The 72,089-nt window shown below is 39.2% G+C and overlaps 1 protein-coding gene across 1 annotated transcript; it reads right to left on the bottom strand.

The window, feature by feature from the left end:
- Positions 1-17,709: 17,709 nt before the first annotated feature.
- On the bottom strand, positions 17,710-56,175 carry Hmbs (porphobilinogen deaminase-like protein l(3)02640). Its single transcript, XM_067151310.2, has 7 exons — positions 55,426-56,175; positions 50,076-50,148; positions 34,587-34,770; positions 27,861-27,946; positions 24,688-24,869; positions 21,102-21,427; positions 17,710-18,499 (listed from the first exon to the last, which is right to left on the bottom strand). Exons 1-7 carry the CDS (start codon positions 55,471-55,473, stop codon positions 18,322-18,324), a joined length of 1,077 nt encoding a protein of 358 aa, XP_067007411.1. The 5' UTR covers positions 55,474-56,175; the 3' UTR covers positions 17,710-18,321.
- Between the last annotated feature and the right edge of the window lie 15,914 nt (positions 56,176-72,089).

Below are 72,089 nucleotides of genomic sequence, written 5' to 3'. Positions count from 1 at the left end.
ATTTTCCTCTCTAAGCTTAGAGACTTCTTCATCTGCTCTTGTCTTTTCCCTTTCGAGGACAGCAACTGTAGACTTCAATGCCGCTACTTCTGCCATAGCGTTTTTAAAGTCATCAGTTATTTTGTGCAGCTGACGCTTAACATCGTCGAAACTCTCAGCACTGAAGGTTACCGACTTTCTAATTTCCGCTTGTTCAGCTTCGATTTCTTCTAGCTTACATAGCCTTTTGTGGATGTCCCTAACTACAGATTCCATATCCCCAAGCTTTTGGTCACTCGGCCCTGTGGCCAGATCGCCATTCACACTATCACACTTGCCGCAGTACCACTTCTTTGATTTGTCCTCAATAAGTGTCTTGAATTCCCGTTTATTTCATTTAACACACGCTCTGTGATGTTTCCTATGACACTTACCGTCACAGATGATGTAGTCGTCCTCGGCAATAAGTTAATTGATTTTATGCACGAACCACACACAGCTAGTTGCTTATTGCCCGCCACCTTGACAAGATGCAGGTATCAAGCATCATTAAAGCAAAGGGTTGCTCCACAAAGGACTAGGATTGTTTCTATGGTTCATTTCATTCATATGTTTAGTTAAAGAACTGGCAACTGTATGAATAACAATGTGACGTAGGAAAAGGTCATGTTTTGTCATATTCTCCAGTATTTATTACTATATGTTGTTATAAATATTATTTTTGCATGGTATTGTAAAGAAATCTACTAGAAAAGAAAATTATTGTAACATCCATTTGAATGTCCAAAATATACTGTTCTTTTCACAATACGAAACTGTATGAATAAGAAAGTGACATACTGTAGCTTGGTGTTATTCGACAGGAGTAGGCCCTATTCTACATGCCTAACACCGGATTTCACCCTCTCCCTGCGTCATCATCATCCCACATCCAAACATGCAGGTCACCCATGCGCGTCAAATAGAAAAACCTGCACCAGGCAAGCCAAACATGTCCTCATACATTCCCGACAATAAAAGCCATACGATAAATAAATGAACGACCTTTTGCATATCGTACATCACTAATGCACTCACAACAATGTCTAACAGTTTCAGAGGTGCTGATGTTTTCATATTTCTGTAGCTTTTCTTACATCTTCGTAATGTCAATAGAGATCCAGGTTACAGCCTAGCAAAGCTTGGTTCCTGGTAATTGCTTCATTTAGAGATCAACAATAGTCCACAGCACAGAGAGCACATCTTGACAACCAGTGCTATTTCGTTCGTCACTTGTCCTGATCAGGATTGACATAGGTCATATTCATAATGTTCTTTGTTGACGATGAATAATACACAAAATTCCCTTAAAAATAGGAAAAAAATTAAAAATCCATCTTAGTGGACAGAATTCAGTGTTTATTAAAAACACGTTGGTACATGTTTCGGCCAATTAGGGATGGGAATTTCTCTCGCTCAAGAGTCTCGAGACAAATAGCCAATATCTCAAGGATCTCATAAAGCTTCGCGAGAGAAAGTGAATAGTGCTGTACTCTCTTGAGCGCGTTTGTGAATTACAATGACATGTTAGTGTTAACTTCTTGCTCGAAGTGTGGCATTCCAGTTATTTTAAACGGCTGCAATTTAGGCTGCCATAGAACATGCGGAGTATTTGCTTTGACCTTATATTTTAAGTTCATATGAACACAACTACTAATTTACAGAGAGGAATGACATAGAACCAAACTTAGTTTAGATGGCCTTCAGAAACAAAAACAACAAAACTTGAATGGAAAGGTTAATTCATTCCTAACCCTCGTAGAGGATTAGGCGGGCCATCAGCTAAAAAAGTAGTTATTTGGCCGTGGGATAGTGAAACATTATTTCTAAGGATGTAATATATATTATGAAGTATCTCTATTACGTACCGTATATAAAACTGTACGGCTGACTCACTCAATGATATAAATGATTGACCACTTCCAGATGAGATAGAAACTTGAAATTTGGCACAGTTATAGCTATTAGTACGAAAGCTACGTAAAAGTTCCCCAAAATACAAATTTTTAATTTTCCCCCCCTCCCCCAAAACAAAATGGCGGACGCTATGTTGCAGTGCGATAGGAAATTACAATTTGGCACAATTATTGGTATTAGTCTGCAACCGACGGAGAAATTCAAAGATTTCCAAATATTTCACATTTTACCCCCGAAAAATATCGAAATTCCGAGGAAAATTTAACGACTGTGCAGACTTTCGTTTCGAGGTATTTTGTGGCTAAACGGTAAGTCCTATCGAAAAACGGATAGCACTTTTGCATCTTAAAATGAAGAGATCTACAACTTTGGTCCTATGACTTTTTGTAGTATCTCAACTCCTTCTACCTTAGATTGAGCTTCATTTTTCGATTTTGGGTCAATTTTGTTTCTTTTCCATATATTATTTCACTGCTTGAAAAGCTTATAACGAAGGCAGAATTGTGAAATTCAACAGGCCACTTGCCACATCCATTGGCCATATGTAAACCAACTTTCATTATTCTAGCTGCCGGGAATGTACGGGAAAACGGAAGGAATATGTGGAAATACTATTAAAATTTCAGCCCCATCTAAGCTTCTGAAGCAGTCTAGGGTGTAGCCGATGGTGATACGACAAAACGTCAAAGAATCATATTACAGATCGTTTCGTGGATGATACATCTGCCAAGTTTATAGACTATATAGCTGTCTGCTAAATTGGCCAATTAATTTTTCAACTCGTCAGAAGTGTACAAAATCTGAGATGGATGGAAACTTTCATCTCTATCTAAGGTATAAATAGTCGAGATACGACAAGATGTCTTAAGACCAAAAATGTTGACCACTAATTGGGTCGTCTGGTGCCGCAATCCCTTTGTCGACACGAGGCCCTTTTCCGCCACAGTAAATTTCCAAAGGAAGGTCTGCGTTAATAAACGTGCACATCTCCGATCCATATCCCTATTATACAGGGTCTTTATTTATACATGGCAGGGACTTTATCGCTCGAACTTGGCCGCCGATGACAGGTCACTACCGGCCGATGGCGCGCGTGGTTTCCGGCATTTCTGCAGTTGCTGAGAGCTGAGCTCCAAGGGCGTCCGTGCTCGGGGGGCAAGGGGGGCACCCGCCCCCATCCCCCCAGCTCTCAGAGAAAGGAAAAAGTCTAATGTAGTGAGGTGTTTTTCTTTCAAGAAAACAATTTAAATTTGGTATTACGTAGAAGTGGTAGGGGATACCGTGGATGGTATTCCACCGTGGAATACAAGTCGCCATTCATCTTCCAAAATATTAAAAATGCTAGATACCCCCTCCCCTGAACATTATCCCATGGGCGCCCTTGCTGAGCTCCGGGATAGTAGGGTGTTCAATGAAGCGTCTGCATACTGTATGTCGTATTGTATAGTGTTTTATTGTGATTGTGTATAGTGCTGTAATGTACGTGAAATATTCGTTACGTGAACATGTATATCTGCACAATACTTACATTAAGTGCAGAAAATCGTGCGCTAGGACAAGATAAAAGTTTCGAGCGAAATTTCCAGGGAAACCCATTCCTATCAATGAGACAATAAAACAACTGGCCAAGAGATTCAAACCTACAGGTTCGGTAAACAATAAAAATAGACGTTCAGGTCGTTATATTCTTACTGAAGCGTGTTTGGTACGAGGATCATAAATAAAAATCTGTGGCCCCCTCGTAGCCCAGATTTAACGGCTTGTGATTTTTATTTGTAGGAAATGTTAAAAAATGTAGTTTATGGGAACAACCCTCACACACTAGATGAACTTAAAATCAATATAAGAGTTGCAATTGCATCCATCAGTGCTGAAGAACTTGGTAGAGTAACGGAAAACTTCATTAGGAGATGCCGATTATTTTGGCAGCGCATGGGGAACATTTTAAGCATAAACTGTAAACATGGTGAGTAAAATTCATGATAAATGCATGATAATGATTTTGAGCACCGTATTCTGCCGCACATACGCACGCGCGGTAACCGGCAACTGAACCGTCACTGGCGGCCAAGATCGAGCGAGAAAGTCCCTGCCAAGCAATAATAAAGACCCTGTAGAAAGCCAAAGCCTGACTCAGTGACATTAATGTTTACCCACTTCTATATGAGCTAGAAAGTTGAAATTCAGCATTCTGATAGCTATCACGCTGTAACCCAAGGAACAATTCCAAAACGTTCATTTTCTTTATTTTTAACACCCCAAACAAAATGGTGGACGCAAATGTATTTCGGGTGCGCTAGAAAATTAAAATTTGGCGAAATTATAGATCTTACCCTGTAACCGACGGAAAAATTCCAAAAAAAATCAATGTTTAACATTTTACTTCCGAAAAATATCGAAATATTGAGGCAATATTTATGCCGGTGCAGACCTTCGTTTCGAGATACTTTGTACAACACACAGTTACCTGCTTTACGTCGCACCGACACAGATAGGTCTTATGGCGACGATGGGACAGGAAAGGGCTAGGAGTGGGAAAGAAGCGGCCGTGGCCTTACTTGAGGTACAGCCCCAGCATTTGCTTGGTGTGAAAATGGGGAAAGCACGAAAAACCATTTTCAGGGTTGCGAGATACTTTGAGCCTAAACTAGAATTCCTATAAAAAAATGGACAGCACTTTCGGTCCCTGGAATGAAGAGATCTACAACTTTGGTCATATGACATTCTGTCGATACGACTCCTTCTACCTTAGATTGAGATTCAATTTCCGATTTTGGGTCAATTTTGTTTCTTAACCATATATTATTTCTTTCACTGCTTGAAACACTTGTAAAAGAGGTAAGATCACGAAATTCAGCAAGCCCCTTGCCACGTCCATTTGTCATACGTAAACCGACTTTCATTATTCTAGCTGCCATGAACGTACCGTACGGAAAAACGGAAGGAATGTGTGGAAATACTACTCAAATTCCAACCTAATCTAAGTTTCTAAAGCGATCTAAGGTGTACACGATGGTGATACAACAAAACGTCCAAGAACCAAACTTATATATCGTTTCGTGATCGATACGCCTGCCAAATATCAAGACTGTAGCTGTCTGCTAAGTTGGCGTAATAATTCTTCCACTTGTGAAAAACGTACGAAATTTTACCTAGATCGAAACATTTACCTCTATCTATGCCAGAAATAGCCGAGATACGAGAAAATATCTTACGACCAAACAAGTAGGCCATCAAAAGGGCTGTCTGACGCCGCAATTCGTTTGTCGATACGACCTAACGTTCCGCCACAGTAAATTCCCAAATGTAGGCCTGCACTTATAAACGTGCACATCTCCAACCCATATCTCTATTAGGCCTATATAAAGCCAGAAGGCTAATTGACTGACTGACTCACTCACTCACTGACATTAATGTTTACCAACTTCCAGATGAGCTATGAACTTGACATTCGGCAATCTGAAAACTTTTAGGCTGCAACCTATGTAAAAATTCCAAATATTTCATTTTTTATATTTACCCCCTCCCAAAAAAACAAAATGTCGGACGCAAATGATGCCGGGAGCGCTAGAAAACTGATTTTTTTTTTTTGGCAAAAATATAGCTGCTACCCTATAACTGAAGCGACGGAGAAATTCCAAAAAGTTCCAGTGCTTAACTTTTTACCTCCGGAAAATATTGTAATATTTAGGTCTTTTTCATGCCGGTGCAGATCTTCGTTTCGAGGTATTTTGTGCCTAAACGGTAATTCCTATTAATAAATGGCTAGCACTTTCCGGCTCTGGAATGAAAAGATCTACAACTTTGGTCCTGTGACCTTTTGTCGTATCTCGACTCCTATCTCAGATTGATTTTCCGATTTTGGGTCAATTTTGTTTCTTTTCCATATATTATTACACTGCTTGAAACACTTATAAGACAGGTAGGATCACGGAATTCAGCAGGCCCCTTGCCACGTCCATTGGTCATACGTAAAGCAACTTTTATTATTCTATCTGCCATTAAGGTATCGGAATAGGTAAGGAATATGTGGAAATACTATTCAAATTTCAGCCTAATCTCTGTTCGTAAAAGTTTCAAGACTGTAGCTGTCCGATAAGTTGGCAAAATAATTCAACTTGTGAAAAACGAGCAAAATTTGACCTAGATCGAAATATAATAGCCGAGGTACGCGAAAATGTCTTAGGACCAAAACTGTAGGCCACTAAAAGAGCCGTTCGATGCCGCAATCCGTTTGTCGATACGAGGTACCATTTCGTCACAGTAATTTTCCAAATGACTACTTCTAATGCAGAGGAATTAGGGGTTTGGGAACAGAGCCCCTAACAAGCAAAAGGGAGTGTGTAATATACATAGACTTGTAATGGAAATTGGTTGCCAGTATGTCTCAGTTTGTGTAAAACAATTATAAAGCCAAATGATGCTAAGCTACAGAATAGTGCATGTGTCGACCAAGAATTTAACTTACTGCAGATGCAGAAATAACATCTCCAACCAATGAAGTTTCAGTGAGAGAGAAAGGATCCAATCATCTGACAGATACTTTTTTCATTCTCTCTTTTATGTTATAAAAGTGACAATATACAAAAAACAATTAAGTTATAATTAAAACCATCAGTTGGAGAGGAAGAAGTTTTCAGGGTATGATGGTGATAAATTGATATAAAAAATAGTCCAAAGAGACATTTGGGGGGTTGTATATATACAGCAGTGGGTAGGGTTGGTGAAGGGCGATACTACCTCTCGTGAAATAATTTTCCTATCCTGGATTGCTAATTTCACTGGCAAGTATTTTATGAAATTAAGTAAAGAGATCTATAAAACTAAATAAAGATTAGCACTAATTCTGCATTCAAAACTTTTATTAATGTTTTGACGTTGCACCAATAGAGTTGCTGCAACTCCCTCCCATCTTTTGTTGTTTCAATGATAGAACGGAAGCTGGGATAGAAGCACCTGTGCCCTTAATTAAGGTACAGCCCCAGTATTTGTTTGGTGTGAAAATGGAAAGCTGTTATCAAGGCCACCATTGGTGGGATTTGAACCCACCATCTCCTGAGCAAAACAGCTGGTTCCATCTGCACAGTCTTGGTACATTGAAATTTTATGCAATTCACTACTATTCGAACTGCTGCAGGTTCTCTGCATCCATGCACTGCAGCACACAATGTCAAAGTATAGTACCATCTTCCACAATCCAAAACTCTGAAAAAGACAGATCATTTTTCACTCAACATTTTCTTGGGACACCAATTTTAAAAGTTAGCAGATAACTCACATTATTTCATTTTAAACCTAACCTGAAGATTTCTGGCAGGTATAAGATTAAATTCTAGAATTATGGTGATGATGGTTTTATCGGAAAACAATTCTGAAGTCGTATTTAACTTGTGGCAGTACAATTGGCTATCCTAAACAGAGAGATATAAGTCAAATCCAAACAAAATATGTGAAAACAGATGTTTGATGAAAGATGAACATGAAGGACAAATAACAAGTAGTAACCATACTAAACATATCAAGAAGCAATACATGAAATTATCTTCACTTATCAATTGACAAGAGGGGATGAACTTTCAACACAATAGGGTACTTTAATCTATACCTGTTAGGTTCTTCGGTCTGTCAAAACTAATTTATGATTAATAATTTGGAAAATATCTGAAAAAGAGAACATTTATTAACAATAAATTGTACCTCAATTTCAGCTATAATCTGTTGTTGAATGTTTTTTTTCTACATTTTATTTTCTAAATTTAATTTAATCATAAATTAGTTTTGACAGACTAAAGAATGTAACAGTTATAAATGGACTAAGTTGAAACAACAACAGCAGCAACAACAACAACGACGTCCACGCAAGTTTTCTTGACTGCTTGGATCCCTATTCCTCAATTGGTAGTTTTTGGTTATCATATGCAGAGCCAGAAACACTGATGTGTGCTTTGACTGCCATAACATCTTGTGGTTTTGCTAGAAAGGTTTTACTCTTGTCATGTTTCGCATGCTAAACTGTTTTGTTCTGGTGTTAATCGCTTGTTTTCTGTAGTTCATTTGAAGTAAATTAGATAATTGCTATGGCTGAAGCAACACAAACTGCATTACATGTACCTCAGGGGCTTTAAAACCCTCCCCAGAAAGACACTCGTACAACTGTGCATTGCTATGCCAGTAAAATAATGGCCAACTTCAGCACTAAGAGTGGTGCTCTACACCTCATCACCTAGTAGTTAACCCGGTACTCGTTTTTGGTGCAAGGCAAGTGAATCACAGGGCAAAATGCCTCTCCAGAGGTGGAAATCTAGTTTCTAAATTTTCAACTTCCTAATGGGGAATCAAACTCCGGCCTTCAGGGTGAACTGAGCAAGCCTTGGCCACCTCCGCTATGCAGTCTCTATCCCATAAAATTGATGACGACAGTTTAAACTAATGTATTTATTTTCCATTACCGACTAATAAAAGTCGTTTTATCATACAGTATCGGCTACGTATTCTGAAAGAGGTACAAGCAGCATGGTGGTTAAATTTTAAAAGATTCATAGCCGAGTGAAATATAGCTTGTCATGTTGGTAGGCCAAGGCTCATCAAGGCTGTAGCACCATTGGGTGTGTTTAATGTTGGAACAACTGCTTTATTTTCAAAAACTTAGAATCTAATATAGCCAGTGATGGGAAAAGTAAAGGAAAAAGTAATTGGGATGAATTACAGGTACCTGTGAAATAGTTTATTTGATTATAAATTACTTTTTCAAAGTAATCAGTAAAAGTACAATTACTTCACAGAATGCCAGTCTTAGCACGATACCTTAGAACTTTCATAAAATAATTTTTTCCCTTAATTTTTATTTTAGTTCATAACCTTTTGCATTTCAAATAATTTGCCATTTACTTTACAAAGTAATTCTCATTGCTAAATCAAAGTACAGCTTTGGCGAGGAAAAAAAAAAAAAAAAAAAGCCACTGTAGAGGCACTTTAAAATACCAGCGTTTAATACTGCAAACATCCCCAGCAGTGATAAATACTGTAGAATAAATTTTATGTTTGGAAGTACTATTAATACTGAACTTTTATTCTCATTTCTACTTTCATGCAAATTTATCAATTAAGTTACAGGAATTTAAGGATTACAGTCTTACCTAGACAGTCAGCAAGTGTAAGTGTGCTGAGTCGGGTGTGCCGGTAAAGCGGGAGTGGAGTGCAAGCGGTGCATGGAAGAAGGAAGACTGGAGTGAAGAGGAGGATGATTGGTGTAGATCAATATCGGGCAGTTATCAGAAATTGGCAGGGGCGAGGGAAGAAAGAAACAGCCAGGAGTGAAGGAGGTGAAGTGGAATCAAGATTGAAGGGCGAGATGATAATGGTGGCAACGGTGATTATGCTATTGCTAGTCATAGGGGGTGTGGAAGTAAACCCTGGACCGACTCCCAATGGCAACATGAACTGGGAAGATGTGGTGGTAATAAGGAGGGTGGTTAGGAAGGTGGTGGAAGAAGTATGCCCAATTGAACAAATTAAAAATACACTGAAGAAAATGGAAATTGCAACACCCAGAAGGAGTGGTACTACATTCCTGCAATTGAACATGCAGAATGAGTGTTCGGTTATGATTCGATGATTACACTTTCAGGTCCCTCTGACCGTAAGTTTGGACAACAATCAATACAGGATGTGCCCACCACGAGCTGCAATATATTGATGAATTCGTCGAGGCATGGAGTCAATAAGGCCCTGGATCGCTTCCTGAGGAATTGTGGTCCATGCTTCCTGCACTGCATGGGTCAGTTGTTCAGAGTTGTGGGTGGCTGAGGACGTTTGGTCAGTTGTCAACCAATCATGTCCCACACATGCTCAATAGGACTGAGGTCCGGGGATCTGGCGGGCCATTCTAAGATTGTGATGTCGTGGAGAGCTTCTCTGGAGATGCGTGCAGTGTGAACCCGGGCATTGTCCTGCTGAAACATCCCATTAGCAATGTTCACCATCATAGGGACAACCACTGGATTGAGTACCCTATCAACGTACTGTCGAGCAGTCATAGTGCCTTCAACAAGCACTAATTGTGATTTCACATTAAAGCCAATAGCTCCCCAGACCATAATGCTTGGTGTTGGCCGTGCGTGCCTCTCGACAATAAGATCTGGGCGGCCCCTCTCCCCGGTACGTCGGCGCACATGATTCCGGCGATCACTGCGGGCAAGACAAAAGCGCGATTCATCACTAAAGACGACCCTATGCCATTTGTCGACCCACGTCGATCTTTGACACCAGGCCAGCCTTACACGTCGCTGTTGTGGGGTCAATGGAACACCTTCTTCTCGTAAGCCAGCTACATGCAGGCGATTACCGACTGATTGTTTTGTAACGTGCGGTGCCACAGCTGCTTGAATTTGCGCTGCTGTTGCATGGGGGTTCCATCCGGGTCATCCGAATGATGCGGTGATCCTCTCTCACAGTTGTCTGTCGTGCTGGGCCTGTGCCAGGTCTACAAGTGTGGGTACCTTCATTTGACCACTGCTGCCATACACGTTGTACCGTAGATGCCTGTCAGCCAACACGTGCAGGGACAGTCCTTAGCGATAATCCAGCCTCACACAGCCCAATTATCCGAGCCCTCTCAAACGGTGACAGTTGTTGATAGCGTGCTCTTCTCTGTCGTTGAGGCATGTTTGACGGGGAACACTTCACTACACAGACTGCAAGTCAACTACGCTACACCAGAGTCCGTATACTGGAGTTGATTCCTCCGCGACCAATCACGTGGGGAGACCTGTAGCAACAATCCACTGGGTCTGAAACTTTGATTGTTTACATACCTACATGGCATCATTCCATATCTTGAAAATCAACACAAACGACCAATGCCTTCATGGTGTTGCAATTTCCATTTTCTTAAATGTATGATGAAGGAACAAGTGAACGAATTTGAGAATATGAGGCGATTGATACAGGGAAAAACTGATAAAACAAGGACCAAAATAGGAATCAACGAGAGAGAAATTGCGTCACTTAAGGAGAAAATAAGGGACATGGAGGAAGAGGTGGTGAAGCTGAAGGCTGAAATAGAAGGCAGCTGGAGTGCCGGACAAAAAAGGAGAGGACAAAGTGTTGACCATCTACAAGGTTGTGGAACTCATCCAAAAAAGGATGAAAATCAACTTCAGTGAAGTCGATATAGACGATGTAGAAAGGATAGGCAAAACACGGGGCAAAAGGCTGATAAAAGTGCAGTTGTTTTCCACCCTGATGGCGGAAATAGTGATAAGAGGCGCGGATAATCTACAGAGCACGAAAATCTGGATTAAAAGAGACATGGGAAGAGAAGGGATGAGGAATATAAATACCCTAAAAAAACATTTAGTCCAGGCCAGATTTCAAGGGCTAAGAACTTAAGGGGCAACATCTAGTGATATCCAGTGGTCAGTGGACTAAGTTTTGGCCAGTGACAAAACTATGGGATTTAGAAGAGAATATGAAGAAAGTAGAAGAAATGGGAAAGGGAGTGGAAGAAAGGCAAGTTATGGTCAGCAGCCTTGGAGAAGATGGACACGTTGATAAGGAAACACCAAGGGGAGTAGGAAGTTAAGCGAGGTAAGGCAGGGAGATGTGCATGGTGCAAGTGTGATCGTACATAGTGAAAAAGAAAGTGCAGTAGATAACAGGGTGAAAATAGGAAGGCTTAGGAGCACCGGTATGGACATAGACAGTGAAGAAGAAAGTCAGAGAAGTGAATGCAGTGAAGGAATGGATGTGCAAAGTGAAGAGGTAAGAGCAGCGGAAACCAGGCAGAGAATGGAGCTGTTTTTGAGCCAAGGGAGAAGCAGGAGTTTACGGAACATGTAGGGGATGAAGAAAAATGAAGAGGGTAGAGTCACAAGAAGTAAAAACCCTAAGAAGTTAGTAAGTAAGTAAGTAAGTAAGTAAGTAAGTAAGTAAGGGATAAGTGGTTGAAATCATGGTGGTATTACAAGGAAAGATAGTTAAATTGGATTATTATTCATAAGGGGTTGATTTGGTGATATGTGAGAGTGATTATGGTAAGTGGTATTGTGTTTATGTTAGTTGCATAAGAGGAAGTAAATTTATGGTGGAAATGTATTGTCATTTGAAAGAGATAGATTTGGTGGTGTAGTTGAGATAAGAGTGATTAAATTATAGAGATGGTATGGTAATTATGGAAGGAGTAAGAGGAGGTGGTATAATTGAATGTGGAGGATGATTAAGAGTTGGCGTTGGTGGACCATAAAGAATGATGATATTTAAGGAAAGGTGAAAAGGATATAGTTGGAAGGTGAGTGGAGTATGGTTGGTAAAGTGCTGAAGGTGGAGAGATTTGGTGATGTGATATGTATGTATATAGTGTGCAACGAGAGGTAACGAGAAAGTTGAAAGTTTGAGATAATGGAGTGATTGTTAATAAGGAAAGATGGTTTGGTTGTTAAGAAGGAGGAAGTTATAGAGGCTGTGATATTATTGTTAAAAATTGACAAGAGGAGGCAAGATGATGGATGTAGTGTTATTTGTAAGGGGTTGATCCGGTGGTTTATGAATGGTGGATTGGTACATAAAGGTGGTTGGTTGTTGATACAAAATGCTTCCTAAAAAACTAGATATGGTACTTTGAGTGGAAGTGGAGTGTGATTATTATGGTTATTGGAAAAGTAGAGGGCACATAATATAAGTGTGTACAGTTGCATATGTACTAATGGCAAGTGTGTATTAGCAAGCTAAGGATAATTTAAGGGTATATGCTTTTAGAAAGTAATGGTGGATCGGTATGTAAACGTGATGGCTGTAGATATGAAATTATGCTTAAAGGATGGGTATGGTAATTGGAGTGGAAGTGGAGGTTGATCGGTTATTGGAAAAGTATAGTACACCAAATGGTTCAGTGTAGTCTTGATTGATGTGATCGGTAATAGATGCAAATTACATTTGTAAGGAGTATTGTATACAGAAGGGAGATGGCATATTTATTAAGTGAAATCTTACGTAGTGGTCAAATGTGATTATAAGCACCAAGTGGAAACAGGAAGGTAATGAAGGTCACAACTCAGCAGTAATGCAACGTGATGACGGGGCAGCTAGTGATAGTAGATTCAGCGAGGAGAAGTAGGTGTAGAATGTAAGGTCTTGCTGTATCAGTCAGACGAGGTGAAGGAGGACTTTGTCCCCCGTATGAGGCCTTGTAACAAGAGGTCGATGTGCCGTTCTGCCTTAGTTCATTTTATTTTGTCATTTGCCTTTGTTATTTTTGCCTCTTTGCCTTATGTTCATTTAAACTGTTGCACTAACATGGCTATTGGTTCTCCAAGAGGAAGTAATTCATTTAATGCTATTACAGTTATTTTATGAGAATCTGTTCTGTGTGTGTGCGCTGGGCTGAGTGGCTCAGACGGTTAAGGCGCTGGCCTTCTAACCCCAACTTGGCAGGTTCGATCCTGGCTCAGTCCGGTGGTATTTGAAGGTGCTCAAATACGACAGCCCCGTGTTGGTAGATTTACTGGCACGTAAAAGAACTCCTGCGGGACTAAATTCCGGCACCTCGGCGTCTCCAAAGACCTTAAAAAGTAGTTATTGGGACGTAAAGCAAATAACATTATTATTATTATTGTTCTATGTATATTTTAGATAATGCTTGTCTAGGTTGGGCACTATTATTTTTTCTCCATTAATGGATCAATAAGGTATAAATACTGTAGATCTGGAGAAAAAATAAAGAATACTATCTCCCCGAGGCAAGCTCACATCTGCAGGCCCCTAACCGCATGGCCAACTCGCCCGGTAGTCTGAGTCTCATTTATGGGTATTACAGTACGGAACTTGCTGAGGTTACGGGAGCACGAGTATTGTATCCAGATGTTATGAAGAGTGTTACTAATAGGGACAGCCGTACTAAAAAGTAATTTATAGCTCAATGAGAAAAGCAATGGCAAACTACCTTAATTTAAGGATTACAATTCTATATCAAGAAGTAAATTATGAGTAAAAATTACATCTAGTAAATGTAACTATTACAGGTAAAAATAAAAGGTGTAGTCAAAGAAATTATTGATCACTCTCATGACTGTCCATATGGAATGATCTATGCTCTAAAGCATTTCTGAGGCTTAGGTCTTATGCGAATCAAACATGAAGCTCGCATACAAAACTTCATGTTAAAGAAGATCACCTTCATGCTATCAGAGACTTACGGACAGAAAGGAAGTCAGTATTGAAGAAGTTAGATATTTATAATCCATTGACTGATTGGCAAATTCATAATCTACTATGCAAACAAAGCTTCCACATTCAGAAACTACACATTTTAAGAGGGAAGGGTGTTAAAAGTTTATGCCGATCATCCTAAAGCAGACTTCTGGATAAGTAACCAGAAAGGAACATCAACTTCAGAATGGGCAAATGCTCTCAAAATGGCATGCAAGATCTTGGGAGTTGGAGCAGTTCCTCGTAGATATCCTGGCACATTCCATCATCCAGACTTGGTCATGCGTTAGGATTCTGCCACAAAGGAGAATCGCTAAGGAACATCCGTAATCAGGGAGCCTCCGCACTGAGAGATTCGAAGTGGAGAGTTTATGAAGAAGTACACTTTATCTTTTCCACGGAGTCCAACAGAAGAGCAGATATTGTTGCCATCCACCAGCAGACTCGAACAGCTGTTATTCTTGATCCAACCATCCAGTTCGAAAGAGACTTATAAAAGGAAGTTGACCAGGAAGAGAAGAGAATTTATGAACCATGCACCCCATATCTGAGTGAGATACGTAACATTTGCCCAGAAAACTGGTCTGTGATAGGTCTGCTATTTGGAAGCAGAGGCAGTGTGCCCAAAAATATGGGGGATATCTTGAAAAAACTTGGAATCTAGCATGACTCTGGAAAAAGATTAGTGGACATTTTAAAAGTTTCAGTGACTATTTTAAATCATAACTTATACTAGTCCTAAATGATCAATCATTTAGTATTTTATTTCTTTACTGTATTTTTCATTTTTGGCTATCATCATCTAAATTGTAAAAAATTCAGGAACTTGTGGTCATTCATGGTTTGTGAACTGATGTCTTTTGAAAATACTACTACAAGTAATTCACTTACTTTTTCTCACACCGAGAGAGTTGGCCGTGCGGGCTGCAAGCTTGCATTCAGGAGACAGTGGATTTGACCCCACTGTCGGCAGCCCTGAAGGTGGTTTTTCATTTTCACACCAGGCAAATGCTGGGGTTGTACCTTAATTAAGGCCACAGGCGATTCCTTCCCACTCCTAGCTTTCCTAGCCTACCATCGCCATAATACCTATCTGTGTCGGTGCAATGTAAAGCAACTTGTAAAAAGAAGACTTTTAATTCCCAATTCTAAATATGGTACTATATAGCAGAAGTTTCCTATAATTAATTTACCTTTTGTACATCTGATATCTTGATTTAATACTGTATCAGGAAATTGTGCAGAATTATGATTCCCTACGTAAATTTCTGTCATGTTACTGCAAATGTTTCTTGGGACTGCAAAATGCATGAAAGACAGGTATCCACAGCACCACACTTCTGTACATTTGCCTCTATTTCTTTCATTTCTATATAGTTTTCTTTTCATTAATTTGTGTACAGGAATTATGCACGAATGAAGGACATATTGAGCTTGAATTACTACTTTTCACCATTTGTTCACTCTTTAGTTGGCAGTACTGCAGAAATGAACACTGGAGTGTTTCTCATGAAGCCAGAATTCAACAGAACTCACATATACAGTATAAATGGGCACGTACATCAAACACGGATCAAATGGACATGTTAATTTGGCTTTTGGGGTTTTGTCGTTTCAAGAAAACAAGGAGAAATTATATTTCACGGAGACTTTGCTCCACATCTTCAGAAGAGAAAAAACACATCTGTCCACAGTGAAGATTTTAAATGAATTCAGGAAACATGACAAAGAAACTCAATTCTGTTTAATCACAAGGAGATTAAAAGGCTCTCAGTTTACATTTTAATGTTCACTGTCCAGATGCTGTGCAATTGAAGATGAAGGAATACATTTCTTGCAACAAAAATTACTTAGGCATCAACGTTTTAAAGGGACATGCTTACAGAGACAGCTGTGGAACACACGAGAACACAAAATGGTGGTGAATACGTACCAGAAGAGACAGGATTTCTTGTGTTCCCACTGCACCTATTCATGACTGCAAAGAAAGTACTATCTAATAAAATAATGTAGAGGGTAAACACATCTCTTTAAAGCTTCAATTAATGTTAAGAGGAATTGGGCGAAACTGGCGGAAAATGAGTGAGAATGAACCTATTCACCCAAAATGACAAGGCACATCCACTGCACCTTCCATGACCTTCAACGCAGAAGACCGGTCTTGCCCACCGAGCACAGACTGTTATATTTCTGCTTACAGTTTGGCTACCCCTGGGCATAGCTCTGATGTTTAATGTTCTATGAATAGCCAAGGAATGTGGCTGCCCTACTCTCTTGTTTGTTATTGTTTCTTTTGTTATCTTTTGTTTACTTTCTTAGAATTAGCTGCAATATTCCCTTAGTTTGCATTCGTTTTAGTCTACTGTGCCTTGGGGAGAGAATATGACTGCATCCAGAGTCTACTTGAAAGTGTTTTAGATAGTCGATCAAGAGCAAATAGAAGTGTTAATAATAACAATAATAAGTGAGGTTGGCAGCTCATTGTCCAAAAATAAGCGAGATTACAGCCGATTTAATGTAGCCACAACAAAATGTGAGAAAGGACAAAGATGACTAAATAAGGGAGGCAGGGCAAAACAGAACAATTATTGTTCCATTCATTCATCAGAAACTATGAAATGTCTGAAATATTCCAGAATAAGTATAAGGATCATTCTCTGTCAGAGCTTTCCTTATTTTTAGTAACTGTGCATGGAGTCAGTTGTCTGACCCTAATAGCAAAAACTGGATAAATGATGTTAGATGGTTTGACACTAAAAAGGACAAAGGCTTGTTGCTCTCTCTGCATTCTAATGTTACATGTTCAAAAGCTCCATATTCAAATGTTCAACTATTCAACAGGTAATGGCCTCCTCATATCCTGGAGTGCTCTACAGTTTATCATACGATACCAAATCCTCATTCTGAAGCATCATTAATGGCGAGTACAAATCCTCTGTATGCTAATAAATAAATAAAAAATAAAAAAACATGAAAATATTTCTACTATGAGATGATCTATGGTAAGTTTTGTTGTTTTGATGTGTGCCTAGTGCAGTGCAGAGCTTTACTTGCAGGTCTGGAGATTAAAACATTTTCTGAGTGAACTCTTTTAAATATGAAACAAATCAGTTTAATGACTCTATAGTGAGGTTGCTTATAACCTTCATTCTCTATCAAAATTCTTGATTTTAATAATCATACTGGCAAATATATATATCAATCACTACTGATCTGCATTTAGGGCAGTCGCCCAAGTGGCAGATTCCCTATCTGTTGTTTTCCTAGCCTTTTCTTAAATCATTGCAAAGAAATAGGAAATTTATTGAACATCTCCCTTGGTAAGTTATTCCAATCCCTAACTCCCATTCCTATAAACAAATATTTGCCCCAATTTGTCCTCTTGAATTCCAACTTTATCTTCATATTGTGATCTTTCCTACAATTAAAGACACCACTCAGACTTATTCATCTACTGATGTCCTCCCACACCAACAGCTTGGAACATACCACTTAGGGGATAGTTGACAAGAGTGCATCATTCAACTAAAATACAGAAGGTATTTCTTAATACTCATAAATTAACCAGCATTTTTGGAACAATTTCATCTTTATCAATAAACTAATTTTTCCACTGACATAAAAATACAATATATCTTTACACAATGTAGTCACTTCACTGGTTCCAGGATTGTTCACAGTCTCTTACAGATAGAATCAAAAATAAATTTAAAATAGTATTTTCACCACATATTGCAATCTGTCCATTACAATTCGAAATGTAATATAGTCTCAATATGAAGAATCTAAACTTCCCTCTTTCACGTCAGTTTAAGGTATATTACATACACAAGAGTCCAGATGCGCTGCTCTCATACGATGCAGTGCTGAACACATGGATCATGCACAAAGAATGAGTGTCTGGTGTATAAAATTGTAAAAAAACAACAACAATGGTAACATTAAATAGTTAAAAAATAGTGTAGAAACAATAAAAAGTCAACAACTTACTATACAATACTGTTTTGTACACATATTTAAATAAAAGTTTTAGTGCATTATCAGATTCCTCATACTGAGAGTTAACACGAAAGCAGTGATCACTGTAACAGGCAAGGAACTGTGACCAACATATCATCTCTGCCTTGAACTGGATTCCTCACATTTCTGCTACACTAACGAAGATCCGACGATTATAGAACACTAAAGAGCTACACTTTCATTCTTCTTTTTTGCTTCATTCATGATGAAAAGAGCTCCCAATTTGATAAGTTTATTAGCAAGATCACTTCCCAGCTTCTCTGAAATGTCCAAGTCTGTGTACGTCAAATTCGAAGGAGACATCCCACAATATAATGTTGGTGTACGATATGGGCACTTCCTGAAAAATCATAATATTCATTATTGTATCAATTCAAATAAAAATGCTCAGTACATGGGATGAATTAAAAAAGGACAGGTTAGATTTGTTGTTAAGTATGCTCAGTGGAATGGATGGATTTGAGCAAAAAATGATCACAAATCACTCCTTGGATTTTTGTCACTATATTATAGGGCCAGGATCGAACCTGCCAATTTGGACTCAAACCAGCATACGAGCCTGCCTGTCAGTCTGGCCAGAGGGCAAAGACACCGAAGAAAAGTTATCATGACAACTTAAATTCAAAATAATCAAGTTTGTAGTTCCCTCATGAAACACAAAGTTTGTATTACTGGGGACAGAGGCTCTAAGTCTCCTATGATTGTTTTGATTAGCAGATATAGCCAGTCCCTCGTTCTCTTTTGCTCAAGCATTCCAGTGGAGCACAATTTTATAATAATAATTTCCTGCAGCTATTGTTCTTCAATGAGGGTGGACAGTGTCTGTAGTGTATAGTAAACCGTGTGTCAATGTGGTGGAGGGTAGTGTGGTGTGAAAGTAGCAGAAATGTTCTGAACAGTGTGAGCATCCAGTTTCCGAGCTAATGTAACTGATCAATGAAGGATAAAACAGATTAATGTCCAGATTAAAATCCCATGACCTGGCCAGGAATCTAATGACTGAAGACCAGGATACTGACCAGTCAACCATAAAGCTAGACATAATTATAATCATCAACAAAAGTATATAATGGAAAGTAAAACTCACAACAACTTTTCTGGCAAGCAAGTTACCTCAAGTTTGGAATACTTTGAACTGAGTATCTTTTATCATCTTCAGCAACTGATAGTTTTCTGTCAGTTCTATATTTCTGCTTGGTTTCACAAACAGAAAAATAACAGTGGAGCCCATTTTAATCATCACAAAAATAAATAAAAGCAGTAGGAATATCAGAAAGATAGAATGTTTATTGATTTAGGAAAGATATGTGGTAGTGATCTCAGAAAAGTTTGGGGAAGACTGCACAGAAAAGTATTGGAAAATAAAAATCATTGTAGCAATGTACTTTAAATTATGCACTTGTATGAAGACACAAGGAAGAAGAATAGGATAGTGAACGTTGGACTGATGCAGGGTAGCATACTGTTACTTCGTGGATATAATTATGATGGATGGTATAAAGAGGGCATCAACAGTAGCACAATGATATTTGCTGATGACTTAGTGAAAGGATGAGAGAGATGAGCAAGTACAGCTTGATGGAGAATTGGGACAAGCAAAACAATAGTGATGAAAAAAAAAGAGCAAAAACAATTGGATACAAAGATATTGTTTTTTGTAGAACTTCAACATACACACAAACCAAGTTCATGGAGATTTCATGACTGGATTTGAAAATAATTAGGAAGACAGAATTTGAGAGTGGTATTCATCATGAAGATGTACCAATGAAAGCTAAAATAGATAACGTTAAGTCACATAACATACCTCTTACAGGGACTACAGAAATTGGATAAGTAATTTCTGCTGCCTTTATCCAATTTCTGTAGAAAGAATTAATGCTGATAAATGCAAAGGAAAAGTCTACAGATGATCGAGACATATCTAAGTGATGAAAAAAAAAAAAAAAAAAAAAATTACCAAAACAAACTATTGTATGTAATAACTAATGAAGGGAAAGACAGCTAAGGAAGATAGGTCTGTGTTCTGTTGGATGGATCTGGTTAAGAACAGTGTAAACCAAAGGGACCTGGACTGCAACATGACAATGGATAAGGAGAGGCAGAAAGATAGAGCAGAATGGAGAAGGATAACTGGCACAGTTTCATCTAGATAATAGATGATGACAATATAAGCATTAAAGCTGTTGCAGGAATCAAGCCACTAGATGTATGTATAGTCACTCAAAAAAGGAGAACGAGTGCTGGTATTCCCTTCATTTAATGTTTTATCAGATAATTTATTTTTTGCTAGTGGCTTTATGTCGCACCGACACAGACAGGTCTTATGGTGACGATGGAATAGGAAAGGGCTAGGAGTGGGAAGGCAGTGACTGTGGCCTTAATTAAGGTACAGCCCCAGCATTTGCCTGGTGTGAAAGTGGGGAAACCATGGAAAACCACCTTCAGGACTGCCGACAGTGGAATTCAAACCCACTATCTCCCGGATGCAAGCTCACAGCTGCACACCCCTAACCGCACGACCAACTCGTCCGGTCACAGATAATTTCAATTATTTTCAAAATATAATTCACCTCCTATGTAAAACAAACTCTGTGGATGCCTACAACAAACATTTTATCAATAGGTTCAATTATTTCTAAGAAAAGTGTACTTGCAAAGAACTTACAAAATACTATGTGGTCTTTCTTTTCTTTTTGAGTGACTGCAAATTTCTGGCTCTCAGTTTGTGGCATGACATTAAGTTATCATAAAATATAAGTTACTCCACTTTGTACATTAAAATCAATTTTATTTTTCAATATTACACCCACTAATGCAGTTGTTGAACTGAGATGCATTACCATCAACGATTTGAAAGAAGAAAAAAGAAGAAACGCTCCTGAAATTCATTTAACATCTGTTGGCTCTGATATAAGGATGCTTCTGAAACCCAAACTTACCTTGGACGCAATCCATCATCGTCGTCTTCACTGCAATATTTCAACTTGCATGACTGTGTTTCCTCTAGAGTTTGACTGCCATCGAGGCTCCAGACAGCCCCAGTAAGAGTCAGTTCATTACCTCTTAATACAGAATGTACAGCAACTGGTGCAGAGCAACCACCACCTAATGTTCGTAGAAAGCTGCGTTCTGCCAATACTTTTAACGCTGTAGGGCCATGGTGAAGGCGTTCCAACAATTGTAAAATAGGAAGATCACGTTCACCACACTCCACAGCTAGAGCACCCTGACCAACTGCATACAGCATATCATCTGCTTCAAGTGTCTAAAGAAAAGAAAACCAACAACCATTTTAAAAAATTAGCAACAATAAATAACATCAACTATGAAAGACACCACCTATGTAATACAAACTCTGTGCATGCCTACGACAAACATATCTATACGTTCAATTATCTTCCTGAAATACAACCTGAAATGAGAAAAACAGCAGGAAAACTTTATTAACACTTCACTGCTTCAACAAACAAACTACGACTGCTATAATTATTTATTTCTCAGGAATTTGAACAAGGCCTTTGTGAAAGAGTATATCTTCCGATTCTTTTAATTTCACACTGCATGATCTTAAAGTTCATTCAGTCGATTATTCTTGACCATGAAAGCATCAATAAAAAGACTGCCTCTGTTGTATTTGTATCACTGACCTCAGTAATCCGAACATTAAGTCACTTGAAACCTGTCCTGTATTGGACCAAGTGGTCATAACGGTCTTGCATTCCCTCTTCAGTGGACATCCCATAGACCATCTTACTCTGGATTGGTAGCAAAAAGAATTGGGTGTCTTCCAGTTTCCATTCTTTGGACATGATGTTTCCATTTTTTTGTGATAATTGCAGATGTAGTCAATTACTAGCTGGACTTCCAACTCTTTCAGCATGTCTTCATTCCTTTTGTGGCCCCATTTTGTGTAGCCTCTTGTTCAGCGCATATAATTAATTTCACATGAGATCTATGTGGTTCTCATTTAATTTAAATAAATTCGCCATAATATGAAATAAAATATTGTACACAACAGTCACTAAAATGACAAGTTTACATTACTCTCTTAGAAATTCTGTAAACATCTCGTTCATAATGTAAAAGATCACTTTCCATGGCAGTCGCATAAATAACTATGAGGGCAGATCAGAAAATAAGTTGCACTTCCTAGTTATGGCCATTTACTACACCACCTATACAATAGCAACACGACTATGACATACACTGTAACTTCACTTTTCCACATAGTTTCCAAGAGACTCCGAACATTTCTGCGAACGCACAACCAACTTGTCGATGCCGGATGCATAGAAATTTCCTCCAGCGTTCTGCAACCACTCGGAGACAGCGGCCTTCACCTCCTCATCGGTCTGGAAACGGCGACCACCGAGCTCCGTTTTGAGCTTACCGAACAGATGAAAGTCACATGGCGCTAGATCGGGACTGTAGGGTGGATGTTGCCAGACCTCCCACTTGAAACGCTGCAGCAGTTCTCTCGTTTGGCGGGCCTTGTGAAGTGTTACCGGCGCTCAATTTCCCCCGGCGCTTCTGTTTAATCGCTTTATGCAACTGGTGCAACGTTTGACAATACGCCACCGCGTTGATCGTTGTTCCTTTCGGCATGAATTCCACGTGCAGCAAACCCTCCATGTCAAAGAACACTGTCACCATAACCTTACCGGCTGAAGGTTGAACCTTGGCCTTCTTTCGTTGTGGTGATGAGGGGTGCACCCATTCCATTGATGTTCGCTTTGTTTCGGGGGTGAAGTGGTGGACCCATGTTTCGTCGCCTGTGACGATTTGCCGCAGAAACCTGTTGCCGCCTGCGGCATAGCGTTGCAAAAATGCCAGGGAGGATTGGAAATGTTGTCCCTTGTGCTCATCGGTGAGAAGACATGGGACCCATCTTTGACACAGCTTATGATATCCAAGGTCCTCGTGAACAATGGCGAACACACTGCCATACGACATGTTCAGCTGCTTCGGGATTTCTCTCAGTTTAATGCGCCGGTTCTGTCTAATGATCGCATTCACATTGTTGACCTTTGCACGGGTCCTGGATGTTGAGGGCCTGCCTTCGCGATGGTTATCCGTGATATCCGTGCGTCCGGCTTCGAATTGCTGACACCACTTTACGATACCTTGCCTGGAAATGGCCTGCTTCCCATACACAGCACTAATTTCACGATGAATGTCCGTGCAATTCTTCCTTTTGGCCCATAAGAATCGGATTGTCGCATGCACCTCATATTTGGAGTGAACGTCCAGTTGACGCGCCATTGCATTTGGCCACTATTCATACAATACTAGACGAGACACCACAGCGACCTGACTAACAGACGTGTGGGCTGTGTCTGTCCCTTTCTCCGCTGTGCCCACGTTTGCGACACACAGCGCGCTGCTGCGGCGCGTTAGTGCAACTAACCTTTTGACCCATTTACGTACACTGCAATCTCTTTTTGTGAAATTTTGCTAAAGCCATTTTCTTTCTTAGCCTAGATCTCCACTGTCTAGTTTGGAGGCCATTCACTATAGTGGGAATCTATACCTCTTATTATTTTTAAGTTTAAAATTCTAGAATACTTTAAACTTGAATGAACAGTGGTTGGGGTCAGCCTTGATATAAAAACCTGATGACACTGAAATTTACAATAGTTCAAAACTTGGGCTGATGACCTAGATGTTAGGCTCCTTTAAACAACAACAACTACACCACCATCATCATCCATCATCAGTTCAAAACTTGTCCAACTAATCTGACTTTCATTCTCAATTTTCTGCGAATTTCTAATTGCTTTTCGTAAGGGCATTCCTTCCTTTTAATGCAACTCAATTTCAACATTTCAATGAACTCTAATCATAATACAGAACCCACGTATTAACATCAGCCGTGCATATAAGAGGATTACGGTTTTCATTAGTATTGATCAATTATCAATGACCTACATTTAAGGCTGTCATCCAGGGAGCAAATTCCCTACCAATTGTTTAACTAGTTTTTTCTTAGATGATTTCAAAGAACTTCTAAATTTATCGAACATTTCCTTTGATAAATTATTTCTATCCCTAATTCCCCTTGCTATAACTGAATATTTGCCTCAATTTGTCCTTTTGAATTCCAACTTTATCTAAATATTATGATCTTTTCTACCTTTAAAACCTGCATTGGAACTTATTCGTCTACTAATATCATTCCAAGCCATCTCTCCAACGACAGCTCGGAACATACAGTAGCCCACCTCCAAAAATTCAGTGTCATCTTATATGTGAGGCTGTTTTATATTCAGGCCAATACAGTATTATATCACCAATATTGCAAAGAGAACACTAAAGTAGAAAATGAAATTAGGCAAGAAGAGAAGTGAATTACATTTGAGTCTGAACAGCAAACTAGGCCTACTAGATTTTGCCCACAAGTTCTCATGACATTTGATCACCACGTCTTCTGTACCACTACAGTCATTCAGAACCTTGCCCCCTCAGCTGCAATTCTGAATTTTTAGCATTACATCACAAAGCCTAAAAAAATAACACTGTTCTTACCTGTTCAATTCTCTTTTCCCAATCCATTCTAATCAAACCAGCAGAAGCCAAAACAATGGCTTGATATTTATCATCTGTATCCAATTTCTTCAGTCTTGTATTCAGGTTCCCCCTAATATCCGATACTCTAAGATGAGGATATTTACGCTTTAATTGTGCTGTGCGACGGAGTGAACTGGTACCTAGAAATAGGTTTTGCTTGTTATGCATCTCAATGAAATACAAAAATATTATAGACTACTGGAAGGAGAAAAAACCACACATATACATACATTACGATAAGTCAGTGTTAGTAGAGAGAAACATAAAGGAGGGATAGGAAAAAATATAAATTAAAAAATTAAAAGGAAGGACAAACTGCAACTCTACAAACTTAGTTGGCTGAAATACAAGAGAACCATGCAAGCATAGTGAAACTCTCATTTTTGAACATTGAAGAGATGTTAATTTGTCCGCATCTGGGATGTCTAAATACAGTATAAAGTGCTGTAAAACTTTGATCAGAACAGGTCAAAAGAAAAGAAAATATCGTGTCATTTTACACTCTGCTGAAAACATGTTATACATATTTATTTCAAATATAAACTCACGAAGTGCAGTACAGCATTATGAAGGTCCCTTTAAAAAGACAACCAGGCTTGTTTGTCAACTACACTACAGTTTTATCAGCACAGTTGATAACTTCAACTTTTTCACAGATTGCCAAACCTTTATGTTTAAATTTGATGGCACATGAGACAAAACAACTGATGAGTGAGTGAAGAGAATAATTTAATAGGGCCGAATTGATTGTAGTAACTGGACTTCCAACCCATCAGCCAGGCAACATTTTATGAAGTTCTTTATTCACTTACTTCCACCTAATGGTACTGGAAAGCTAGGCGGTTGGGCTAGCAGATGCAGTACTACTAAGGAACCCATATTGTATTCGTCAATGATGTACATTTGTGTACAGACTAATTTTTCCCTTTTAATTACCCACAGGACAGTTTATCAGACCTTGAGAACCTAGTTCTGTCCATAGTCAAGAAATAAGCAAGCTTTAGGACTTTCAAACAGCTGTCCATGTCTGTATCTGACAATGTCCATAAATGAGTTGATTTTATAATTACCATATCGACCCGAATCCAAGACAATTTTTATGTAAAAATGTACAACAGTAATAAAAATTGCAGTCATCTTACATGCACAGTCTAACATTTAAAGATTTTTGTGAAGGTCTACCTATATCCCTTACCAACTGTACTGACTTGTGCAGCAGGAAACAAAATGTGCATTGCAGCTGAATTCAAAGTCATAAAATAAATCAAAATTTCTCAAGCTTCAATAATTTTTTCAAGTTTGTGACTTATCATTTATTGTTGCTTGGATTGGCATCATTGTGTTAATCCATTTAGTTTTGGTCTAGTCAGAATGAATTGTGCAGAAAGGAGTGTATTTTAATCACTTCAGTTAAATAACGGGGAACGAGATGATATATACTTCAATTTGCAGGTTTTACAAAGACAAAAAAGACTATAATCAAGTCCAGTGTTTCAAAGTGTAACATATGACTTGGAAGAAAGACAAAGAAAATTTAACAAACTGGTAGGCTTGTTACTGGATTCGTGCAGGAGAAACAAAACTGGGGTTATCCACTTAGTTGCAAAGTTATTAGAATGAAGGTACAGAAGGTGGTGTGAGAATTGACTTTTACACTGCTGGTGCTTACAGGCGCTTGTAATATTTGTGAACGCTAAGAATGACTGCTATTCTGCTGCACCTGTTATACAGTCGGTATGAACGCAATACCTGCAATGACCATGTCACAAAACATTCAAATTTCATAGGTATTTACAGTTCTCTCTATAACAGATCAAAGGTTATGACATCCTCACTAGTATTGCGTAATTATATTCGGACATATATCAGGCTCGTAATATTACGGGTGTAGTAGGGCAGCAGTCATTCTCAATGTTCGGGACTGTGTTTATGATGTCTCATTACAATTCTGCAATGCCTATTGGTCGATAAATTTGGTCTATTAGCGTTACATAATAAAACTGATTTTATTTATTCATGTCAGAAGCATACATTTTACATAGCATAATGGTACTAAATGACATACATATCAAATAGTGTCTGCCCAGAATTTTGCCAAATCAAGGGCATTAGGTGTCGCAGCCATCAAGTCCTCCATTGTGCCTCCCCAAAGAGTGTATGATTTACATTCGGGCGTCCCTGGGCAACGGTGAGGTGTTAACACCGGCTGATCTTTCCAATTCAGAAGTAACATCAATTATTATATAAAACTGATGAAAGTCCACAATATCTTATATTAAAAACAAAACTTTTGTTCTTAGATTAACTTTAGGGCTAATTAAATTATCAAGTTACAGGAGAGCTTAAGAATCTGTAATTACACTCATTCTAAAAGTTTTCTTGTAAAACTTCCCCAAAATTCAGGGTCATCTTATATGCAAGGCTGTTTTATATTTCGGCCAATATGGTAGTACCATATTACTTCAGATGGGGTATAAAAATCAATCCATATCTTGGGAGTGTGATTGAGGAGAAGTTTCAATGTGCTTTTACCTTTACAATCAACTACACTAACAGAGGCAGACACCATGTATGAAGGTGAGTTGTTTGTCCTTGTCTGTTTGTGTTAAGTTTTGCCGTGCTCCTTTCAGTTTTCCCACTACCCACACTGATCTTCCATTGGGTTTATCCTGTAAATAACTATCCTTCCTGTCTTTGATAAGGTAATTTTTTTATTTGCTATTGGCCTTACGTCACACCGACACAGATAGGTCTTATGCGACGATAGGATAGGAAAGGGCTAGGACCGGGAAGGACGCGGCCATGGCCTTAATTAAGGTACAGCCTCAGCATCTGCTTGGTATGAAAACTGGAAACCATGGAAAACCATCTTCAGGGCTGCCGATAGTGGGGTTCGAACCCACTATCTCCCGAATACTGGCCACACTTAAGCGACTGCAGCTATCGAGCTCGGTTTTGATGTGGTACTGTGCATCCTTTCCCATTATATGTACCTGCATTTATTTACCACTACGGATGCTCAAGTGATAGAAAATATTTGTTACAATTATACAGCTCATTATTTATATTAGTGTTAAGGATAGCTTTGGACATCAGCCATATCACAATTACAAATCAACAGAAGTTCTCACCTATAACACTGCCTTCAGGTAATGTCTCCAACGTCTTTCCTTGCATATTAGGATGAAGAACAACAGAATCCCTTGGATCCTCTCTCCTGAAAAATCAAAGAACAAAGCATCAAATAATGGAAAATTTTGAAACCATAACAAAATTATTGCAATATAGGTAGATGAAAAATCATAAAACCTCTAAGAATTTCAATGGCCAAGAATTTCCATCACATCCTGACAATATTTCTCACAGGATAATTTCTTGCAGTACATTTTTACCCAAATGAAATATTAGCATAAAGAGAGCTTCCATCAACTTTCATTACAATGAAAGACAAAATATGGTTGCATTACATACACAAACCAACTTATTGGTCACTGTCAATTTTAGAAGCGTGTTTCAACATTCAGCAATAAATCTATCCATTTTTTCTCTGAATTTTAAGTAAGAATATAAAAAGTAGCTTTTACATTTAAAAAAAAAAAAAAAAAGCTATTTGTTTGGGGCATAAACCTAGAAAGATGTTTTGCCCCTACTTGCACCATGTGAGGAACCTGCGTGTATTTTGTAAATGGCAGAAGTGTAAAGTGTTGAATGTGAGGAAAGGAACATTAAGGACAACACAAACACCCAGTCCCCAGGCCAGGGATATTAATCATTTACAATTAAAAACCCCTGACCCGGCCGGGAATCTAACCCGGAGCCGCCGGGTGACAGGTGGACACGTTGCCCCCTACACATTTTACATACAATTTGATTCATTACTATATGTAGGTTTTCAACACATGCTTTCCATACAAATATTTACAGTATACAGTATATATATAAAATCCCTAATTCTGTCATTCACAGCAATATTGAGAAAATGAGAAGGTTTCAGCAGCTGAAATTGGTACCAGTTAAAGACTATTATGTCTTCTTTACAAGAAAAATACAATGAACCTCTCACAACCATGACTTTTGTACCTTCTTAAGCAAAATACGTTTCTATCAGCAAAATCGTCGCATTTGCCATGATGATGTGGGTACATAACTATATCACTCTTCATGTCAAACTGTGTACATCCTGGCCTCTATTGCCTTCCACAGATATATTTGAGACTCTTAAACTGGTACCAGTTATGGGTTACAAGAACAATGCAATGATGACCATCAAACTTGAACGGTTCAGTGAAAAATACTATCTTGCAATGAAAGTAATGAATCATTTTTTCCCATTCTGGGTTTATGTCTATTGATAAGCACAATACGAAGGTGGTTTGAAAAGTCCGTGCAAAGTCAGAGATGGCACCACCGGCGTATATCGAGGTCATGTTTAGTTAGTAGAATCTCTTGAATGAATGCATACCAAGTTTCAGCCATATTGGTCTATTTCTTTGTTTGGCATTCGTGTGAATCAAGGAAGTTGAGTGATTTTCAAGAAATGGACGAAAAAGAATTTTGTGTGGTGATTAAACATAACTTTATGAAAGGCAAAACGCCTCAGGAGACTAAAGAGAAGCTTGATAAACATTATGGTGACTCTGCACCTTCGATTAGAACAGTTTATAAGTGGTTTCAAAATTTTCGGACTGGCCATATGGGCACAAGTGACGCTGAACGTTCTGGACGGCCTGTGGAGATTACGAATCCAGAAAACATCGATGAAATCCATGATGTGGTGATGGATGACACAAGAGTTAAGGTGCGCGAGATTGCTAGTTCTGTGGGTATCTCAACTGAATGGGCACATAAAATTTTGCATAAACATTTGGACATGAGAAAGCTATCCGCAAGACGGGTGCCGCGATTGCTCACGCTTGACCAAAAACGGAATCGAGTGAAATGTTGCAAGGATGGTTTGCAGCTGTTCCAGAAGAATCCAGAGGACTTTAAGCATCGTTTCGTCACTGTGGATGAAACATGGATACATCACTATACTCCGGAGAACAAACAACAATCTAAACAATGGGTTTCCAAGGGGGAATCTGCACCAAAAAAGGCGAAGACCGTTCCTTCGGCTGGAAAGGTTATGGCGACTGTCTTTTGGGATTTGCAAGGGATAATCCTCATCGACTATCTGGTAAAAGGTTAAAACTATTACAGGTGCATATTATTCATCGTTATTGGACCGTTTGAAAACTGCAAGAAAAACACCCACGATTGGCCCACAAGAAAGTTCTTTTCCATCACGACAACCCACCAGCACACACCTCAGCAGTTGTGGTCGCAAAATTAATGGAAATAGGATTCCAACTCGTTACACATCCCCCCTATTCTCCAGATTTGGCTCCCTCGGACTACTATTTGTTCCCCAATTTGAAGAAATGGCTGGCGGGAAAAAGATTTTATTCAAACGAGGAGGTGATTGCAGACACTAATGGATATTTTGCAGACTTGGACAAATCCTAATATTCAGAATGGATCAACAAACTAGAACATCGTTGGACGAAGTGTATCAGCCTAAAAGGAGACTGTTGTATGTCCTCCGCTCTCTTCGCTCAGCGCCACCCAGCCGCACGCACGCAAGCGTGGATCATTCGAGACTCGACGCGCAGTCTTCAGTGCGCGTGTCTGTTACGTCGTGTGCAGTATATAAGGAGCTCCCTGTCTGTCACTCATGAGGATTCTCCCCAGTGTCCTGCTCCAGAATACACTGAACGTCGAACACGGAGGCTACTCCTCTGAAAAATGTGTCTCGACCAGGTGGACGGAATTCTGGTAGTATGAGGTTTCACCTCAGGTCACTACTCCACTTTCCCGTTCCTTCATCCATGTCGAGCCCCGATGTTGTATGCCACACATCCCCAAGCTCACTCAAGCTCCGACACACACATTAGATTCTCTAATTGTGAACATAGCTTTCATTTAGTACAAGCTTATGAACTCAGACACTTCAAGTTAGAAGGAACTCTCTTCGCTAATCTATGCTAGTGCAAATGATAGTTTACAACTATCACGAACTATATCTTTCCCAAGAACTATCTTTTCAAGATAGCAGTGAGTGTAAATACATTCAGAGTGTACATAGTGTATAGAAACAGAAACTCTCTCAAGATTAATCATCTACTTTGCTTCAAGACAATTTTATGTTTTATTCCTGTACATACTGTAGAATTCTGTGTGAAGCAAATAAATAAGTTGTGTTCCTGTAAACCTCATCTTGTTTAGAACAGAGACTATGTCAAAAAATAAAAAAGGTTTACCCCAAACACATAAGTAGTTTTTTTTTGCATGGACTTTTCAAACGCCCGTCGTATATAGCATCCCACTCAGTGGACACGATCGTTAACATGTTAAGTTTATTTGGTCTGACACCGCGATTAGCCAGTTCAAGTCCTATTCGTTGAAAATATTACTACCATCAGAATTTTGGCCGGCAGGGTAGGGGAGGTAGTGTTACAGAATTTTTAATCACCAGAATGTGTACCAAAAGTTTGGATTTAATTCCAAACCTCTCGACAGTGCTCACATGCAATGAGGGCATATGATTGTGTTAATGGTGATTCATTTTGGACAGTTGTATATAGCTTTCTCAAGAGTACACAGATCAATTGACGTCAAAGTACAACTCCGAGCTACAACTACTCAATATGGTTTGTAAGAAAATACTACAATACCTGTTTTGATTCCATTATTCCATTTGAATGCCGTATAAAACCTGGAAAGTGTCATTTTTATTCATAAGATATATTAATAGTCCATTTAGAATTTCCAATTATTTTATAAATACTACTTTTGACTGTCGAAGACAGGCTTGTGTAATAGTCTTGCATAAATCTTCATTATCTTGTTACTTGAATTTGAGTATTAAAAATGAACAAACATGTGTCAAATCAAATATCATCGTCATCGGCTGATACTCGAATATGAGTATTCATATTTCTCCTGCGATTCTTCCCTGAAGGAAATGGCAGGAGAAATTGCCATTAGCGTGATTTTGTTTAAGGTAGATTGCATCTTGCAAGGAAGTGACCTACACACTATGTTTCCGGGGCTGTTCATCATGGCACATGGAACATGACACCTACGATTTCAGACACCAAAACTGCAACGAACTCCCACGGGCTCAAAAAAAGTTGAGCAGTGCCTTCACAGCCAGTCCGTCTGGCATGACCTCTTCTGCCTACATGATATATATATATATATATCAATTTTGCGTATAGGGAGATAAGATCATGAAAAGGAACACCTAAGAGGACAAACACAATTACATGCCAGTGTGGGAAGAGGAGCAATAGAAAGAGGAGACAAGGACAATCTCCATTTCATATATGGTCACCTTTACAAAGACTGGCTCTCTCCTCGTCAATTCGAGGTCTTCTATATTAATTTCTTCTCAGCCCCTGATGATCTCATTCTGCTTCCCTACTTCAACACTCACTGAGAACCATCTTGACAGATTTTCAGTCTTGATGTGGGAAGTGAAGGTTAAAAAGAAAGCTGGATAAAAACAGGAAAATAGAAGAAACATGAGATAAAGATAAATACAGCTGGTAAAATAATCATAGTTAAGTGATAATATAATAAAAGCTTCTTGACAGTAGAGATGGGCACTATCGAACTAGTTGATAGTTTAAACTATCGTAACAGTCGACTACTTCAAAAAACAAGTCGACTGAATTCACTCGCAGTCCCCGCCATCGATCTCCCCACGTTCTGCTCTCCAGTCAACACAAAACAAGTCGACTGAATTCAGTTGCATATTCCCGTCACGGATCTCTCCACATTTCACTGTCCAGTCAGCACAAAACAAGTAGACTGAATTCAGTCGCACTCCCATCACAGCGATGCGGAAGCGAATGGAACTATCGGCTAATGGTCACTTCGGATGTGTAATATACAGTATATGTTAACTTTATAGGTACCTACTTGATATGGCGATTTTCTCTTGTCGTTTATGTGATCTTTGTTTCATTATATATTTGTTTATATTACGTTATTCATAAATAAGGCATAACAATTATCTAGAAAATATAGTAGTAGCATAGTACTGTTTCCGGCTATTCTAATAAAATTATATCCTGATTGTGTACTACAACAACAAGTTTTACATATTATTGTTAGCACTGTTCGAGAATAGAGCCTCATTGTCGTCTTTCTACGTTTCACTGTCCAGTTAGCATTAGCACCAAGAAAGGCCATTCGTTCGATATTGGTTCACATTAAGGGCTTCTCTCTATTAGTCCCGTGTACGGACGTGTGCGTAAATGGGATTTTAGTCTCTGCAACTGTGAGTTCCTCGATAGTGTGATTGTATAAGTCCAGGATTGCGGTATGCGCCCAAGGAACAGTACTATTGCAGTATTTGCCAGGAATGAATGTAGAAAACCCCATGGAAAACTACATTAAGGGTACGGTATCCGCTGTCAGTGAATGGAATACGAACCTGGGATCTCCGGGTGGTGCAGCTTCTTATTCCTAATGTAAAGCGGAGTGGACTTCTCGGCTGCGAACGTTGGTCCCTTTGAATAAATTTGTAAGTCGCTCAATATAACATTAATTTTGTTCTAATGGGTGTCTATACAAGCGATTTCTAATTATTGGTAAACTGCGTTAAAATAAGTCGAATTCGTAACAGTATGACTCCACTTTTGATAATAATAAGAGAAATACGCACAAATGTGCAAAGAGGTTAACAGTTACTCGTCTTTACTGTACTCACTGATTGATCTTGTTCTTTTTTTGAACTTAAGTATGTGGTAGCGATCACACACTTCCTCTCATAGAGAGACTTTCCACTTTTGATACTGAGAGTTTCGACTGGAAACATTTGAAAGTTTTTCATGGAACGACTGACTACTTGTGTTATATGAATACTTGCAATCGACTGAAATCGTTGGACTATTCAGTCTTCTTGACAGGAAGTAATGAATGCTTTCGTTCGACTGAGAACATTCGACTATTCAGTCAATAATTCGAAGGGACTATCGCCCGAATAGTCGATAGTGTTTTTCAGTCGATAGTGCCATCTCTACTTGACAGACTGATTCAGGGAAATCTATCTATCGTATGGCTTTTAGTGCCGGGAGTGTCCGAGGATATGTTTGGCTCACCTGCTGAAAGTTTTTCCATTTGACTCCCATGGGCGACCTGCACATCATGATGGGGGATTATGAGGGAAGACGGACAAATCACCATCAACAGCATCATCTACCCTCACTCCATATGAACACCGCAGAGAAGTTTGGAATTGAATCCAGGCTTTAAGCATGCAATCTAGTGATTAGAAATTGTATACCACCAACTCTCCTACCCTGCTGGCCAATATTCTGAAGGTGACAATTTCTCGACCAACAGGACTCGAACTGGCTAACCACGGTGTCAGACCATATAGACCTGATGCCTTAATGATCATGGCCATCAGGTAGACTACGGGGGGGGGGGGGGGGAATTAAACATTATATTAAAAAGATAGTACGATATAATGCAAACAAAGTATCACTAAGATACCAAGTTCCCTGAGGAAAGCTAACAGGTGATGATGAAAATAATTGAAAGAAAGTTTAAAACTACAGTATATACTGTATATTTACCGCACATCTAAATTTTAGTAACAATATCGTAATGTCACATGAAGAAAGGCAGACACGTGTCAAATCGTGGAGATGTACGCATTTTTCTCCTTGTTTCAGAAAATATTCAAGCTACCACAGTCTCATCAAAGCTTAGAACCACTACTGCAGGGTCTTTACTATTATGCAAATTGAAAATGAACCATACTTAAAAAAAAAAACTCCTCAAATAAAATTCCAAACACTTACTTGAGAACTGCTCCAATGCACATGCCATCAGGAAGTGTAGTAGGAAGATCTTTTAATGAGTGCACGACAAGGTCAACATCTTTATTTGCCAGAGCAATTTCTAATTCTTTTGTGAAAAGACTCTTCTCACCAATTTTTGGTAAAGGTTTATCCAAAATCTTGTCACCCATTGTTGACATTGTAACTGAAAATGAAAAATTACAGGTACAAATAACAATGATTATTTTTCCAACAGAAAAGCTAACAATAAGATGATATTTTAGCATGTGTTTGTAATATGGATAGAACCAACTTTAAGTGCCTACACATATATATAAGAGTTTTGTCTGTTCATTGCTTAGAATTTGAAAATGATATTTCTGTATCAGTCATGCCCATAGTAACAAGGAAATCCACCTTTTACTTTTCTGTAATTTCTATCTGTCTGTCTGTGCACGCATCACAAGACAACTGCTGAAGAGAATTTAATGAAAATTGGTATGTGAAGCTGGGGGATGAACAACTACAATCTGGGCTATAAATCATTTTATTTACACTGAGTGAAATGGTAGTTTAGGGGGGGGGGGGAAGGCCTAAAATTTAATTCTCAAATATTTATATTATTAGTGGTCCTATCGATAAATATTATATAACTAAAGTTATACAGAATAAAATTTCCGACCATTTATGTTTTATTCACTTTTACCATACCGACTATGATAAGAGTGGTATTTCAGAGTCAGAAGAAAACTAAATGTGAAGGCCTACAATATTGAAAGCACATAACATTGATCAACAATAACATTACATTGACCATAGTTTGTGGTGATGTTCTTTGTCTCTTATGCTGCCACTCAACTCCGATAGATGGGATTACTGCTGTGTACCGAGTGTAACACCCTGATTGAATATTGGCGAGAAATAGCAGGGGAGTTAGGAAGCTTTTTTCTTTAGCATGTTATACCTCTGGTTCATACATTTTCTGATAACGTACAGCTGGTACGAAACATACTGGGTCATCATAGTATTCCAGCTATTCGATCCCTACTCTGACGCGCTGTTTTGAATGAGCAGTGTGCACTTAAAGCAGAGGCTTACTTAGTAGTAGTATGACCTGGTCTAGAATTACAATTTAGGCCTATCCCAAATTATAGCATCACAATTCACTAAATAACTCAAAATTCAACCCCGAAGAGAACCGTTTCTTAAAAAGGGAGTTTTCCTCTTCACTTTTATTAAATTCTACATTCATTTTATTCCAAATTAGCAGTGAAGAGGGAGTTTCTCCTCTGGCTTGGAGGAAAAATTTGCCTCCAAGATAGATTTTTCTGCTGCCAGTGTAGTGAAATGAGATTTTCCGATTCATTGGGTACTCCTAGGAAACACATTAGTTTTTGGCCTGGGATTCTCCACTATTCGATCCCACCCCCCTCGAAAAAAGACGAAGAGTGTTCACGGATCACGGCTGTCTGTGGCCTGGTCATTTCAGCTGTGTAACTTTGGAATGTTAGATTGGCAGCGTAGTTCTGTTCGTTAAAAGTGAGAAAATGTGTGGTTTTTCATTTGAGTGAGTATTTCATATGAAAGCACTGCTTTTACTCGCGCCATTCGTACTGACGTCATTGTAATGACCTGTGTTCATTTCAGTTGGGAAAACCACTAAGACAGCCTTTCTGAGGATGTAAACAGGCAGGTGGAGAATGAGTGTCTGCCATTATAATTAAATTCCCCAACCTGATTGTGACTGACTGTAGCCAAGTGGGCCTATCATTACAATGAAAATTCCCTAACCCAGTCTTCATACGAGAAAAGACGTTTGGTGATTTCTCTGTCGCGTTTCTAGGGTAACGTTAAGAGCTATGCAATTCAATACAGTCTTGCTCACAACGTGTACACTACCTAACCTAGAATTCTGTATACCTTGTAGAATTCCAAGGCGAAGCACAGGTTCATCAGCTAGTATATACTATAATTACGTACAAGTTTTGTTGGGCACTCAGTTCCTAGTTTTCATTTGGAAGGTTTCAGTTGACTTTGCATGCAAAGTTAACGGCAATGAAATGTGCTTTGACTTCCCCAATATCTTGTGTTTTTATTACAGTGACAATAGTTTGTTTTAAGTAACTTTATTATTTTGGAGTGATTAAGTGAATTAGATAATCACAGACTGATAATTACCAACTCATAAAAGTCATTTCAACATATTCAATATTCAGTAAGAGATACCGGTACCAGAAACAAAATTCAACAGGCTTTATAGCAGAGTGAAGTATGAGACTGTGGAATCAGTACAACTTCATTTTCGTAACCATAGGCAACAATATGGCATTACACAGCAGAAGTTTCCTCATAATTACCATAATTCACTTTTTATTAGCATAATATCGTGATTTGTTAGCATTTTTAAGCATTTCATTTTTAATATAAGAAATGACAGAGTATATTGATTGTTGTTCATACATTTGCCTCTATTTCTTTCTTCATTTACATGTAGGGTCCATAAAGTAAACATACAGTACATGTATGAAGTACATACTGTTCAGACTGAGCTCATTTTACTACTTTTACCCATTTGTTTCTCTCCCTTTGGTTGGCAGTACAGTGGAAATGAATGCTGAAATGGCACTCTTCTCTCTCCTCTGTCCACTTTCCCATAAAGCCAGTGACCAACAAAAGTCGTGCGTACAGTACATCAGCTCTATTTAGTTGGTACCTATGTAAAAATGTGTGATGGGGGTCACAACATCTGTATTAGGATAAAACTCGAGAAAATTAGAGGAAAACAACCTGCCAGAAATCTCAGGCAGGGTTCAATTAATTTTTCTATGACAATGCTACCTGATAGCATAGACATGAAAAGGAAATGGTGTTGGTTTGTCAACTGTTAAATAATACTGGTTAAGGCATCTGCATTTCAGAAGAACTGGCATATAAAGTTTATGATAGATACTATAGCAATAAATAAGATCAATGCAAATAACCCTTAGTTCAAATTTTCTGATCACTGATCTACACTACTGTTTAACAAAGAAAACAGCCAATTATCACATAGTATTCACTTTTACTGAATTGTTTAACTTATCAACGTATTTTCACACCAACATAGTTTCAATGACATTTTATAAATTTATATTACAGTAACACCATTATAATTGTCAATGGTTGAGTTATTAGAAGAGAGCAGATGTGGTTGAAATATATTTTTCTCTTTGCATTAGAATGTTGTTCAGTAGTACAGAAATTCATTCTGCAATATAATAAACGATAACAAATTTTTATTTTGCATTCTTTTACATTTTTTGCTGACTGGGGATGATCAGTCAGTATTTCAACTTTCAAAAAGGCTTTAGGTCAATATGTAGCAATGGAAAGCAGAAACAGGTTCCAGGAAGGACATTCCCGGGATCATTAATGATAAGAATTTGAAAGAGTAAAAGTAATACATATATGACTGATAACTTAGCAGTAAGTTTCAATGACCTCTATGAAGGCAGTAAAAAATATCTCCCTGGCCTTGAATAATATTGGTTCGAAAGAAGACCCTTGCCCATCTGAAGAGATAATGTCCAAAATCTAGTCAAGGACAGTTGTGATAAGACCCAACAGTACAATGACAATAAGTACTGCAAGCCTCGGACCTATGGGAATAATGGAGTCCCACTCCCATTTGACACCCAACAGTACAATGACAATAAGTACTGCAAACCTCGGACCTATGGGAGTAATGGAGTCCCACTCCCATTTGACAGGCAAGGGACTCCTTGGAAACAACTTGGCGAATGAAATGGAATTCAATGGGGAGCTATCAATATTAATGGGGCTTATGGAAGAAAGAAAGTAGAACTGGCTGAGTTAGCAAAGAGAATGCATTTGGATGTGCTAGGAGCAAGTTATATTCGAGTACGGAGAGATAACGAGGAAGAGATAGGAGATTATAAAGTGTACTTGATGGGTGTTAGAAAGGGAAGGGCAGAGTCTGGGGTAGGTCTCTTGATCAGGAATACCATTGCACGCAACATAGTTTCTGTTAGGCACGTAAATGAGCGAATGATGTGGGTAGATTTGTCAGTTGGAGGAATTAGGACTAGAATTGTGTCCGTGTATTCACCATGTGAGGGTGCAGATGAGGATGAAGTTGACAAGTTTTATGAAGCATTGAGTGACATTGTGGTCAGGGTCAACAGCAAGGATAGAATAGTGCTAATGGGTGATTTCAATGCGAGAGTTGGGAATAGAACTGAAGGATACGAAAGGGTGATTGGTAAATGTGGGGAAGATATGGAAGCTAATGGGAATGGGAAGCGTTTGCTGGACTTCTGTGCTAGTATGGGTTTAGCGGTTACGAATACATTCTTCAAGCATAAGGCTATTCACCACTACACATGGGAGGCTAGGGGTACCAGATCCATAATAGACTATATCTTAACCGACTTCGAATTCAGGAAATCTGTTAGGAATGTACGAGTTTTCCACGGATTTTTCGATGATACAGACCACTATCTGATCTGTAGTGAACTAAGTATCTCTAGGCCTAGGGTAGAGAAAGTGAAATCGGTCTGCAAACGAATAAGGGTAGAAAATCTCCAGGACGAGGAAATTAGACAGAAGCACATGGACATGATTAGTGAGAAGTTTCAAACAGTAGACAGTAAGCAGGTTCAGGATATAGAAAGTGAATGGGTGGCATACAGGGAAGCTGTAATAGAAACAGCAAGGGAATGCCTAGGAACAACTGTGTGTAAAGATGGGAAAAGGCGAACATCTTGGTGGAATGATGAAGTGAGAGCAGCTTGTAAACGTTAAAAGAAGGCTTATCAGAAATGGCTCTAAACAAGGGCCGAGGCAGACAGGGATTTGTACGTAGATGAAAGAAACAGAGCGAAACAAATAGTTGTTGAATCCAAAAAGAAGTCATGGGAAGATTTTGGTAACAACCTGGAAAGGCTAGGTCAAGCAGCAGGAAAACCTTTCTGGACAGTAATAAAGAATCTTAGGAAGGGAGGGAAAAAGGAAATGAACAGTGTTTTGAGTGATTCAGGTGAACTCATAACAGATCCCAGGGAATCACTGAAGAGGTGGAAGGAATATTTTGAACATCTTCTCAATGTAAAAGGAAATCATCCTGGTGGTGTTGCGAACAGCCAAGCTCATGGGGAGCAGGAAAATGATGTTGGTGAAATTATGCTTGAGGAAGTGTCATAAAGCAGCAGGAATAGATGAAATTAGACCCGAAATGGTGAAGTATAGTGGAAAGGCAGGGATGAAATGGCTTCATAGAGTACTAAAATTAGCATGGAGTGTTGGTAAAGTACCTTCAGATTGGACAAAAGTAATAATTGCACCTATCTCTAAGCAAGGGAACAGTAAGGATTGCAACAACTATCGAGGTATCTCATTGATTAGTATACCAGGCAAAGTATTCACTGGCATCTTGGAAGGGAGGGTGCGATCAGTCGTTGAGAGGAAGTTGGATGAAACCCAGTGTGGTTTCACACCACAGAGAGGCTGTCAGGATCAGATTTTCAGTATGCGCCAGGTAACTGAAAAATGCTACGAGAGGAATAGGCAGTTGTGTTCATGTTTCGTAGATCTAGAGAAAGCATATGACAGGGTACCGAGGGAAAAGATGTTCGCCATACTGGGGGACTATGGAATTAAAGGTAGATTATTAAAATCAATCAAAGGCATTTATGTTGACAATTGGGCTTCAGTGAGAATTGATGTTAAAATGAGTTCTTGGTTCAGGGTACTTACAGGGGTTAGACAAGGCTGTAATCTTTCACCTTTGCTGTTCGTAGTTTACATGGATCATCTGCTGAAAGGTATAAAATGGCAGGGAGGGATTCAGTTAGGTGGAAATGTAATAAGCAATCTGGCCTATGCTGACGACTTGGTCTTAATGGCAGATTGTGCCAAAAGCCTGCAGTGTAATATCTTGGAACTTGAAAATAGGTGCAATGAGTATGGTATGAAAATTAGCCTCTCTAAGACTAAATTGATGTCAGTAGGTAAGAAATTCAACAGAATTGAATGTCAGATTGGTGATACAAAGCTAGAACAGGCCAATAATTTCAAGTATTTAGGTTGTGTGTTCTCCCAGGATGGTAATATAGTAAGTGAGATTGAATCAAGGTGTCAAAGCTAATGCAGTGAGCTCGCGGTTGCAATCAACAGTATTCTGTAAGAAGGAAGTCAGCTCCCAGACTAAACTATCTTTACATCGGTCTGTTTTCAGACCAACTTTGCTTTACGGGAGCGAAAGCTGGGTGGACTCAGGATATCTTATTCATAAGTTAGAAGTAACAGGCATGAAAGTAGCAAGAATGATTGCTGGTACAAGCAGGTGGGAACAATGGCAGGATGGTACTCGGAATGAGGAGATAAAGGCTAATTTAGGAATGAACTCTATGGATGAAGCTGTACGCATAAACCAGCTTCGGTGGTGGGGTCATGTGAGGCGAATCGAGGAGAATAGGTTACCTAGGAGAATAATGGACTCTGCTATGGCGGGTAAGAGAAGTAGAGGTAGACCAAGACGACAATGGTTAGACTCTGTTTCTAATGATTTAAAGATAAGAGGTATAGAACTAAATGAGGCCACAACACTAGTTGCAAATTGAGGATTGTGGCGACGTTTAGTAAATTCACAGAGGCTTGCAGACTGAACGCTGAAAGGCATAACAGTCTATAATGATAATGTATATATGTATGTATGTATGTAAAATGAAGATACATACAAACATTAATCAGACAATTAGGCCTACACTTAATGTGCAGAACAATACCTACCGAGAAGGAACAAGCAAGCTATTAAGAGTGTAATGTCTTTAGTATACCATCTAACACAGACAAAATGTTTAACATTCACAACTCCCAATCCTTGGAAATTGAAATTTCTAATTGCACAGGGGAAATGTCAGCAACTTATCTGTTCAGATAACACTTCTGCACTAAAGCCAAAATTAATTCATGAACAACTTATTTAAATTAGCAGGACTGATAATCTATAGTCTTTTTATAATCGGTATCATCTTTCTGTCTATACTTTTGAATATTAAACTGATACCTACTTCCTTTTTATAACAGGCTAGTTCATGTACTCGTGCTTCGCAACAGAATTCTACATTGTATGCAGAACTGTAGGTTAGGTAGAGTACATGTGAGCAAGACTGTATTAAATTGCATAGCTCTTAACGTTACCCTGGAAACGCGACAGAGAAATCATCGAACGTCTTTTCTCATGTGAAGACTGCGTTAGGGAATTTTCATTGTAATGGTAGGCCCGCTTGGCTACCATCAGTCACAATCAGATAGGGGAATTGCATTATAATGGCAGACACTCACTCTCCACCTACCTGTTTACATCCTCCGAAAGACTGTCTTAGTGGTTTTCTCAACTGAAATGAACACAGATAATTACAATGACGTCAACAGGAATGGCGCGAGTAAAAGCAATACTTGGTCAAATAAAAAACCACACATTTCCTCACTTTTATCGAACAGTACTACGCTTCCATCTTACAATCCAAAGTTCCAGAGCTGGAATGACCTGGCCGCAGACAGCCGTGATCCGTGAACACTTAGTCTTTTTTCGGAGGGGGTGGGGGGGTGAAGTTGAATAGTGGAGAGTCCCAGGGCCAAAACTATACCTTTTTACTAATCTGTTTCCTAGAAGTACCCGGTAAGTCGGAAAATCTCAATTCACTACACTGGCGGCAGAAAAATCTATCTGACTTGAAGCCAGAAGCAAAACCCCCTCTTCACTGCTAATTTTGAATAAAGTGAATGTAGAATTTAATATAAGTGAAGAGGAAGAAGCTCGTTTTAAGAAACGGCTCTTTTCATGGTTGAATTTTGAGTTATTTAGTGAATTGTGGTGCTATAATTTGGAACAGGCCTAAATTGTAATTCTAGACCAGGTCATAATACTACTACTACTACTACTACTACTACTACTACTACTACTACTAGTAAGTGAGCCTCTGCCTTAACAGTGCACATTACTCATTCAAAACCGCGTCAGAGTAGGGATCGAATAGTTGGAATACTATGATGAACCAGTGAGTTACGTACCAGCAGAACGGTATCAGAAAATTATGAACCAGAGGAATGACATGCTAAAGAAGAAAGTTTTCTAACTCCCCAGCTATTTTCCGCCAATATTCAGTCAGGCTGTTATACTCGGTATGCAGCAGTAATCCCATCTATCAGAGTTGAGCGGCAGCATAAGAGGCAAAGAATGTCACCACAAACAATGATCAATGTAATGTTATTGTTGATCAATGTTATGCGCTTTCAATATTGCAGGCCTTCACATTTAGTTTTCTTCCGACTCTGAAATACCACTCTTATCATAGTCGGTACGGTAAAATTGAATAAAACATAAATGGTTGGAAACAAAAATACAAATTCATGAATATATGCGTTATCAAAGCCCGCACGGTAACAATGTATGACATAAATAATCGGAAATTTAATTCTATATAAGTTAACTTTAGTTATGTAGTATTTATTGATAGGACCACAAATTATATAAATATTTGGGAATTCAATTTTAGGCCTTTCCCTAAACTACCATTTTACTCAGCGTGAGTAAAATGATTTATAGCCTAGATTGTAGTGGCTCATCCCCCGATTTCACATACCGATTTTCATTAAATTCTCTTCAGTCGTTTCCTCGTGATGCATGTACATACGTACAGAACGTACATACATACAGACGGACATAAATTACAGAAAAGTAAAAAGTGGATTTCCTTGTTACTTTGGACATGACCGAAGCAGAAATACCATTCTTTTCAAATTCTGAGCAATGTACAGACAAAACTCATATATATATATATATATATATATATAGGACAAATACCCTATACTCGGTTCGGTTTAATTTTTGTCTGTCACACCATCACAAGAAAATATGTGGATTTAATGTTTTAAAGGCTGTGTACATATGTCTATACTGTAAGAATATTATCTCGATACTTCGTTTTTAAATTGGACGGAAGAGATCATATCAAGGCTGTGTACATATGTCTATACTGTAAGAATATTATCTTGATACTTCGTTTTTAAATTGGACGGAAGAGATCATATCAAAAATGTAATCATGCACATGCTAAGTGATTGTTCCATCAACGACGGGTGCAACAGCTTGTGTAGATATACAGGGTGACAGAGTACCGGACGTTTTTTTCAAATGAACAGTAGGCCTTCTCAGTTGGTGCTTAAGGTAAACTGTTTGTGTTTGTTTTAAGAAATGATGAACATCATTCACCACTTGATTAATCACAATCTGGTATGGGAAAATTTTGTCACTCAGTTGGCGGCCATCCTATGTTTTTATGGGTTTTATCGTGGTTAATGCGACGGTGTTGGGGGAGGGTAGCGGGCAGTAATGGAAGTTCCGTTTGCTGACAACCATTCAACTGAAAATGACCCTCATAGCTCATCACTACTGCATTTGGATACTCTTTCATAACAATTTCCATACGTAAAGGAAAGTCTTTTCGGGCTGCATAGCTCTGAGCTGCTGAACCGACATCATTTTATATGGGTGGAAGTGAAAATGAAAATGTAAAATTTTTCTTGCACTTTCGCGGCTCATCCTTAATGCGCGCGCATTCTGACGTGCGGATCAACGCGGGATTCATGAGTGTACCTCCCGCTCTGCCGATGTTCATGCAGGGCCTGGTGGCTGCTTCTTCATAATGTTTCCTGTTTTTTCCCTCTAAGTTTCATCTCATCTCATGATCGTATTGCGGCTAGGAATTGCACCATTGCGATCGACATTGAAATGGCGACGTAAGATTCGCTATGTTGTTATGAAGATTCGCCATTTTAACATAGGTTTCATGAGCGAATACACGGTGTTGCACCAACCACTGCTCCATTATAATAAAATAAGCGATGTACGCTATCCCGCAGCAAACGACGATTCTCCCCTCTCCCTACAACTCCTAACTCCTGCATACTGTTCATTTCAAAAACCTCCGGTTCCCATAAGTCACCCTCCAGGCTATATGTAAGTGCTGTTTCATGTTAGGAGCACAATGCATATTTACTCATGGTTCTTGTACAATGGCAATATTGTTTCATTCTTATATAACTAGTCTTGTAGCTCCTTCCGCAAGTTAGATGTCACTGGATTCGAAGATTCTGAGTTCAAATCCAGTAGAGGTACTGTAGCCATTTTGTTTGAAGATGTAAAGTCCATTTAGATCAGGATATTATATGATGTCAGAGGAAACTGTCCTTATCCTTTTGTGTTTTCACATTTGTATTTGTCTCTTCTTTCTACTGCTCCCTTTTTCCATGCTGACTTATTATGTTCATCCAATTGCGAGTTCCTTATCATGTTCTTACTCTCTATGATTTACAAAATGACTAAGATAATGTTCCGTGTTAATACAACAAAATGAATTAAAACTTAGCAATATGTCACTCTATGGTGTTCCTACTTATCTGACATAAGGTAAAGTAGCAAGTTGAAACAGCATCCAGATAGGCTTAATGGTGTTGTATCAAAATGCTTGCATTCAGTAGCTGATACAATTATTATTATTATTATTATTATTATTATTATTATTATTACCATCATTGTCATAATGTAAGTATTTTGGCCAATGACTGGGGCAGGTACCGAGTATTTTCCTATGAGTGGAGAGAAGGAGAAAAAGACGCTAAGAATACTCATTCAGTATCTGGTTTTGAACGTTGACCTCATATTATAATTCTTCCCATTCTTATCTTGGAGTAGTCTTAACTAGTTGAGTACCCAGATAAGTAGAAATAATATTTCTTGTTCAATTAGATCTGTAATTGAAATATTTGCTGAATATGGCTGACTATGGTCTCATGAGGTTTCATGCCTCTTGCTCCAGATATAAACCCTAAAACTCCCACTAAATGGCTTTTTATTACCTATGGTAGCTGATAAAAGTTTCACATGATGTTCACTAACTTTTAAGTCCGACTCGTTGGCTGAATGGTCAGCGTACTGGCCTTCGGTTCAGAGGGTCCCGGGTTCGATTCCCGGCCGGGTCGGGGATTTTAATCGCTTCTGATTAATTCTTCAGACTTGGGGACTGGGTGTTTGTGTATGTCCCAACACTCTTCCCTTCATATTCAGACAATACACCACACTACCAACAACCACAGGAACACACAATAGTGATTACATCCCTCCATACAGGGTTGGAGTCGGGAAGGGCATCCAGCCATAAAACAGGGCCAAATCCACATGTGCGACGCAGTTTGCTCCCACGACCTTACAAACGTAGGAAAAGCAGTAGAAAAATAGTAACTCTGAACCAAACTGTGGGGTTGTTAATCTTCTTCTTCTTTGCTGCCGTATCCAGAGAAATACAGGGTGACATTAGCTTCTCTACTTTTCTTCCTGCGGGTGTTCCTGTCCCCAGTTTCCTCTCATTTCCAGCCTTTGTCTTTTAGGCCTTCCATTATCTGCGAGGTCAATAATAGACCATTATTTCATGACTTTTTTACTTTCAATTTCTGCTTGGGTAGGCATCCTTTATGGAAATATGACATTTCTGAAGTTTACGATATCCTTATATGGTAATAAAGTAGACAAAATAATACAACCTAAACATTGGCTATAGATAGGTGCTTTGTGTACATCATTGTCAGCTTTATTCAGTCAAATAACAGGAACACAATCCACTCATTCAGAATGGCCATGACTATCAGGGCTTAAGAGGGGCAAGTTACAACACACTGTTATAGCAAGGCAAGTCTGTCCTTTCTGTCAGTGGTTTAACATCATATTTACACATCAAAGGTTTTTGTAGATGCAAGGATGGGAAAGGGCTACAATAGTGTCTAAGCATTTGAGTCATGGTTCTTGTACAAAGCAAGCACTAAATGTAAAGTGATGAGTATGTGAATGTATTACTCTACACAAAAGCATTATGCTTGTAACAAGAACAATTTCCTGGATATGTTTCAAAGGGCTGAAAGACAGCTGCATGAAACAATGTCCTTTAGAAGTGACTGTTCGGGATGCGCCAACAAAGAAGTTGTGCGTAAAGCAACTGACCATCAGCCAGGTGTCTGTACTGCACATAATGCACAGAAAGAAATTGTGTATGTCGAATATTTGTGATTATGATCACTCATCATTATTCTCCACTCCAGCACGCCATGCCTCATCCACCAACTGCAACATTCTGCTGAAACTGCTGTTAAGGACTTCACCACAGGTCTAGTAATGGACATTTATCAAAATGCTATCAGCTGGACCAAGCTTTTCTTAAACAGGTGTTACTCCTCAATAACTCGCCTTTTGTCCTGGCTTGTGATGGGCAGAGCCTAGTCTCCCATATACTGGGCTCAGATTGACGAGTATGATGGTTATTATTTGTCATGAGTATTACAACTCTGATAGTATTTACATAAATGCAATAAAATATTCTGCTAGCACCAGGTTTGAACTTTCAACAAACAGCATAACATAGTGGCTACTGAAAAGTCTGTTGCTGCTTTTTTATACCAGTTAAAACACAGTTTCTGATTGCCATGGAGCATTCCTTTTATATATAGCATAGTTCTATACATTAATTTATTATTACCTCATTACTGTCCCCCTATGGGTGGGGGTGGTAGAATAACACCCACGATATCCCCTGTCTGTTGTAAGAGGCGGCTAAAAGTGGTCCTAGGGGCTCTTAACTTGGGAGCATGGGTTGGCGACTGCAGGGCCCTCAGCTGAGTCCTGGCATTGCTTCAACTTGCTTGTGCCATGGTCCTCACTTTCATCTATCCTATCTGACCTTCCTTGGTCAACTCTTGTTCTTTTCCAACCCTGACAGTATTAGAGTATTACATGTTATGAGTCATTATGATAGCCGTATTGGAGTACAGAATATGTTTGAAACTTTTACATACAGTATTAAAGTACTCGAGGCCTAGGGAGTCTTTCATCTTTACACCCTTCGTGGCCCTTATCTTTCTTTGGTCGATACCTTTATTTTTCGAAGTGTCGGATCCTTTCCATTTTTTTTTCTCTCTGATTAGTTTTATATAGGGGAAGGTTGCCTAGTTGTACTTCCCCTTAAAACAGTAAACACCACCACCTCATGGTGACATCGGAGATGTATTCACGTTAAATTATAAATTGCAGGTTGCATAAATATGACAAAACAGGGGCAACTGATTCAGCCTGTATATCAAAAGTGCTCAGCTGCTTGCCCACTGAGGCTAGCCCAGTGCGGCTGGGCTGGCGTGATGTAAATGCGGGCAGCTTACATAGTATGCATATGTCACAGTGAAGTGAGAGAGTGAACACAATTTGCAGAAAAGTGAGGGAACATTTACGTTCGATTGTATTATAAGGCTCTCCTCCTGAACAGCGAGAGGGAGTTTCATTATGGGTGAGGATATAGATATTTACTATCCAAGATTAAAGTATAAAAACAACGTAAATGTATCTACCAAATAGATATACAGTATGCCTTCAAATAAATAACCTCACTGATTTTATTCCCGGTAAGATGATTGGACTGTTGGTGAGTTTATCAGATAATTTAAATCCAAACAACCACTGCCACAGCTTATCTACCTTAATTCCATATTTTATTAGAACTGTTTCTACAGCACCTCTTAAAATGTAATAGTGAAAATTGTAATTCAGTACATACATTATAAACACATTTGGAGGTTAACTATTGAATCCGGTCGAAATACATAAACTGCATTGAACATAAATAACTTATTTCCTACAACGTAAATTGAAAATGACATTGACTTATGCCCTCTTTCTTTCATTATTTTCTGCCTCCATTTCAAACTCGGGTATTGCAGCAGTGATCGAGGGTGACTGGGAGAACTTCGCCCAACCTTGATGATCTGTGACGTAGCCACGTCACTCGGGTTGAATAGCATACGATGCGCTCATCGCCTGCCTGCCCGCCCACTTATAGTGCTGGGTGCCTGCGGGACTGAATGCCCAGCGCGAGCACCTCTGCCGTATATTAAAGAGTAAGAAAAGAAATAATTTACTGAATTACGAAAGGCCAAAACATGGGACAAAGCATGCAATAATTAATGCTCATTCTTTTCTACAACAATCTGCTCAGTTTTTGTATCAGGAAATGTAAACATATTAACTTACCATATATACTGTTCAGAGGAAAAATAATTCAGCTTTCAGAATGGAATAAACACAACTTGCAACTTGCCATGCATGGTAATTAATGTGTATTAACCCTATAGTGACTTTCAAGGGGTGGAACATTCAACTCAAACACATGACCCTCAACACCAAGTAAAGATCCTCGTCGAGACAGCCACAACCAAGGTGGTTAGTCATGTACCACATGGTGTGTCATAGCTGTGTTAGTTGCTGTCCCTTCAAGCAGAAAAAGCAGACGAGGGTAAAGAGCTCAGGAAGGCATCTAGCACCTAAACATTTCACTCACACTGTGAGCCTTCTGCAGGAGGAATTTACATAGCACGTTATATAGCTTGGAATACTGCAACCAGTGAAACAGGATATGGAAGGGATACTGAGAGCTTAATACCATCTAAACGCCAACCTTTCGTCGTCATTGCACTACTTCCAGGGATCTGCAAGGTGCGTTGGTTAACCCTCTTGGGACATATGTACGGCCTAAGCATCCAAACAATCTGCAACAAAATGAGGGGAGGCTTAACTGAGATCCTGGAGTTGATGTTACGACATCGCAGACAATGTTTGCAGTTTGTGGAAGAGCATTGGCAGCTCTAACACTGGACTTCAGTATTGTTCACAGACTGTCTGCGGAAAACTGTTGAGTCAGCATGTGGGGGACTTCAAAGAGAAGAAAATCCATCACTCAACATGCAGGAGACAGTTGCTTACAATAACAGTATGGGTAGGACCTTCTTTAAATCACAAGACTGAACTTGCAGTCATCCAGGGTGCTTTCAGAGATGAACTCTAAAAGCAAGAGGTTCTGCAGAACCATGTCCTAGCCAAAGTCAAGTGACAATGAACGAAATTTCATGGTAATGAATGATGGAACCACATTACACTCTGCTCAGGCTACCAAGCACATCCTCGAAGATGCTGAAGTTCCTGTAATAGAGTGCCCCCATGCAGTCAGGATGAAAATTGCATTGACTTAATTGGGAGGTGTCTTGAAAACTAAAAAACATCCCTACACATTGCAGGGTTTGGAAGTTGTGATGTTTAATGAATGTCAACTGCATCTGCATCAGAATATCATCTGCAGGTTAATCAGAAGTAAGCAGCAGTCATCGATGCCAGAGTTGACAACCATGCTATAGAAAAGCATTTGCCAACATCATCTTTGTTCTGTACTGTGGACAAGAGTGTCATGACATTTTTGTTTTGGAAGCAAACAGCAAAGGTGTTGCATTTTCATTTTTGTGGCCTAGGTTTTATGTAATGGAAGGATTCATTCACTTGTATCCAAGCAGTTTTACTATATAAAAGCAGAGAAAAACAATACAACATACTAGTGTGAGCAGTGTTATCACTCCTTTACTTACCAATTTTAAATTTCTTATTTGGGTAATATTCCTGAAGACATTTTATTACATGATTGGTCTGAATGAGTGCCAGCTGGAAGAGAAAGGAAAAATACAGAAATTAAATAATAATAATAATAATAATAATAATAATAATAATAATAATAATAATAATAATAATAATAATAATAATCTGATGACCTAGATGTTATGCCCCTTTAAACAATAAGCACCATTATTAATAATCACCACAACCTAGTAGTAGTAGTAGTAATAGTAGTAGTAGTAGTAACAGAACTAAAAATCTAACCAACTGCACAAAATATAAGTAAATTTGATAAAGTAAAAAAGTGAACTGAAGATATGAAGGAATGTTTTCACACTTAATTTAAAAACTCATTGGTTACAATGTGCTTCCTTAGCATAGATAGCCTTCTAAACAAATACAAAAATCTAGCAAAATGTGCTTTCATTTTTGGGCCTTCACATAATTGCCTCATTTAGATATAAGCACTAGTAAATAATCTCCTTGAGTTTACACTCTAGGACACATGCCAAGATGTTCCCACGAAAGGTATCATTTCTCAGTCTTCTCTCAGGTAGTTTTTATTTACTGCATGGCTTTAAGTGTCAGGAGTGTCCGAGGACATGTTTGGCTTGCCTGGAGCAAGTCTCTACCTGACGCCATGGGTGACCTGGTGTCTGGATGTAGGATGATGATGATAAGTAGAGAGAAAGAAACCTGGCGTCAGAATCAGAACATAGCTTACTCCTGTCAAATAACACCAAGAGGTCTGCTCATGGCTTAACGTCACCGTCCAACAGACGAATCACTGTCAACAGTGTCATATGCACTCACTCCAAATGAACACTTGAAGAGGTTTGGCATTGGATCCCGGCTTTTGGCATGCAATCTATTATTAGAAATTGTACTAACATCACGTCTCGTACCCTGCTGGCGAACGCTCCGATTGCTTATTTTTTCCCCACCAATTAGATTCAAACTGGCTAACCATGGTGTCAGACAAAGCGTTAACAATCATGGCCAAATGGTGGGCTTCACAAGTGGACAAAATTCTGGCACCTCGGCGTTCCCAAAAAGAAATTAGTGGTAAGTAAAAGCAAATAACATTATTATTACTATATTTTATTATTATTATTCTAAATTTCTCTCAATGCAAGAGGCTCCTTTAAATACAAGAACTTTCTCTAACAAGATTATAGAAGATATCCTAATAAAACTGAGTTGGTTTATCTGATATTAGCCATATTTCAAAAATGAGGAAATTTGACAGTAAAATAAGGTAAGATAGAACCTTCCAGGTCAACTCTGCGACTGTCCTTTCATGTGCATGAGGAATGGTTTCTTTATTGCAAGTTTATTATGTGGTCTAAGTCTCAATACTCAGAATAGAGGATGAATTTCAAGAAAGTCAGGACTTTAAAACTGATAATATAACTTACTTTCATGAAGAATTAATTTTTAACATTTTTTCTCACATCCCAGTAATTACACTTGACGATTTTTCGGAGACGCCGAGTTGCCAGACGTTTGTTCCACGGCAGTTGTTCTTCATGCCAGTAAATTTACCGACATGAGCCTGACGTATCTGAGCACCTTCAAACACCACCGGACTGACCCAGGATCGAACCTGCCAAATTGGTGTCAGAAGGCCAAAGAATGTGCAGAAGGCAATCAATATTGAAATGTTTGGATACCTTAATGCGTGGTAAGGAAACCATGTGTTATACACTTCTAGGTGTCAAAATATCTGTTTAGTAAGACATAAACCCAGAGGGTGATTGGATCCTTAAATGATGACACTAAAGATTATTTGGGTATCAGTGTCAGTGTTATATAAGGCGCAAAAGACATGAGGAGGAGGGAATAGTCATTGCTTTTCTCACTGGGCCAGAAAGTGCTATTGCAGCACAACCAGCCCTATAAGTTAAGTAACACCTACATGCACTACTTTCACTCCAATGCCATTATTTGGCACCACCTGTACCTGAGCAGCTTCCATACTGTCAAAGACATAAATTACACTGAGACTTTAGTGAAAATTAAATTGATGGGATGGGTCTCAAAATATTTTAATTAAAAAAAGTTAATACTGCATGGTTTTATTCCACATTTGTTTTACAGTTTTCTAAAACAGTATTAAAAGGTAATCCACATATACTGAATTCAAATCTTTATGCTTTCTTCACTGAGCTACAAGAGGCTACACATAAACATCAAACAAGTTATTCCAGCAGCAATATGTTTAAATATTTCAATGGGTAATCATATAGTCATTTAAATCTACTTCCCAATGGCAGACATATGGATATTGTTTAAAAAAAAAAAACACAATTTAGAATGATCTGTAATGTATATTTCTATATTAGAGTTTCTTTTAATAATTTGCTCTACGTCACACCGACACAGACAGGTCTTATGGTGACGATGGGGTAGGAAAGGCCTTGGAGTGGGAAGGCAGCAGTCGTGCCCTTAATAAAGGTACAGCCCCAGCATTTGCTTGGTGTAAAAATGGGAAACCATGGAAAACCATCTTCAGGGCTGCTGACAATGGGGTTCGAACCCACTATCTCCCGGATGCAAACTCACAGCTGCGTGCCCCTAAATGCACGGCCAACTCGCCCGGTATATTTATTAGAGTTTAGTACCTTTCCTCGTGGTGGTCATTACTCCTTTAAAAGGAAGTTATGACTGGGCAATCATCCTCAATTAACATTAACTAGAGGGAAAATGGAAAAGGCCCAACACTTCAAAAAATGGAATTATCAGTAAAAGAAAGGGCAAGGACATAAAGGATGTGAAAATAAAAGACTCCCCAAGCCTTACAAACCTAATAAGTTACCAATCAACAGGTCAGAAGAGAACAAGAGTTGACCAATGGAGGTCAGAGAGGAAGGATGAAAGTGATGAGGCTGACACAAATAAGCATAAGCAATGCCAGACTCAGGGGAACCGTGATCACCAACCCATTTTACCAAGTTAAGAGCCTCTGGTCCCCTTTTAGCTGCCTCTTACGATAGGTAGGGATACCACAGATAGGCCTATATTCTACTGCGCCCACCCAAAGCGGGGATACCTTTCTTGGGATTGTAAGTCTACTGTACTTCTAAACTGGAAGATCATAAACTGAGAATTATTATATTTTGTAAAATTTGGCCAACCCTCCAAAGTGAAGTAAATTTCTAATAACTGTAATGCAATGACAGATTGCAAAATATCTTATGAGACATTAATCATCTATCACTGCAGATGTGTTGTAGGCATACCCTTTCTGCCTTGGGTTTTTTTTATGGATGTTAAATTCTTCATCAATAACGATTTAAAATAAAGTTTAAATCTAATTTTGGCAAATTAATATTATCACTTGCAACTTGTTACTTAGTCCTATAGATTATAAATCAAAATTACAAACTGTAAGGACATAAGTTATACCAAAAGAATGGAAGAAATCAATGCAGCAAAATTTAGAACTGAGCTTTAACATAGTGAGCCAACTTTTCAAACCTTTATTTCGATAAACTAAGTTGGAAAAAAAAAAAAAAAAGCTTATGATAGAGGAATCACAAATTTATTTGGAAGACTTAGTTACAAAAAACATTACATAGACCGAACTTATTTAAATAATTCAAATACCTACTTCCATAACAAATCTAACAGGTATTCCATACTTTTCTTTAATTACAAGAAATCTTAAAGTAGCCTGATATTTTTAGAAGAACAATTAACTTAACATGCCTTTATTAATTGACAAATATTTTTCCCTATTAAAGACTGTTACAGGCATTTTGTGATGGATTTTATGAGCAATCTGTAGATAGCCTGATATTTTAGAAGGCTTTTAACAATTTATAACAACATGATTAAATGTTCAAATTTTTGTGTTCAGAACTCCCCACAAAGAATAGTTTCTAGGAATTCTAAGGAATTTGAGTGCAGATATTTTCACTTTTACCAAAACATAGCAAGGGTTAACCAGCTTATATAAGTGATAATTGTATCTGCTGTGGTACTTGTGATATAATTCTAGTTTGCAACACAAGATAAACCTTACTCAAGCTCCAGTAAAAAAATTTTCTTCAGCTAATTCTGCAGCAACCCAGGCTCATTTTAGTTGCCTGGTGTTTTAAGGCCGGGTGCCTTTCCTGAAGCGACGAGAGTTTTCAAGTGAAAATTCCAACCCACAATAGACACAACACACCTGTAATTTGCCAAATTGTTAGATACCTAAAATTTGGTAGCCTATGTTTTTTAACTAGGCCCTACATACTGCATATCCAATAACTTTTTCTTTTTGCTTTTGTTTTACGTCGCACCGACGGGAAGGAAGCGGCCGCGGCCTTAATTAAGGTACAGCCCCAGCATTTGCCTGGTGTGTAAATGGAAATCACGGAAAACCATCTTCACGGCTGCCGCCAGTGGGGTTCGAACCCACTATCTCCCGAATGCAAGCTTACACACGGCCAACACATTCGGTTATCCAGTAACTGTTACCGTGCGGTATATTACCAAAACGGGATCTAGATAGTTTTCAGTATTTTTCAGTTCTCTCTCTCTCTTTTAAGAGGTTTAACGTCGCACTAACACATCGAATGCTTTCGGTGATGCAAGGATGGGAAAGGGCTAGGACTGGGAAGGTAGTGGCCTAGGCCTTATTTAAAGAACAACCCCAGCATTTTCCCCCTGTGAACATGAGAAACTACGGAAATCCATGTTCAGAGCTGCCGACGGTGGGATTCGAACGCACCATCTTCCGAATACAAGCTCACAGCTACGCGCACGGCTAACTCGCTCGGTACTAATAAGTTTAGAGAGCTATGCATTTTAACAAACCTACTTATTTTAAATGTAATACTGTAACATTAAATTCCATAGCAATTCTGTTTACGACGTAGGAAATAGTATATTAGGGTCTACTTCCAGACGTTGAGACTGTCGTACCTGCCAGTAAATTATATCCACAAAAGAGTTTATTGAAATAATTTTTGCAGATCAATCTGGATATAACTTCAGTTTGAAACAAGCTCTGATCACATCAATTTTGCAAGGAGGGGACTTACAAATAGTACTGTAGTGTCAACTGCAGCAGCACATCCAACCCACCCCACAACGATGAACCATGAATTTCGCTATAAGAGTGACAATTTATGTCTAACAAGATAACACTTCATAAATCTAGAGGGCATAAGAAAGTAAAATATTTCATTTAAACAGGTGTGTAACCGTAACTTCTACCAGTGATCTTTAAATACAAGCTTGAACGAAAAATGTGAGCACCAAGTGAAGATCTAAATTACTTATCAATTAAAAACAGCGTCAAAATTTTAAAAAAAATCATTCTAAAGTGCTTACTTGACTCTTTCTGGAACCAACCACTATAGTATCCTTTTCTTCTTCCATTCTTCACGGTTACGAAAATAAGTTTCACTTTCTAATTGTATAAAGAGACACAGTATGTAGGTCGTATGCTTGCACTATCAGCCTTCTTCCTCTTTGAATCATTTATGACTCCTGTACTAAATAAGTAACACTTCGAACAATAAAGACTTCTTCTTCACAAATACATGAAACACAATTACTGACACTGCAGTAGATTGTGGAAAGCCTTCGCTAAATATCGGAGAAAACTCCACACTTCTTCATCTCAGCGCCATGACACTGGCGTGAAGGATCGATTCTACAAGCACGTAAGGATATTGCGATATATCGCACCAAACGTTTCGACTGGCCACTGTCGGTTCACCGTGGTGATCGAGCAATACTTGCGGCACATTAAACCAATTAAGATTTCTTATTATTCCTTTATGTACGGAATGATAAAATAGATTCCTTCACTAATGACGGATTTCCAATGAGTTCTTTAATCTACTTAATAACTTTCGAGAGTGAGTCCTCTGACTGTCTGGCGTATGGCTCGATGACGACTGAGGCTGTCCTTCAATCCTACCTAACAGAAAGTCAGGTACGGTATTTCTCTTACGTAAGCGCTAAAGCTTTCAGAACAACGCAGCGATTTTCTACCTTTCATTATTTAACTGCAAGATCCGTTCTGATGTAAAAATGCAACTGCTCTGAGACTCCAACTTAACGTACTTCCAATTAATAATGTGCCGACACGCAGATTGACGTAAAATCTAATCTTCGAGTTGGAACAGATAACTGGGCGCGTTAAAAGGCCACAGTTGCTAGGTCACCATGACTTAACTAATTTCTTCAAGTTCTCTTTTAAAAATGCAACTGCATAATGTTAAATTTCAGTAGAAGTAACGGCCAGCGTCTAGCCGGACTAAGTTGCAATATTTGCCTTTACGATAATAATAATAATAATAAAAAAAACCACTTCTGCCGAATGATGTAGAATGATGTAATCAAAACAAGGTATACAGGATGATGAAATTTATTCTTATCTTACATTTTAATAGACAGAAAGACAGTCGTTCTCGCAAGCGGCGGACGTGAAAGATGTCAATCGTACTCACCCTCCTTCACCTTCACCATACCCACCCACCAGCAACTCTCGTCAGACGCTCACCCATAATAAAGTAGATACTGTATCATGGGCATGCGTATAACCATCACGGGAATCAACAAAACTCCAGAAAGAAAATTATAGCTTTACACAAAAGAATCTACTAATCTGGACTGCAACCCCATAGTGTATTTTGGACCATCAGCTCACTCCCACCAAGCAAACCGGTCGAAATTATTTTATGCTTTTTTCCGCAATGTGATCAAATGAAAAATAATTTTTGACCTTAATTAGATGTTTATTTACAAAATATACAAACTTGACATGAAAACTATTACAATATATCTACCGTATATTATTAGTGTCAAACTGTTGGCCATCGTTCCCTTCGTCGTCATCTTCGCCTTTCTCTACAGCAGTGGTTCTCAACCTTTGTGGGCCTGCGCCCCTTTTTCATTGTTAATTCTTTCACGCCCCCTAATAAATTACTAATTTACAGAAGTTCTACTTTTCTGTTAGGGTTAATACCGATATCTCAAAACATGTTTTATAATGATTTTATTTTTATTTTTAATTATGAGTGCATATATTTTTATATATTTTTATATATTTTTATATATTTTTACATACTTTTAAGTATAATTATGATGCAATCACTTTACAAAGAAAGTCATGAATAACACAAATAATAATAATATAAGAGAATAAAACAAACGACAGTAAATATATTACGGAGGATTCTACGCTCACTGCAATTAACATTTCAAACTGCATTATTTGATTTGATTTTGTAAGAACAGAATTAATGATTAATGAGGGGGCTGGCACAGTTTTCCTTTCACAAGTTGTTTTATGTTTGGTTCCAACTGTGATAGTGCACACCTCAGACCACTTTCAATATCTAGCCGTGCTCGGTATTTTGATTTGATGTAAGCCAGTGTAGAAAACCCAGGTTAACATAGATACGTTGGTGGAAACTGTGCAATACAATTTGAAAATAAAAATGTTATTATAATTATGTCATGTAAATGTGTCATACATTCATGTTTATGAATTGATTTATTACTATAGTTTCAGTTTTGTCATTTTATTACGTTTTTTTTCACGTATAAAACGTTTGTGTAAAATTAGGAAAAATCCAATAATTTTACTTCATGATAAAAATTCTCGTATTTTTATAATTTTTTTACATATTTCATTATATAGTTCATAATCATGAATTCCTTGTCCCAACGCTAAAGTATAATAATTTTAGGAAAATGGTTTTTCTACGTGTAAGATATAGCGGTGACGAAGATACGTTTTTGTGATAAATTCTTTTCTTTGACACAACTTTTTCTGTTTAGCAAATTCGTGTGTGTTTCATTGCTCACCACGCCTCCCCTGTAATTCTCCAACGCCTCCTAAGAGGGGCGCGCCCCCCAGGTTGAGAACTGTTGCTCTATAGTATCATCTCTATCATTTTCAACTAGAGGTACAGACGGTGTGCCTCTTGCGAAAATGGAACACTTTTTTATGATGCCTTAGTCTGCTACGACTTAAGGGCTACAACTTAAACATGGGTTCGAACTTAGTAACAGTCTGTGTAGTATATCTCTGTTACTATCCACGCGTGAAAAATTACGAGCAAAATGTATTCTGTATTGCCGTATGTGCTTGTTGCGGGCTTCAGCTGCCTCCTCCGACAACTGGCCTATACGAAGGATTGCATTAGATATGACTTCGGCGCCATGCATTAAAACTTTGTGAATAGTTGGTGACATATGATGCCAGCCATACAAATCTGTGTACATTTTTGTAATTTCACGGACAAAAGCATCAAATGTTTTAGTATCAATGCTGTTGCCACTCGAAATCACTTTCAGGATTATTTTGAATCTTTTAATTAAATCCACATTGACGCCAGTGATTCGAAAAGAACATTCTGGGTCAGCAAAAAATCTTCTGGGTGTGTTGGCGTCATTTGTATTCCAAAATCCCTGCTTGGAAATGTCTACGAGGAGAACCATTTTTTGAAAGCTTTTTTCTTTTGTTTGTTCAACAATTTTTTTGTCTTTGGCAGTACGCGCTTGCCACCTTTTCAGTAGTAGTCTTCTTCTATTTCTACCACTTTTCCCACACCTGTGGGGTCGTGGGTGCGAACTGTATCATACATATGGATTTGGCCCTGTTTTACGGATGGATGCCCTTCCTGACGGCAACCCTACATGGAGGGCTGTAATCACTATTGCGTATTTCTGTGGTGTTTAGTAGTGTGCTGTTTTACCTGAATATGAAGAGGACAATGTTGGGACAAACACAAACACCCAGTCCCCGAGCCAGAAGAATTAATTACACGAGATTAAAATCCCCGATCCGGACATGAACCGAAGGCTTCAACGCTGACCATTCAAGCGAGGAGTTGGACTTTCAGCAGTAGTGCATACACAACAGCTATTCGCAGAAGCGTATCTTGAATGAAGAATAGAGAGTCCAAACTTCAGTGCTTCAACACTGACTTCCCCTGCTTCAATCAATTTATTGAAATCCTTGGATGTCTGTCCGCAAAAAGAGCATCGCATGGTGGATGGCAGTATCAGTCGCAGCATTGCAGACTTTCCCATCTACCATTGTTAGCATCATATTATGCTTTTATTTTATTTTTATTTTTTTGCATATTCTATTCGGAGTGAACACTTCTGTTACTCTCAGAATTTCAGCTTGATTTTCGATATATGCGATTTCATTTTTGGTAACATATTTTGATTCATTGATAAAGGGTATACGTATGGATCTACAGAATCCGACAGAGGAAGGGATTGGGTTTTGCTATGTAATTTTTTCTGTTCTCCATAAATCATCCAACAAATTTTAAAGGAGCAAAGGAGCTTTGAAAAATATTTGCGTCACTGTCGGTACCGCTTTGAAATTGTTGTTTAAATTGAGTCTGTTGCGATCCGTCACAGCCCCATTTGGATATTAACACCATGTTTTGTTGTTCCTCCTCTGAACAAGTTTCTACAACCTCTGCTACATACTGTATTTATCCAGGCCCAATGCAGTGTGGTCAAGTAATGCTTGTAGCTGAATCTCAGAGCAGGTTTCAGTCACTTGTACCGATTCTTCATTGGGATAACATTCCTTCTTTGCCTTTTTTAAAATAAAGGAATAGCAGAGGTAGACGCTCTTGTTAGCACCATGTAGTACTTCTCACTGCCTTCGGCTGAAAACGCTTTCTACAAAAATTGCCAGTGCCTCTTGGGGTGTATGTTTATAAGAATGGTGTGCTTTTGAGCGGAAGTAATAACTTTGCGCAATTTCGTAGCTCTGCTTGACAAAGAAACCATTTCTTTCATTAATTTTGACGCGTCATTGTTACCCGAAGTGTGCTGGCTGGCTCACCCCAGCTGCATACGTTAACTCCTCAGCAGATATTTGCTCTCGTAGTTCCTGAGGTTTTCGACGCTTACTGCGGTCACTTAACTCTTGGAATATTTCAGGAGGCCATCCCGGTTTTTGTGTATGTTCCACGGACCAATAAGGCAATTAAATCGAAGATTTAAGCCATTGTACATTGATTTCCAAGAAACGTTCTTGTTTGTAAGTAGCAGCTTCCATTTCTTCTTGAAGTTACTTTTAAAATACCCCAAAGCACGACGTAAACCACTTTTGTAATCAGCTGGACATTTTGTTATTTCTACAAGTTTTTTCCTTGAACGAAAACTTTTCATCCAGTTTCTTCTCTTTAAATTGCTTCAGAATGTCATACAATGCTCTTCTAGTAAATTCCTTGACTGTTTCCAAATAATCTACAGGAGAAAAAACGAAAAATTGCTATGTTGCAATAGTTTAACTAATTTAACATTTAAGTTTGAATAAATAAAAACTAAATGGCGGATGAGGGCGGATAATGTTATAGCGTTAAACAATATTGTCATTAGTCTAAATTTCGTGTCTATAAAAGAAATATAGCTCGACAAGAACCGAAATATAAATAAAACAATGATATTTCATAATTTTGAGGTAACAAAAATACCCATATAAATACTGTCTACACACATACAATTTAAACTAAAATAAAATAGTTGTAAGATAAAGTACATACACTGAAGAAAATGGAAATTGCAACACCCCGCACGAGTGGTGTTACATTGCTGCAATTGAACATGCAGGACGAGTGTTCGGTTGTCATTCGATGATTACACTTTTAGGTACCTCTGACCGCAAGTTTGGACAACAATCAATACAGGATGTGCCCACCACGAGCTGCAATACATTGATGAATTCGTCGAGGCATGGAGTCAAGAAGGTCCTGGATCGCTTCCTGAGGAATTGTGGCCCATGCTTGCTGCACTGCACGGGTCAGTTGTTCCAGAGTTGTGGGTGGCTGAGGACGGTTGGCCAGTTGTCGACCCATCATGTCCCACACATGCTCGATAGGACTGAGGTCCGGGGATCTGGTGGGCCATTCTAAGATTGTGATGTCGTGGAGAGCTTCTCTGGAGATGCGTGCAGTGTGAACCTGGACATTGTCCTGCTGAAACATTGCATTAGCAATGTTCGCCATCATAGGGACAACCACTGGATTGAGTACCCTATCAACGTACTGTCGAGTAGTCATAGCGCCCTCAACAAGCACTAATTGTGATTTCACATTAAAGCCAATAGCTCCCCAGACCATAATGCTTGGTGTGCGCTGTGTGCCTCTCGACAATAAGATCTGGGCGGCCCCTCTCCCCGGTACGTCGGCGCACACGATTCCGGCGATTACTGCGGGCAAGACAGAAGCGCGATTCATCACTAAAGACGACCCTATGCCATTCGTCGACCCACGTCGATCTTTCTCGACACCAGGCCAGCCTTACACGTCGCTGTTGTGTGGTCAATGGAACACCTTCTGCAGGAACACGGGCTCGTAAGCCAGCTGCACGCAGGCGATTACCAATTGTTTGTTGTGTAACGTGGGGTGCCACAGCTGCTCGAATTTGCGCTGCTGTTGCATGGGATTCCATGTGGGCCGTCCGAATGATGCGGCGATCCTCTCTTACAGTTGTCTGTCGCGCTGGGCCTGTGCCAGGTCTACGAGTGTGGGAACCTTCATTTGACCACTGCTGCCATACACGTTGTACCCAGGACCCGATTTACAAATGGGCGGACTGGGCATTTGCCCAGGGCGCCAGTTTTTGAGGGTCGGCGGCTGGCGGATCGAGTAATTATGGCCTGCGTGAATTACGTCTTAAATTCATAACACTCAAATTACTTTTACATTCCACAAATTATTCCAATTATTTTATTAGACTATATAAAACACTTTAAACTATTCTACCTTTAAAACCTGAATTTAATCTATATATTTAAATTTTATGAAGAAAACGTGTCTTATTTCTAAAATTATTTACTTACATACAAATTATCAAACTGAACCAACGGCTTTTTAAATAACAATAAAAACAGCCTCATTCTTATTTGGCTGTTATCTTTATTTGGCTTGATAACTTTAATTATGAGAATTAACTGTATTTGCATAATGTGCTGTTTAAAAACTCGAAAACTGTAATATTTAATTATTTTTAGAACGAGCAGAGGGGCGGGCGGCTAAATATTGTTTGCCCAGGGCGCTAACTACTTGAAATCGGGGCCTGGTTGTACCATAGATGCCTGTCGGCCAACACGTGCAGCGACAGTCCTTAGCGATAATCCAGCCTCACACAGCCCAATTATCCGAGCCCTCTCAAACGGCGACAGTTGTTGATAGCGTGCTCTTCTCTGTCGTCGAGGCATGTTTGACGGGGAACACTTCACTGCACAGACCGCAAGTCAACTACGCTACACCAGGAGTTGATTCCTCCGCGACCAATCACGTGGGGGGACCTGTAGCAACAATCCAATGGGTCTGAAACTTTGAACGTTTACATAACTACATGGCATCGTTCCATATCTTGAAAATCAACACACACGAGCAATGCCTTCATGGTGTTGCAATTTCCATTTTCTTAAGTGTACCTTCCACTTCCATATTCAATAGATGTTTAAAAAATTCTTAACAACCACAATAGCGAGAGAAACACATTTCACACACGAGGCTCATGAACAAGTACATGCGTTTCCGACTATGTCTGGGTTCCGACTGACTCTGTAACGAAAGGCGTAAGCGGAGGTGAAAGTTTTGACTGCCGATAGGTGGACCAGTTATCGTCCTTGTAGATTAATACGTTTGAAAGAATTTTAACTTAGCCATTTTAACTTTTGACCGGTTTTAGAGTGCAACTACTCCTACGTTGCGGCGTAGCTGTTACTTTACGTTCGAGGGAATGGCGTGTTTGAAGGCTCGAACCTCACTATCGGCAGCCGTGTAGATGGTTTTCCCCGGTTTCCCTTTTTACACAAGGCTGCACCTTAATTTAGATTTAGATTTATTATTTTTCTTTAGATCTACAGTAATAATACCCATTTGATCCGTTATAAAGAAAAATAACAATGTCCAGCCTAAGCCAAATTACATACTACTAACTTGGTGGACCCTACACAGGCGGAATACCGGACAACCATGCAAGGTTCCACCCCTAGCTAAATCTGTTAAGCTGCCTCTAACATGGACGGATGACCGGCTCACATGCTAGGGCACCCCCTATCTCTAAATTAAGCCTATAACTAATTACAACATTAAATCTATACTAATCTATCTTAAGCTGCCTCTAACATGGACGGATGTCCAGCTCACATGCTAGGGCACCCCCTACGTCTAAATTAAGCCTATAACTAATTACAACATTAAATCTATACTAGTTCTAAATCTATACTAATCTATCCTAAGCTGCCTCTAACATGGACGGATGACCAGCTCACATGCTAGGGCACCCCCTACATCTGAATTAAGCCTATAACTAATTACAACATTAAATCTATACTAATTCTATCCTAGTACCTCTTATCATTAACTAATAAATCAAAAACCAATACTGTCTCAATACACATAAATACACCTTCACTTGAATAAATACCCTCTAAACTTCGCTATCTTTCCTAATATCCATAAATACACCTTCACTTGAAAAAATACCCTCTAAACTTCGCTATCTCTTATAATATCCATCCATCGAACTCAACAATCATTCACTTCATTTCCATGCCACATATCATTACATATCTACCTCTTATCATAAAGACACCTTTACTAGAATAGATACCCACTAAACTTCGCTATCTTTCTTATCATCCATTCGCCACCATGCCCCTGCTGAACATACACACAAACCTTACTGCACCTTAATTAAAACCACGGTTGTTACCTGTCCTATATCATCGCCGCCGTAAGACCTATCTGAGTCTGTGCGACGTAAAACATTTATAGGAGAATGTGTTCACCATGTAATAGAGATCACTCCAGTTCATGGTTTTTCCCTTTCTTTAGACGATAGGCCTACTCACTCATGGAAGGATCAGTTCTCTTTCCTTACTGATTGATAGTTTGAAAAGAGTTATTGTCTTTCCTTATAATAATCGCTACCTTCATCAAGACAAACGAGTCAACTACACATATCTATACACATATATATACTGTATAAAATAAGAGTTTGTCTGTATATTGCTCAGAGTTTAAAAAGAATTGTAGTTCTGTGTCGGTCGTGTCCACAGTAACAAGGAAATGCACTTTTTAATTTTCTGTAATTTCTGTTTGTATGCATGTGTGCATGTACGTGCATCCCGAGAAAACGGCTGAAGAGAATTTAATGAAAATCAGCATGTAAAGTTGGGAAATAAGTCGCTACAATCTACGGCATAAATAATTTTATTCACGCTGAGTGAAATGGTAGTTTAAGGGAAGGCCTAAAATTTAATTCTCAAATATCTATATTATTAGTGATCCTAACGATAAATAGCCTACTTTCCTACTTCATAACTATATAACGTTAGTTATTAAATTTCCGATCATTTATGTACCGGCTATGATAACAGAGATATTCATGAATCACGAAAAATGGGTAAACAGATTTTAATGAAAATTAATATGCAGAGTTGAGAAATAAGGAACTACAGTATATAAATAATTTTATAAGATGCCCTACTATCACAGAGTCGGAAGAAAACTAAATATGAAGGCCTACAATATAGAAAGCTCATAAAATTTATCAACAATAAAATTACATTGATCATTGTTTGTTGTGATGTGCTTTGTGTCTTAAGCTGCCACTGGGATGAGATTACTGCCGCGTACCGAGTATAACAGCCCACCTGAATATTGGCGGAAGTACCTGGGGAGTTAGATCCCTCTTCTTTAGCGTGCCATTCCTTTCCTCTGGTTCATAAATTTTCTGATACTACTTGTACGTAACACACTGGTTCATCATAGCATTCCAGCTATTCAGTCCCTACTCTGGGGCAGTGATTAGAATGAGCAGTGTACACATTCAACGGAATAATGACAGAGGAGTGTTCGCGGCTGTCTGCTTCCTGGTCATTTCAGCATCGGAACTTTGGACTGTTAGATCGGCAGCGTAGTACTGTTCGTTAAAGGTGAGAAAATGTGCGGTTTTTAATTTGATCAAATATTTTATATGATAACGTTGCTTTTAATCGCTGCATTCGTACTGACGTCACTGTAATGCTCTATGTTGATTTTAGTTGGGATAACCACAAAGACAGTGTTTCTGAGAATTCCGTAGCGAAGCACGGATACATCAGCTAGTTATAATTATAATCCAGATTATAATTAATTCGGATTAACAGCAGCTAGCCTTGGCTAGTCTTGCAGTTATACATTCGGGAGACAGCGGAGCTAGTCCCCACCGTCGGCTGTCCTGAGACTAGTTTTCTGTGGTTTTCCATTTTCTTGGACTAAGGCGAATGGCGGGATAGTTCTGATTTCATTCATAATGTTCCCTTTCAGTTCCTCCAATGTGTGAGAATTTCTTCGATACACTTTTTCTTTCAGTTTATCCCACAAGTAAGAAATCAAACACTGTTAGATCTGGATAAAGAGGAGGAAATAGACCAGCACTGATCACTCTGTCTGCAAAAACTTCCGAGATTGTAGGAAGGGAATCTTCTGCTGTATGAGCAGGGGCTGAATCTTGTTGAAACCACACACGCGATTTTTCTTCTTCCGTTAACTGATGTAAGAACGGCGTCAAAATGTCATCTTGGTACCTCTCTGGATTTACTGTCGTCTAAAAAAAAAAAGGGGCCAATTATTCGTCTTGCACTAACAGCACACCAAACACCAATCTTCACATCATAACGAGGGACTTCATAAACACCATTAGAACTTTCTGCACACCAATAACGAGAGTTACGACTGTTCCACGACCACTAAGATGAAACCAGGCCTCATCCGAAAAGAACACAAGCAGAGGGTCGAATAAACAATCATTCAGTGATGCAGATACCACTCACAATCTCTCACTCTTGTGGCTGGATCAGCAGGTTTTAAATAATAGACCCGTGTAAACCTGTGCGGTTTGATGTGTAACAGCTTTTTAGCTCTGTGTGCAGAAAAAAGCGAAACCCCTACTTGTTGTGCTAGTTTTGTGAGAGATTTACTCGGTGACCGTTCAAGATTCTCACCAATGTCATCTATCCTTTCCGCTGTTAAAACTGTTCGTGTGGGCACATGCTTTTTATTGAGCAATGAGCCAGTAGTTTCAAATTTATTTACAATTACGTGAATCTGTGCTTCACCAGGAACTATGCGCGCGCCTCCCATATTGTAGCTGTTGTAGCGCGCAGTACAAGCACCGTACGTTCGAACTGGGTTTATATGAGAGACCCTGTACACTCTTGTATTCGGTGCGACATGGAAGTAAACAGCCTCCGAATGACATCTTGAGGGAGTTCTTGCCAAACCTGAAACACATACTGTGTCAGTTCATGAAGATTGATGGCTGGAGGCTGGTATAACCGTATCCGTCTTCCCATCACATCCCAGACATGCTTTATGGGTGATACATCAAGGGAGGGGCCAGGCCAGTCAAGGATCCGTACATTCCTCGAAGCATTTCCTCTGTGTTTCCTGCTGGCCATTTGGTACCCTCTCATGAAGGGTATGACAACAGGGTTTATCATTCTTGCCACACACTGGTGAGCATGCAGTTTCCCTTCAACAAGTACCAGATCCGTCCTGATGTGATATGCAATTGCTCCCCACAGTAATCTGTATGGACCTCGATAATCGCTGCTTGCTGTGACCTTTCACCGGATCGTGTTCGGACATGTTCACGACGATCTGACCGCCACAGACAGAAGTCGGAATCATCGCTGAACACCGCAGAATGCCACTCAATACCCCAGTTGACTCTGGTTCTTCACCATGCAAGTCTCCGTTGTCTGTGGTTTAGTGACAGCGGTAAACAACGCGTGGCAACTCGAGATCTGAACCCAGCTTCTAGTAATCTGTTCCCGACGACTCGTGGTGATACTACCTGCAACCTTTGCCCGTATTTCAGCTGTTGTCATCCGTCAGCCGACGAATCCTATGATCTTCTCGTGGTGTAGTCTTTCTGGAAGGACCGTGCCTGCTCTTTGTGCCACACTGTTGTCCTGAGTCCATCTCGTCACTACTCGTTCTGCAGTCATTGCACTACAGCCAACTGTCTGCGCAATCTGTCGGTATGATGCTCCCATATTCCTCATGCTAATGATTCGACTTTTCACAACGTCAGAAAGATGGCGTTAAGCTACCCGTGCACGTCCTCTAGGCATGCTGTGTTGCGATCTCTACCTGAAAAGAGACAGTAACGTTAGACACACACAACAGCCATCACGTACGCACACCAGCCGCCATCTTTAGGAATGGCTTTTTCCTACAAAATACACAGCAACAGAATAAGTAGGTCTAAAATGTGATGTTTTGATACCAATGTTTGCTGTTTCTTTAATAATATCTTGGCGCAGATATTTTTGAGAGAGTGTGCCGCTCGTGTTACAAAGGACAGTTGTCTTAGACTCAACAAAATAACAATAATTTGCAGGCAGATGTAACCATCTGACAATTACTCTATATACGCGCTGTGAAAAGGGAACTTTTTCGGACCAGTCTACAAAGGCATCTCTAAGTGGCCTTTTCTGTGCAGAGGAGCATTCGGATAAAGTGATTTATTTACTTTTTGTAGGGAAATCTGCGACCTCTAAAGCCCCGGGTCCTCCTGCATTGCAGGCTCTAACGTTACGCCACTGACAACTGTGCAACCATCCTCTATACCACAAAGGAGTATAAGGAAAGAACTTTTACAGTTTATGGAGTAATTGCAATGACCCTCCTCTCCTGTAAAATAAATTTTAAAACCAGTACTCTATAAACATGTACTTCGACTTACTTCGCACAACAAATGGCTAAAATGGAGATAAATTATCCTTTGATTTTGTTAGTAGGTACTTGGGGAAAGCAGTAAGTATAGATAAAACGACCATTCCCTCAGCCAGAAGATCCACGGCAAATTTACAATAAATACATAGACATTGTAACTTATTTGTTTACAGCAACTAGTCTCAAATGTTTTGGTACAACCAATATGGCAACCGCGCGTTTGCGCTGCCCTGGCAACTATATTATTCTATGCTCGTTGGTACAAAGTTAACAGTAAGTAGCTTTAGGGAATGAATAGGCCTACATAGAATCTTTCTTCACAGCACCCTTCGCTGGTTCAGTTTGCTATTACAGAGCCAACTACTCAGTAGCGGTGATTAAGGGGGTGAGGCTGCCCCCCCCCCCCCACTTCGTAGAGCAACATTTAATAACTTTATTCAATTTTAGCTGCCTGAAACTGGGATTTTTAAAAATGTGCAAACCCTGTTGTTATTTCTGCTAATTCTTTCCTTTAATTTCTTTTATTATTAAGAAAACGATTTAGCAGAAACGAGCATTAATGTCATTTGTCGCGGCTACTCGAATTATACAACGCCACAGCAAGTAGTGGAGACCCGCGGAGCAATGTGTAGCATATTCTGCGACGAGGGGTAGCAAGGTTACCCGCATTCGTCAGTCTGGCAGTCTCACTCAGTCAATGTGTCTGTTCGCTTCTATCTAGTGTGTTACTTTGTCAGTGTGTAGCCAAATACTAAATAACTTTTTAATTGTATACTCAGGCCGTACTTCTATTTAATTGTAATACATGGGTAATTATTGTTCCTATGGTGAAAGTTTTATTGTATAGTACTTTTATTACAGCACTTAAGTTGGTAGAGTGTCAACCGTTACGTCTCTATCGAAATTCGCTCAGATAGCATCAACAACTTTTTGTAGCATTTTTTTCAATTTTCATGTCTACACCCCCACCCCCATGCATTTAGGGCAGTCGCCCAGGTGGTAGATTTCCTATCTGTTGTTTTCATTCTTAACTGATTGTAAAGAAGTTGGAAATGTATTGAACATCTCCCTTGGTAAGTTATTCCAATCCCTAAATCACCTTCCTATAAAAGAATATTTGCCCCAGTTTGTCCTCTTGAATTCCATCTTCATATTGTGATCTTTCCTACTTTTACAGACACTGCTTAAACTTATTCGTCTACTAATGTTATTCCACGCCATCTCTACACTGATAGCTCGGAATATACCACTTTGTCGAGCAGCTCGTCTCCTTTCTCCCAAGTCTTCCCAGCCCAAACTTTGCAACATTTTTGTAACGCTATTCTTTTGTCGGAAATCATCCAGAACAAGTCGAGCTGCATTTATCCGGATTTTTTCCAGTTCTTGAATCAAGTAATCCTGGTGAGGGTCCCATACAATGGAACGATACTCTACTTGGGGTATTACCAGGGACTTATATGCCCTCTCTTTTACATACTTACTGTAACCCCTAAATACCCTCATAACCATGTGCAGAGATCTGTACCCTTTATTTACAATAATGAAAGTCAATAATGATTTTTGTTTTATGTATTGTTGTTTTCTTATTTGCTTCGTCAAATAACGATATATTAACACGCTATGGCTTTGTCAATGACGACATCTCTAATAATTAATATATCTCTCTATACAATAGCACATCCTGACTGAGTCATCATCGTCGAGCCGAATATTCCAATGCAATTGTTTCCATATGCATGATCTTCTTTGCTTTAATGTTTCTTTCTCGATTCTCTTTCTTTTTTCTTTTTTCATTTTCTTCATACAAATAACATTTTATTAAAACATTTGTCAGTATCACACATATCTACACGTACGTGAAAGCGTAACACACTGGAATTAACATAATTCTTTAGACTTTAACTTCACACTGAGTCTGTTATCAGAAATAGAATAAATAAATGATTAATTATGTCATACATCATATGAGCAGATTCATTGTGAAATAGGAGTGCAGTATTTTCGTACTGCTTCAGGGCAACATGCACAGCATTCAATGTATCACTATTTCCGGCTTTTGGCTGAATGGTGAGCGTAGTCAACTTCGGTTCAGAGGGCCCCGGGTTCGATTGCCGGCCAAGTCGGAGATTTGAACATTAAATGATTATTTCCCCTCTGTCGGGAACTGGGTGGTGGTACTGTCCCCAAAATTCCTCCAATTCACACTCAATACAATCCTCCACTACAAAATCACGCAGTTCCCACCGCCCCCTCGTTGCAGGGTCTGCCATACAAGAGCTGGATCGGGCGAGCCAAACTTGTCCTCAGTTGACAAACCAGAAAGGAAGATACATTAACTATTATCAAAGATTAAAGGCATGTATTAAGAGAAAAAGAGCAAAAAATCTTGTGTGTATGTTATTTTCATGTTCCAGTTTATTTGTACGGGTCTGTAGGGTATCTACAGATTAAGGTTCGAGGAGACAGGTTCTGTAGCTGACATGCCAAAAAGTGGCCGCCCAAAATTAACAACTACAGAATAAAATCCGCAGGTCGTTGTAAAGGAATTCATTCAATCACCCAATAAATCAGCAAGAAGAGCTTCTAAGATACTACATCTTTTTGATAAGTGTAAGGAGAATGTTAAAACGTTACATCTGAAGCCTTAGGTTTAAGCCTACATTGCTACACGCCATAAACGAGGATGCTTGGTGATAATGGGGACTTGTGTGGGTGGGGGCGGTAGAATAACATCCACGGCATCTCTTGTCTATCGTAAGAGGTGACTAATAGTAGTCTCGGGGGCTCTTAACTTGGGAGCGTGGGTTGGCAACCATGGTACACTTAGCTGGCATTGCTTCCACTTACTTGTGCCATACTCCTCACTTTCATCTATCCTATCGGACCCCCTTTGGTCAACTCTTGTTTTTTTCCGACCCCGACGGTATTAGGTTCGCGAGGCCAAGGGAGTCATTCATTTTCACGCCCTTCGTAGACCTTGGTTTTTTTTTGGTCGATACCTTCATTTTTTAGTGTCGGCCCCCTTCCATTTCTCTCCCCGATTAAGTGTTATATATAGGATGATTGTCTAGTTGTACTTCTTCTTAAAACATTAATCACCACCACAACCACCACTGTTGACTCTGACTATGATGTCACTCAGTGCTATATAAAACTTGTTAACGTCCTCCTCATCTGCACCCTTACATACTGAATAGATTGAGATAGTTTTCATCCTAATTCCTCCAACTGCCAAATCTACCCACGTCATTCGCTCACTTACGTGCCTAACAGAAACTATGGTATTGCTGATGAACAGTCCTACACCACACCCTGCCCTTCCCTTTCTTTTTTTTTTTTTTTTTGCTAGGGGCTTTACGTCGCGCTGACACAGGTAGGTCTTATGGCGACGATGGGATAGGAAAGGCCTAGGAGTTGGAAGGAAGCGGCCGTGGCCTTAATTAAGGTACAGACCCAGCATTTGCCTGGTGTGAAAATGGGAAGCCACGGAAAACCATTTTCAGGGCTGCCGATAGTGGGATTCGAACCTACTATCTCCCGGATGCAAGCTCACAGCCGCGCGCCACTACGCGCACGGCTAACTCGCCCGGTCCTTCCTTTTTTAACGCCTGTTAAGTACAATTTATAATCTCCTATCTCTTCCTTGTTATCTTCCCTTGCCCGAATATCATTCACTTCTAACACATCCAGACGAATCATATTTGCTGACTCTGCCAGATCTACTTCAATTCTTCCATAAGCCCCATTAATGTTGATAGCTCCCCATCGAATTCCATTTTGTTCGCGAAGTTGTTTCCAAGGAGTCCCTTGACTGTCAAATGGAAGTAGCACTTCTTCCTTCCATAGGTCTGAAGCTTGCATGAATGTTCTGAGCTCGGTAAATCCTGTGAAGCAGGATGCTGCAATACTTGCACATAGTCCAGTGAGCATCTCTCCTCTAATGGGTTAGGGACCAACGGTGGATTGCATAGTCCTAGCCGTCTAAGCACAAGAAGGGCCATGACTCAGAATATATCCGATACGCCCACTCCTATTTCATAGCAACTGGTATCCCGACACTCAGGGCCACTTACCAAATCAAACAGCCCTTACCCATGGTTCACCGATTAGGTCATGAGTACGGTGACTGACAACCTGTTTGAAATATTGCAGTTGCAACTACAAAGAGCTACAATCTTCATACAAGGTTTACCGGGCGAGTTGGCCATGCGGTTAGGGGCGCACAGCTGTGAACTTGCATCCGGAAGATAGTGGGTTCCAACCCCA

The sequence above is a fragment of the Anabrus simplex genome, chromosome 7 (assembly GCF_040414725.1).
Source record: "Anabrus simplex isolate iqAnaSimp1 chromosome 7, ASM4041472v1, whole genome shotgun sequence".
Classification (NCBI taxonomy): domain Eukaryota; kingdom Metazoa; phylum Arthropoda; class Insecta; order Orthoptera; family Tettigoniidae; genus Anabrus; species Anabrus simplex.
Note: the sequence above shows the minus strand (reverse complement) of the source record. Positions and strands in the feature narration are given on the sequence as shown.

What these genes read in the sequence shown, in the direction of transcription:
- Hmbs (XM_067151310.2), bottom strand. Translation starts at nt 55,473, where the DNA reads ATGGAAGAAGAAAAGGATACTATAGTGGTTGGTTCCAGAAAGAGTCAA. An exon ending in TTGGTTCCAGAAAGAGTCAA is followed by an intron (nt 50,149 to 55,425) that starts GTAAGCACTTTA and finishes TTTCTCTTCCAG; the next exon opens with CTGGCACTCATTCAGACCAA. An exon ending in GGGAAAAGAGAATTGAACAG is followed by an intron (nt 21,428 to 24,687) that starts GTAAGAACAGTG and finishes TCTTTTCTTTAG; the next exon opens with ACACTTGAAGCAGATGATAT.